General features: G+C 42.8%; 2 protein-coding genes, 6 long non-coding RNA genes and 1 other non-coding gene across 15 annotated transcripts in view; 2 read left to right on the plus strand and 7 right to left on the minus strand.

Moving 5' to 3' along the window:
- The first annotated feature begins 8738 nt into the window (after positions 1 to 8738).
- Positions 8739 to 8810, plus strand: Trnaq-cug (transfer RNA glutamine (anticodon CUG)). Its single transcript has one exon. It is a non-coding gene; the product is annotated as a tRNA-Gln (tRNA).
- An 18915-nt stretch (positions 8811 to 27725) lies between these two features.
- On the minus strand, positions 27726 to 29828 carry LOC126998270 (uncharacterized). Its single transcript, XR_007752777.1, has 2 exons — positions 28706 to 29828; positions 27726 to 28570 (listed from the first exon to the last, which is right to left on the minus strand). It is a non-coding gene; the product is annotated as an uncharacterized LOC126998270 (long non-coding RNA).
- A 3530-nt stretch (positions 29829 to 33358) lies between these two features.
- On the minus strand, positions 33359 to 35058 carry LOC126997964 (uncharacterized). Its single transcript, XR_007752525.1, has 2 exons — positions 34453 to 35058; positions 33359 to 34313 (listed from the first exon to the last, which is right to left on the minus strand). It is a non-coding gene; the product is annotated as an uncharacterized LOC126997964 (long non-coding RNA).
- A 2370-nt stretch (positions 35059 to 37428) lies between these two features.
- LOC126997965 (uncharacterized) lies at positions 37429 to 39814 on the minus strand. Its single transcript, XR_007752526.1, has 3 exons — positions 39566 to 39814; positions 37914 to 39439; positions 37429 to 37443 (listed from the first exon to the last, which is right to left on the minus strand). It is a non-coding gene; the product is annotated as an uncharacterized LOC126997965 (long non-coding RNA).
- An 8826-nt stretch (positions 39815 to 48640) lies between these two features.
- Positions 48641 to 51015, minus strand: LOC126997966 (uncharacterized). 3 transcript variants are annotated; one of them, XR_007752528.1, is made up of 3 exons: positions 51001 to 51015; positions 50008 to 50357; positions 48641 to 49714 (listed from the first exon to the last, which is right to left on the minus strand). It is a non-coding gene; the product is annotated as an uncharacterized LOC126997966 (long non-coding RNA). The 3 variants fall into 3 exon arrangements; XR_007752529.1 differs by lacking the exon at positions 51001 to 51015 and adding an exon at positions 50559 to 50573 and having other exon boundaries at positions 50008 to 50446; XR_007752527.1 differs by lacking the exon at positions 51001 to 51015 and adding an exon at positions 50531 to 50545 and having other exon boundaries at positions 50008 to 50446.
- A 1876-nt stretch (positions 51016 to 52891) lies between these two features.
- On the minus strand, positions 52892 to 55574 carry LOC126998271 (uncharacterized). Its single transcript, XR_007752778.1, has 3 exons — positions 54789 to 55574; positions 54434 to 54555; positions 52892 to 54347 (listed from the first exon to the last, which is right to left on the minus strand). It is a non-coding gene; the product is annotated as an uncharacterized LOC126998271 (long non-coding RNA).
- A 3747-nt stretch (positions 55575 to 59321) lies between these two features.
- Positions 59322 to 60402, minus strand: LOC126998272 (serrate RNA effector molecule homolog). The gene is made up of 2 exons (XM_050859742.1): positions 60024 to 60402; positions 59322 to 59920 (listed from the first exon to the last, which is right to left on the minus strand). Exons 1-2 carry the CDS (start codon positions 60283 to 60285, stop codon positions 59439 to 59441), a joined length of 744 nt encoding a protein of 247 aa, XP_050715699.1. The 5' UTR covers positions 60286 to 60402; the 3' UTR covers positions 59322 to 59438.
- Positions 60403 to 61957: 1555 nt separating this feature from the next.
- Positions 61958 to 65589, minus strand: LOC126997968 (uncharacterized). Its single transcript, XM_050859232.1, has 3 exons — positions 65081 to 65589; positions 62695 to 64767; positions 61958 to 62456 (listed from the first exon to the last, which is right to left on the minus strand). Exons 1-2 carry the CDS (start codon positions 65194 to 65196, stop codon positions 63834 to 63836), a joined length of 1050 nt encoding a protein of 349 aa, XP_050715189.1. The 5' UTR covers positions 65197 to 65589; the 3' UTR covers positions 61958 to 62456; positions 62695 to 63833.
- LOC126997969 (uncharacterized) overlaps positions 64805 to 71185 on the plus strand; it is an 11362-nt gene continuing 4981 nt past the window's right edge. Inside the window, exons 1-4 of one of the 5 annotated variants that reach the window (XR_007752532.1) lie at positions 64805 to 64822; positions 66214 to 66354; positions 68560 to 68651; positions 71110 to 71185. The exon at positions 71110 to 71185 is cut by the window's right edge and continues 137 nt beyond it. This is a non-coding gene — a long non-coding RNA (uncharacterized LOC126997969). Of the gene's footprint in view, positions 64823 to 65733; positions 65749 to 66125; positions 66355 to 68559; positions 68652 to 71109 lie in introns of those variants that run through there. The other 4 variants (XR_007752534.1, XR_007752535.1, XR_007752533.1 and 1 more) reach the window with 4 other exon arrangements.

Below are 71185 nucleotides of genomic sequence, written 5' to 3' on the forward strand. Positions count from 1 at the left end.
TAAACAGAAATGAAAACTAATATATGTAAAGTGAAAAAAAACGAAGATAAGAAGCGAAAGCGAGAGAAAGAAACGAAATGAGAATGATATGTAGACAGGAATGAAAGCAAATATATGTAAAGGGGAAAAAAATAGAAGATAAGAAGCGAAAGCGAGAGAAAGAAACGAAATGAAAATGATATGTTGACAGGAATGAAAGCAAATATATGTAAAGGGGAAAAAAATAGAAGATAAGAAGCGAAAGCGAGAGAAAGAAACGAAATGAAAATGATAAGTAGACAGGAATGAAAGCAAATAAATGTAGAGAGAAATAAGAACGAAGAAAAAAACGAGTGAAATTAGTGAAATGAAAATGATTTAGAAACAGGAAGGAAACGCTAATGACTGTAACAAGGAATTATGAAGGAAAATAAGAAAGAAAAGCATGGGAAAGAGACGGGTTGAAAGTAATATGAATACAAAAGAGCAAAACTAAAATAAGACCTCAAAGAAAGTGAAAGAAATAGAAGGCAAGTAATACGAATGAGAAACAGGACGATGAACATAAAATAAAGCATCAAAGTAAAATAAGCAAAAGAAATGAAAAAGAAAAACGATAGGAAAATAAGGAAAACCCACAAAGTAAAATACAAGAGAAACAGAAAATGACAACGAATGAAAACGAAGAAAATACGTAAATGATTAGAGCAGGAGGGAAAAAAATGCACGTTATCACCGAGTCAAGATTAATGAGAAGCTTGCGCGCACCTGTGGTTAATTAAAAGATTATTAAGGTGCTTGCCAACACCTGCGAGTAATTTGAGATGAGTGGAAGATATTCAACGGCTAATTGGAGAGAGAGAGACAGAGAGAGAGAGAGAGAGAGAGAGAGAGAGAGAGAGAGAGAGAGAGAGAGAGAGAGAGAGAGAGAGAGAGAGAGAGAGAGAGAGAGAGAGAAAACGTAGAAACGGAATATTCGAGAGATGAAAGCATGGGAATTGCCACCAGAGAGAGAGAGAGAGAGAGAGAGAGAGAGAGAGAGAGAGAGAGAGAGAGAGAGAGAGAGAGAGAGAGAGAGAGAGAGAGAGAGTAGTGGAAGAAAATAAGAAACGGAAGGCATTGAAGTGTGCAAATAGAGAAATTACCACCAGAGAGAGAGAGAGAGAGAGAGAGAGAGAGAGAGAGAGAGAGAGAGAGAGAGAGAGAGAGAGAGTTTATGGTGGTGTTTGTTCCTGGCTGTGGAGGAGGTTAACGTCTGTCTGTCTCTTCCCAGCTGGCCTTTGTTTCTTCGGCCGGGCTTTCACGTGTATTGGATTACCTGTGTGTGTGTGTGTGTGTGTGTGAGAGAGAGAGAGAGAGAGAGAGAGAGAGAGAGAGAGAGAGAGAGAGAGAGAGAGAGAGAGAGAGAGAGAGAGAGAGAGAGAGAGAGAGAGAGTTTTGGTATTAGAAATCAATGATAATAATAATAATAATAATAATAATAATAATAATAATAATAATAATAATAATAATAATAATAATAATAATAATAATAATAATAATAATGGATGTTCATAATGATGGTACTAATAATTATGTGACGAAAATACGAGTTCGGTAATACTAAGAAATCGAAACAAATAACCAAAAAGAAAACAGGCTGCTAAAACACTAATAAAAGAAAACGGGGGGGGGGTAAGGGAAGGGAAAGGTTGGAAGGGAAGTTAAGGTAAAGGTGGAAAAGGTAAGGGACCGCAGAGTAGGGAAGGAAAGGTAATAAAAAGGAAGTTCGAATAAGGGAAGTCTTAGGAAAGGGAAGGGAAGAGTTGTTAAGGGAAGGGCAAGGAAGGAAGGATTTTTTGGGTAAGGAAAGGAAAGGAAGAGTAAATAAAGAAAGGGTAAGGAAAGAAAGGAAGGGAAGGAAAGGAAAGGAAGTGAATGGGAAAGGAAGAGTAAATAAAGGAGGGGTAAGGAAAAAAAGGAAGGGAAGGAAAGGAAAGGAAGTGAATGGGAAAGGAAGAGTAACAAAGAAAGGGTAAGGAAAAGGAAGGAAGGAAAGGAAAGGAAGTGAATGGGAAAGGAAGAGTAAATAAAGGAGGGGTAAGGAAAGAAAGGAAGGGAAGGAAAGGAAAGGAAGTGAATGGGAAAGGAAGAGTAAATAAAGAAAGGGTAAGGAAAGAAAGGAAGGGAAGGAAAGGAAAGGAAGTGAAAGGGGAAGGAAGAGTAAATAAAGAAAGGGTAAGGAGAGAAAGGAAGGGAAGGAAAGGAAAGGTAGAGTAAATAAAGAAAGGGTAAGGAAAGAAAGAAAGGGAAGGAAAGTAAAGTAAAGGGAGGGGTAAGTAAGGTAATGAAGGGAAGGGAAGGATAGAACAGTTAAGGCTAGTGAAGGAAAGGGAAGGAAGGGAAGAGAAGGATATTTAGGGAAAGGGAGAAGTAAGGGAAGGGGAAGAGAGGAAGGAAAGTAAAGTAAAGGGAGGGGTAAGTAAGATAATAAAGGGATTAAGGCTAGTGAAGGAAAGGGAAGGAAGGGAAGAGAAGGATATTGAGGGAAAGGGAGAAGTAAGGGAAGGGGAAGAGAGGAAGGAAAGTAAAGGGAGGGGTAAGTAAGATAATAAAGGGATTAAGGCTAGTGAAGGAAAGGGAAGGAAGGGAAGAGAAGGATATTGAGGGAAAGGGAGAAGTAAGGGAAGGGGAAGAGAGGAAGGAAAGTAAAGGGAGGGGTAAGTAAGGTAATAAAGGGAAGGGAAGGGAAGGGGAAGGGGTGGCTCATGAAGAAGAGGTGATGGATTGCTATATTACCCGGAACGACTACACGACCACCCCTACCACTACCACTACGACTACCCCCACCCCCACCACTACGACCACCCCCACCCCCACCACTACGACTACCCCCACCCCCACTACTACGACTACCGCTTTTTGCTCGGCGGCGGCTACGACCACGAGTATACGCAAGACAGGAGGGTCGCCACGTGTTTTGTTAGGTGTCTGACGAGCGTTCGGGTGCCGGCTCAGACTTCGACGGAGTGGGAGATTGACTAACGAGAGGATGGTGTTGTTTGGATGTGTTGTGTTTCGATTTTGTTCAGGTGGTACGCTGGTTTTTCTTTTCTTGTTGTTCTTGTTCTTTTTGTTCTTTTCTTTCTTTTTTTCTTCTTTTTGATATTTTTTCTTGTTTCTTCGTCTTTTTATCATCAATTTTATCATCATTTTTCATCAACATCATTAATTTCTTCATCTTCATCTCCTTCTTCTTCTTCTTCTTCTTCTTCTTCTTCTTCTTCTTCACCATTACCATCATCATTTTTTCTCTTCTCTATCCACCTATCTCTCAATTTATTTACTTACTTACATCTTTCTGTTTATATATCTATCAATCTATCTCTAACTATCTGTCTATATCTTTATCCTCGTATCTTTCTCTCTAGTCACGGTTACGTCCACTGTTAGCCACGGAAACGGATACAGAAGGGAGGGGGAGACAGGTTTCCAGAATTACTACAAATGGTCCCACCCTTCCTTCCTTCCTTTCCCTCCTCCTCCTCCTCCTCCTCCTTCCCGTCCGTGCCTCCTATTATCCACCATTCGTCTCCTCTCCTGTTTCTCTTCTCCCCCTCTTTCTCCTGCTCTTACCTCTCTTTCCGTCCTTCTCTTTCTCTTCTCCTCACCTTTCCTCATTTCCTCTCTCCTGTTGCCTCAATTGTTCTTTCTCTTTAGGTCAGCTTTCATCACTTCCAATTAAGGTTTATGTGTTTGTGGTTCTTTTTTTCTTTTTCTTTTATTCAAGCTATATACCTTTTTTTCGTGTCTTTCCACTGCAACTCTCTCTCTCTCTCTCTCTCTCTCTCTCTCTCTCTCTCTCTTCTTTGACTTCCCCTTCCCATGTTTCTGATTTATCTTTGTTTCCGTTCTACTTCCCAAATTATTTTACCGTCCATCTCCTCTTCCTCCTCCTCCCCCTCTTCCTCCTCCTCTTCCTTGAGAAACTAATCTGTAGGAAGACATAACGCTTGAGCGAGGAGGAGGAGGAGGAGGAGAGAGGGGGAAGGGGGTCGCATTAACAGTACTTAGCGAAAGAAAACGGAATGAGGGGAGGTTGCTGAAGAACTAAATTTTAATGCATATTGCAAGAAACAGAGAGAGAGAGAGAGAGAGAGAGAGAGAGAGAGAGAGAGAGAGAGAGAGAGAGAGAGAGAGAGAGAGAAGGTAGTATACGTCCTGTTTTAGTACGGTTTAGTTCCCCCTTCGAAATAATTGCTTCCTCTCTTCTCTCCTCCCTCCTCCTCCTCTTCTTCCTCTTCTCTTCTTACCTCCCGCAGCCCATCTATCTCCATCTCCTATACCTCATCATTATCATCATCATCATTCCATTTTCTTTTTATTCATTCTTTCTCTACCGCACAACCCACATAAAAAAATATAGAAAAAAGAAAAACATGAAACTTTTAAGGAAGGAAGAAAAATCTGAGACAAAAACAGAAGAGAAAAAAAGAAATAAGGAGAGAGAGAACGAAGAGGAGAGGAGAGGGAGGAAGAAGAATGAACAGACGAAGGAGGAGAAAAAAAAAAGTGGAAGAGATTATTATAAGCACACCTCAAGGCTTTGTTTCCTCCACGTTTTGCATGCTAATATTACAACAAAAAGATGGTATATAAAAAAAAAACGCTCAGTCAAATTTATGATAGAAAACCGGAAATTAGGGAGACTGCGGAAAAGCGAGACTCTGGGAAGGGAAACACGGCCGAGGCGGAGGAGGAGCCGAAGACGTTTGCTGCCGCGGGCTGTTCCGGAGCTGTCAGGGAGGGTAGAGGAGGTAGAGCTGGTGTTTTTTTTTTTTTTTTTTTTTTTCTTTTTTTTTTCGACTCTTCCTTTTTGTTTTTCTTTTCTTGTTGTCCTCTTCCCTCTCTTACGTGTTGTTGTTTTTTCGTCGTCTCTTCCTTTTTGTTTTTCTTTTCTTGTTGTTCTCTTCCCTCTCTTACGTGTTTTTTTTTCGTCGTCTCTTCCTTTTTTTTTCTTTTCTTGTTTCCTTGTCTTACTTTTCTTGTCTCGTGTTTTTGTTGTTGTTTGTGACGGTGTTTTGTTCCTGTTCTTTCCTTTGCATTTTTCCTACTTTTTTCTTACTTCTGCCTCTCTTTGTTAATATCTACTTTCTCCTCTTCCCCCTCTTACTTATCTTCCTCCTCCTCCTCCTCGTCCTCCTTTCTTTTCTTTTTTAACTAGTCCTGTTGCTATCTTTCCTTGCTTCTTTCCTATCCATGTTCTGTCAGTTTGTTATTTCATTCTCAGGTCTTTCTTTCTTCAGTTGTTTTGCCTTTGCTCTTTTATCTCCTGCCTCTGTTACTTTTTGTTGCTTTCGCTTTTGTCTTTGTCTTTCTGTTGCGTAAGATTTTTTTTCTTTTTGCTGATACATGAATGCACTGTTTGTCATTTGTGTTTATTAGCTATTCTCTTGCATTGTTCTTTCTTCTTCTTCTTCTTCTTCTATTTCTTCTTCTAATTCTTCTTCTTCTTCTTCTTCTTCTTCTTCTTCTTCTATTTCTTCTTCTTTTTCTTCTTCTTCTTCTTCTACTACTACTTCTTCTTCTTCTTCTTCTTCTTCTTCTTCTTCTTCTTCTTCTTCTTCTTCTTCTTCTCATTATAATTTATCGTTTCATTATCACAAACATCACATTTTTTCTCTTATAAGCCTCTCAAGATCACAGTCTGTCATTCTTTCTTCCTCTTTTCTTTGTTTCATTTTTTGTCCAACTTTTTTTTCTGCTGATAACGAATCTCGGCGTCGCTACCTTTTTTTTCATCTCCCGGGAAGTCTTGTGTTTCAGCCCCTCTTTTTTTTCTCTTCCGTTTCTCTCTCTCTGTTTTTCTGCGTTCTCTCCCCTTCGTCTTAATTTCCTTTTCTCTTCTTTTTGCTTCTCTCCTCCTCCTCCTCCTCTTCCTCCTCCTCCTCCTCTTCCTCCTCCTTCTCTTCCTCCTCCTTCTCATACTCCTACCTCCTCCTCCCCACGTTCTTGTTCTCGTTTACCTCTTCCTTTCCCTCTTTTTCCTTTTTCTCCTCCTCTTCTACTTTTTCCTCCTCCTCCTCCTCCTCCTCCTTCTCCTCCTCCTCTTCAGACAGGTGGCCCAAGAAGTTTACTGCCTGAGGGAAATAGGAAGATAATAGGGGGGGGGGGGGGGGGGTAGGGTTGCCTTCTCCTTCTATGCCCCCAGCAACGCCTCCTCCTCCTCCTCCTCCTCCGACATTTTTGTTTTGATTCTATGCTTCTTTAATTCGTGTATTCTTTCTTATACTGTTTCATAATCTATATTGTCTGTCAGTTTCATTCATCTTTTATCATTTTTATTTCTTCTTCTTCTTCTTCTTCTTCTTCTTCTTCTTCTCCTCCTCTCAATCATTATCTTTTCGTCTCAGCAGCAAAAAAAGTCTTATCCACTTCATTGCTTCCGCCCTCCCGCCCTTCTCACAGATTTCTAACACACACACACACACACACACACACACACACACACACACACACACATTGTCCTTGAAGTAATGTCCTCCCTGATTGGCTAAAATTGTCCCCCCCTCCTCCTCCTCCTCCTCCTCTACCTCCTCCTTTTCCTCCTTCAAGACGTTCTCTCCCTGAGGCAATTCCTCCCCGCCAGGATGTAGCCGTGGGAAGAGGAGAGGAGGAGGAAGAGGAGGAGAAGAAGGAGGAGTTAATATTACCATGTATATGAAAAAGAGGAAGAAGAAAGAAGAGAGAGAGAGAGAGAGAGAGAGAGAGATAGAGAGAGAGAGAGAGAGAGAGAGAGAGAGAGAGAGAGAGAGAGAGAGAGAGAGAGAGAGAGAGAGAGAGAGAGAGAGAGTAATTTGACCGTGATTTTAAAGTTGTTTTCCTTGATTGCATTTTGTAACTTTCATTTTCTAATTCTTTTCATATTACATTTTTTTCCTCATTATTTAAAGTTCGTGGAGGAACTAAGTGTGAACGTGACTCTCTCTCTCTCTCTCTCTCTCTCTCTCTCACACACACACACGCACTGGTTCCCTCTCCCCTTATCGCCATAATAACACACAATCTCGCCAATCTATCTTCTTATCACACGCTCAGACATTCATTTATCTCACGGCCATTCTTTCACTCTCATTTGTTCACTCGCCTTCTTTACCCTTAATCCTCTGTTTGTATTGTTCCTTATTCCTCTTTTCTCTTCTTTACCTCCTTTATTTCGTGTTCTTGGTATGTCATCTGTAGTCTTTCTTCTATTTGCTTGTTTATCATGTATTTAGTTTGTTGTATCGCTTCGTAGTAACGTTACAATGATTATTCGTCAAAGTTATTGGTGCGTTCTGGCTTCTGCGCTTTCTGTTTGTTTACTCGTTCGCTCTCCACGTTTTTGTTGTTTTTGTTGTGAGATGATTTGCTTGCGTGTGGCTGTTTTTGTTGTCACTGTTGTTGTGTGATGACGTCTGTTGTGGCTGGGTGATGACGTCTGTTGTGGGTGTTGGTTTTTGTTTGGTCATTTGTTTGTTTGTTTGTTGTTGTTGTTGTTGTTGTTGTTGTGATTATGTACTTTCGTTGATGTTTTTTATTATTATTTTGGTTGTTCGTTTTCTTCCTGTTCTTCGTCTTGTCTTAGTTGTATTTTTTGGTTTATTTTTGCTGTTGTTTGAAATTTTGTTATGTTTGTCATTCTTCTTATGCTGTCTCTTCGTCTTCTTCTTTTTCTTCTTCTAATGCTTCTTCTTTTTCTTTTTTTTTCATCTTTATCTTCCTTTATTATTATTATTATTATTATTATTATTATTATTATTATTATTATTATTATTATTATAGAGTGACATTTCTGTTTTGTAAAAGTTGATGGGTGATAAACAGGTGGTGGATAAATGAACTCGAATATTATGTAATTGTTAACTAATTATGTCATTATCATTCATCATATTCAATTGGTTTCCTTGTTGTTATTGCAGGGAGAGTCCTGTTTGGTTGTAGCTGACGAGGCTTGAAGAGGTGCTCCCTAGTTGTTATGGCTGTTGAGTGAGTACCTTGTTGTTATTATTATTATTATCATCATTATCATTATTATCATCATTATCATCGTTGTTGTTTTTGTTTTTGTCGTTCTTCTTTCTTTTTTCTTCTTCTTCTTCTTCTTTTTCTTCATATTATTCGTATATTCTTATTGGTATCATTTATTATTATTATTCCCATTATTTTTATTATTAGCACTCATCACCACAATTTTCGAAAATCGCTCTCTCTCTCTCTCTCTCTCTCTCTCTCTCTCTCTCTCTCTCCGGGCAATTATTGGCCCTAATAGCGGGTTACCTGGATAATGGCTCCCACTCGCCTAATTACAGGTGTGAGCCCCTCCTCGACCTGCTGGATGCATCACTTACCTCCCCCGCGAAGAGAGAGAGAGAGAGAGAGAGAGAGAGAGAGAGAGAGAGAGAGAGAGAGAGATGTGGGGTTAGGTAATCGAGAAATAGGGTTTTGAAATAAGGAAGAACATGATATAGGAAGGAGGAGGAGGAGGAGGAGGAGGAGGAGGAGAAGAACAACAACAACAAGAACAAGAACAAAACAACACCCAAAAACAAGCATTGAAAGAAGAAAAGAGAATAGTAGAAAAAAGAAAAGGAAGATGAAGACAATGGAGTAGGAGACGGAGACAATAAACAAGAAAGACAAAGAAGAAAACAGTCTGACAAAAACACCAAAACGAGCAACAAACGAAGGTGGAAAGGTAGGAACCAACAAGAACACTTCAAAATACCCGTTCTTCCACCGGTCCCATGGTGTAATGGTTAGCACTTTGGACTCTGAATCCAACAATCCGAGTTCGAGTCTCGGTGGGACCTGACTATTTTTACTTCCGCCACAATAGGTCCGTTGAGCCCCGCGTCCTATGGCTTGCTGTCCTTGGCGATGGAGGAGAGGAAAGTGAGGGAGTAAAGGGAGAGATGGAGGGAAAACGGGCCGAGAAGGAAGGAAGGAAGGGAGGAGTGTTTAGAGGAGAGGGAGGGATGGAGGGAAGGAGGAAGGGGTATAAGTGAAAGCTACCTTGTGTGTGTTTGTGTGTGTGTGTTCGTGTGTGTGTTACTGACCTATCTATCCTTCTCTCTCTCAGTCGTCATTCGCTCTCTCTCTCTCTCTCTCTCTTCAACCCATCTGTCTGTCTTTCATGCTCTTTGCCAGCTACCCTTGTGACTTCCCGAGAGAGAGAGAGAGAGCCTCATCTCTCTCTCTCTCTCTCTCTTGTTGTACAGTTTTCTGAATATTCTAAAATTGTCAAATTATCCATATCATCTTCATCTTTTTTTTTCTTTTTTTCCTTCTTGTCGTTTTCATTGTCCATTTATATACATCGTTGTCAAGATAGAGAAGAAAAAGGTTAAGGCATTATGAAGATACAAGCTGAAAAGAGGGATAAATGATAGTAACAGGAAGGAAGGTGAAACAGAAGCAGAATAGGATAGGAAGGATTCTGATATGACCTTGATTCTATACGTGGAAGCTAGACCCAGGCATGACATGAGCTGAAAGAGTAATGAGAAGGAACGAATGGGAACCAGATGGGGAGGCAGTGCAGGGGAAAGTGAAGGAAGAGCAGGAAGAAGGAAATGCAGGGAAAAGATACATACTTAGAAATATCTAGGAGGACATAAGCCAATAATGGGTACGTGCATATTGAGGTGATGAATACAGAACAATGGTGTCAATTATATATGGAAGAGAGAGAGGACATAAATAACGGCAGAGAGAGAGAGAGAGAGAGAGAGAGAGAGAGAGAGAGAGAGAGAGAGAGAGAGAGAGAGAGAGAGAGAGAACATGCTTAGTAACTCTTTGAAGGTCATAAGCCAACACTGGGTACGTGATATTGAGTCGATGTATATGGAACAATGGTGGCAGTTGCATATGGAAGGAGAGGACATAAGTAACGGCAGTGAGAGAGAGGGAACATGCTTATTAACGGTCAAGCTAATGGGTATGTGTTTTAGGTAAGGAATACAGAACATGTGGGCAGTCATACAGGGAAGAGGGAGAGGACCTACGTAACGGCAGAGAGAGGGGACATGCATAAGAACGTTTGTGAATTGCATATCGTCACCCTCATAAAATAATCGCCTTAGTCATTTTTCAGCGATTTCCAGGTTTTTGTTTACATCGATTTTTCAACATGTGACGCCCATTTTTTGTATGCTTGCCTTCGTCATTCAGGGTTTGAGCGTTCTAGAATTGGCCTTTTCATTTCTGCCTAAATCTTAAGACAAATGAGATAATGACATTTCTGATTTCCTGTAAAGTAGAAAATAATGACTTAGGCGCTTTGTTGACGAAGGTGACGATATGGTGAAGTTGGGTATGTGTTTTGTAGGTATAGAATTCAGAAAGTGTGTCAGACGTATGGTGATATGTAGAGGACAAAAATGTAATCCATATTCGCAAGCATTTCGGGCCTTATTTACAGCCCCACATTTGCTAAGGCTTTCCATGGATTTTGTGAGCCTAGTGGTAGTTTGATGGGGCCTTCTGCACCATTAATTTATTTGGGAAAACACTCACGAGAACCCGACTAATCTTTGTGGCCGTTGAAAATATTTATTGTGCGAGCGCGTAAGTTTATAAACATTTTTGAAGGACAACCAGCAACGAGTGCGTCTTTCAGTAGTGTGAAATACATGAGTTTTGTCACATACGTTCTGGGAATATGGAGGGAGGGAAGGAAGGAAGCGGGAACGGTGAGGAAATGTAAAGCAGGGAAGGGGACAGAGGAAATAGTAGGTAGTTAATAAATGTTAGATAAGTCGATATAGAAAACAACAGATGGAATGGACGAGGGTGGTGAAGGGAAGCTGATTGATTGATTGATAGTTTATTGTTGCAAGTAAACAACAAAGGAGAAGGGAGGAGCATGCCATCCCAACCCCCAGGCATGTGTCAGTGAGCTTTGGCTGTGGAGGGAAGAGTAAGCAGAGAAAGGAGGTGGAGAGGATGACTGAATGTGGTGAAGATGTGAGATTGATTGATTGATAGTTTATTGTTACAAGTAAACAACAAAGGAGAAGGGAGGAGCATGCCATCCCAACCCCCAGGCAGTACAGAGTGTGATTATACAACGAAGGATACATGTGGAAGTAGCACCAGGAAACTAAAAAGATACAATGGTAGGGGACAAGTGCTGAACGTGAGATGGATATGGTGGATGTAACTAGAAGGAATGAATAGTGGAGTGGAGTGGATGTTGCGTGGATGACAGAATAAACCAAGATAACTACTATTTTCCCTCTCGATGGCCTGTTTAATTTTTGTTTGTATAGTTGGAGTGCAAGTGTTGGTTTCGTTATTTCAGTCGATGTCAAGGTCTTAGGCGACGGTTTCTAAATGTGTAGTATCGACCTTATTTTTAATCTGCGATCTTCTCCTTTCTCTCGGTTTACTTCTTCAAGCTTCTTTTGGCCCTATATGTCGTTTACGAGTCGCTATCTGAGGCGTGTCGGTACCTAAAAATATAGACAAGGCTCCCCTGTAAAAAGTTCAATGTGCCTTTTATAGAAAATAATCTTACAAGGTAGACTTAAGTTTCGTGGAACATAGCATTTGTTTGCCTATTTAGGTGTACTATAGACCCATTTACCTTTCTTTCCCTTCGATTTGGTTTCTGCTTCCTCATTCCTATTTGCGGTACGCCCAGCTGATAGTCAAGCCTTACCAATACCCAGCAGGTCAAACCCCTCTCCCCTGACCGATACGGGTGAGTCGGTGTTCTCAGTCGCTTCCGCCTCTCACATAAACTATTTCCAAAGGCCAAAAAGGAGATCAATCGGGTTCTCATGAGTGTTTTTTTCAGGTTCATGGTACGGAAGAAGGGTCGAACTACCACCAGGGCCATTAAGCTATCTCAGGAAATGCCCCAAACTCGTACCAAAACCGTGTCAAATATGTGCACTTGGGCCGCGAAATGATTGAGAACACGGTTTCGTCGACACACCAGCACAAGATTGCGTCAGGATCTTGTCTCTTTAATCGATTTGTGTCTTGGCGAATGTTAAGCAGTTCGAGTTCGCACTTGACCGATACAAGGTTCGTTGACTTCTTAGAAAGATCATGTTTTGCCCCAGATGGTTTGTGTGCAGTCATCCGCGTGGAAAGGAAAATTTGGTTTATTTCACGTACTCAGATAAATGCACAAACTGAATCACGGCTTAAAAACAGGTATAATAAAAATTTACGCAACCGAGACTAGAACATCAATATATATATATATATATATATATATATATATATATATATATATATATATATATATATATATATATATATATATATATATATATATATATATATATATATATATATATATATATATATATATATATATATATATATATATATATATATATATATATATATATATATATATATATATATATATATATATATATATATATATATATATATATATATATATATATATATATATATATATATATATATATATATATATATATAAGCGAAAATTAATGTATTAGGGAAGTAAACAAATTTAATCACTCCTGTGAAACATATAATTAAATACAGAATTTTTTAAGACACCGGAAATACGCTAATGAGTAAATAATAATAAAAAAAGGCCAGATCAGAAAAAAATATACAGCAGTGCACAAGAAGGTAGATGTAGTATGTCATTACCATTATTATTATTATTATTATTATTATTATTATTATTATTATTATTATTAAACAGTGTAATAGGTAAAGAAAGAAAAGTACAAATATGATGAGTTACAAAGCCTATATTGGTAGGATAACTTCTAGGAGCCCCAAAGGTACATAAAGGTAAATAACTATATAATCGTGTATCCTTGTACAACCCCAACCACAGAACAATGAAACGTAATGTTCTTAACAAATCCATGTTCCATGTTCTTAACAAACTCAACCACTTTACATTTTGATGGGAAGACTTCAAAGTCAATAAGGAAACACTGAAACAAATAGTAATTAAGTCATACAGCGTTATTGACTTAACAGTTGCGCCATTAATCCCACCCCCCCCCCCCTCCCCGTCACGCGTTATCGGCTTAACAGCTGTGCCACTAATTCCCCCCCCCCCCCCTCATGCGTTATCGGCTGAACAGTTGCGCCACTAATTCTCACACACCCTCGTCATGCGTTATTGGCTTAACAGTTGCGCCACTAATTCTCCCCCCCCCTCATCATGCGTTATCGGCTGAACAGCTGCGCCACTAAGTCCCCCCCCTCATGCGTTATCGGCTGAACAGCTGCGCCACTAACCCCCCCCCCCGATGAGCTACATACTAGAAATACAAATATACGTACATGCATTAACGACCATTTTTCAAGTAACCTAAACCCTGATTTTATATCTTTTGTGGATAATAAATATTCATAGCACAACTAATAATACCTGATTTATTAGTTAATTGTAAAGTACATAATTATAAGTACACTATTATAAAATCATTCATCCTAAATTTAACAAGAGAAATTGGAAGTAGGTTTGGTTTCTATTTATTGGCCACTGAAATGAATAAGTTTGGTGTACAACTGACGGCTCCTTACCTTAACATTACTTGCTAATTTATTAGTTATCTGTGTAGCATCATACTTAAACCGTACCTGCAAATATGTCTCAGCAACTGCCTTAACTAACGGATGCAGTTGGTTTTCCTGAGGGTCTGTGTCATACATGTGAGTAGTTATGGTGGGGAATATGTTTTTTTGGTTGCAATAAGCCAGCACTGAAATAACTAACTTACTAATAGCCCCCTGCCCTAAATTGTTGCTTGACACTTTCTCTGAACAGTTTTTCTGAAGTGATACAAATATCAATAACACCATCAGAAGGATATACCAAGGTGAAGGATCAACTTTCACTTGTCACATATAACTAAGATTTTATAATAAGTGTTAAGGAATACCTATATTGACGATAGAAGTTTATTTTTTTATCTATATTCACCATTGCTAAAACAACTACTTTTAAGAAGATTTCATTCCATAAGACCTAATAAGAAGCAATAACACCACACTCAGTAGGCTGAAGTCTGTCGTTTAATAATGAAATCTTACTCCATTTATCAGTTACTGCGTAGTTTATCTTCACCTCAGTTTAGTTTTAGATTTCTCCTAATATTACTTAGTTGTGAAATGTAAGTGTAGGGTATTTTTCCTTGTCAAACCTCGCGCTGCAGCCGTAAGCAGCACAGGACGCTGGCATTGTGAGCAGCCCGCGAGACACGTCCATACACAGTCCATTGACTTTGACGAATGACTGAATGCAGTGATTCATGTCTATAGTGAGGTCTAGGTAGGGCGCAGTCAGGTTAAAGCTAAGCCTAGGTGAGGCTGGGAGCGGCCGACACTTGCTTCTTGCCAGTCCCAAGATGGCGGACTCTACTTCACTTTTTCTCACCGCGCGCCGCCTCCTCCTAATGCTACCTCTATGGGCTGAACAGTTGCGCCACTAAATTCCCCCCCCCCCCCCCCCCACTCATGCGTTATCGGCTGAACAGTTGCGCCACTAATTTCCCCACTCATGCGTCATCGATGTAACAGTTACGCAGTCGAAGTAGACACTCACAAACAAACTCAGTAACAAGCATTAAGTAGTGTATAAGTGATAGTTCATAGAAATAATATATCATTCTTATATTCAATTCAACATGTGCATAACAAATGAAGTTATACAGCCCCAAAAATCATGAATAACGTAAGCAATATTAACTTGATTAAAGAGACAAATGCAGAGTCAAGCAGTACGATAGCTAGGAAGACTGCACCACAGGGAACTGAGCACACCTTATATAGATCTTGTGAGCACACCAAACCACTCGCCAAAAACACGCAGAACTTAGATGACGAGGAAAACTGAAATGGACAAATCGGAAATATACAAACATAAAGAAGACCACAGAACGAGAAGATGGAACTTTACAATACACAGGAAGATTTGAACCCTTGACCTGAACCACAAACAAATTTTTCAGTCTGCTGGCGAGGATACTTTCAAGGAGACAGGAAGGAAATAGATAAATAAATTGTAATGGTGATGACCTACTTATTATAGCATGATAAGATAAACCTATACACTAGAGGGACACACACACACACACACACACACACACACACACACAGGAAAACAAACGTGTTCATTATCATTATTATATATAATTGTTGTTGGTGTTTTTCAGCACCACCATTTCCGAACATAAGAGCACACGCACGTTAGGAAGGCATGAGGCATTTATTATTATTATTATTATTATTATTATTACTATTATTATTCACAGTCCAGTCGATAAGTAAGACATTCACAAACACACACACACACACACACGTAAGTATTACCATCATTACCAAGGCTTTCAATCACCATCCCACTCCCTCAAAACACCCCTCTCTCACGCATGCACAAACAACACGGTGTCCTCTGCAATCACCACATCGTCGGCGTCACTCCGCTGATAAGGCAGGGAGAGGGTCGCGGCCCTGCTCACACTTTCCCTGTCCCATGACTTTCAATATGGCCGCGTTCACCGTTGTTTACTCAATACAAGGTCACGCCAGCTTATCTCACCTTCAGTGCCTAGCTGGCCCGCGCACAAGGAGGGCGGCCGTGTGCCTGAGCCTCCCCCTCCTCCTCAGTTCCAGAGTGTGTCATGAGGATGTGTTTGCTTGTGTGTGTGTCTCGTGGTCTGTGTGTGTGTGTGTGTTTGTTTGGCTGTGGTTACGGAACTGGATCGGGGGCATTATCATAATTTCATTATTATCACTAATATAGGTGGTAGTAGTAGCAATATAACTACTCCGTGGTCTAGTGTGCCTGGCTACTACTCCGTGGGCTTCGAAACCCTCCCCGGGCAGTCGGCGTGCAGCTCACCCAGCTGTTCATCCTCCCTTTCGGGCTGGTCGATGAATGGGTACCTGGGAAATCTAGGTAAGGTAAACTGTGGCAATCCCTGAATTCACATTGGCCGTGTCCCGGGGTAACTGGTTCTCACCTATGTGAATAAAACTCACACTGGCAGACAATAGAGGTGTATTTTTACCAAACAGTTTCGGTGGACACTGCCACCATCTTCAGTGGTGTGAAGCTGTCCTTACCATATGTAGCTGGCCTGCAAAACATTAAACCAGTGTGTCACAAACTTGACGTCAAGGGTACAACAAAAACTAGCATAATAAAAAATTCATTTATTTTGTTTACAAAATATAGAATACCGAATATTAAATATCATTGGACCCGTAGTATTGAGACAAACACACACACACACACGATCACGGATAAAATCACTAAAAACTGGCCATCGGCATTTGCAAATTACATCACAACACGGTTTCTCGGGACAGACAAAGAAATAACAAAAATCGACGAGAAATGGGTTAAGTAAGCGACGACCTTCAACCGAGGACGTCACAAGGCGCCAGAGAGAGAGAGAGAGGGGGAAGGGGCGGGCAGACGGACGGCACCACTGCGTTACATCTTTGAGCTTTGGCATTGGTTTGTATGACGTCTGCTTGGCCCTTGGAGTGGGAGGAGGAGGAGGAAGAGAAGAGGGAGGAGGAGGAGGCGATCTGTGGATGTATATGCGTAGTAGTCTTGTGGGGGAAGAGGAGATAAAGGACGTTAGGGAGATAATCTATGAACGTCAGTTAGGAGAGGTGGAGAGATAGCGAAAGGCGACGGAGACAATAGAAAAAACAACTTGTGGCCATGACCGATGAATAAGGAAGATGAACGTCAGGGAATAGATGACAGAAAGGAAAGATCAGGCAGGGGAGAAGGACAATGCGGGTGAAAGGGAAAGCGATCAGCAGGAAGAGGAGGAAGGGAAAGTGAAGGCTGAAGAAAATTAATAAAAGAGGGTAGGAAACAGATGCCAGATTATGAATGATGGAGAAACGAGTAGGAAGAGGAGGAGGAAGAAGAAGAGAGGTGTAAGGGCAAGATGAAGGATGAGGGAAAGACAGTGGTGGGAGGGAGGTGGAAGGGAGGAATGACGAAGTGGAGGCAAAAGGAAGGTAATAAAATGAATGATGAGAGAGAGAGAGAGAGAGAGAGAGAGAGAGAGAGAGAGAGAGAGAGAGAGAGAGAGAGTAAAAAGAAAAGTGCTACAGTAATAAAAAAAAAATAATATATACAAGTTATGAATGATGGACGAACGATAATTGAGGATGACGAGGACGGGGTGGAGGGCGAGGCGCGACGAGGACTAGAGCGATGTGGAGGGCGTGGTGACGAGGACGATGACTGACGAGGCGGGTGTTACAAAAAATCCCTGAAGTCGTGGATGAGGAAGTGCCGTTCGCTTTCCGTCAGGGACTCGTTGGGGCTCACCTTCCTGGGCCGGCCGCGCGCCTCCTCCAGCAGCCGCGTCACCTCCTCCAGGTCCTGGCGGCGGTGCTCCAGGCGCTCATACCTGCGGGAGGAAGGGGCCGCGTTACACCTGTCCGCGAGGAAGCTGACAGCGATAACAAGAGCATTCATCCCGTTGTGAATCGTTAGGCCTTTCCTGTTTTAACTTGGAGTTTTTGATGAACTAATAGATGGTTTCTTCTGTCACTACTTCAATAACTATATACAGTATTAGTGGCGCCCCTTCCTTTCCCTCCGCCTATCATTATTCTGTTATTGATCACGTATACCGAAGCGTGCTGGCAACGTGTATATCATTCACTTGTGGTAGAAGTAGCAGCATAGTAGTAATGTTTGTTAGAAGCAGCAGCACTATGGAAAGGAAGAATGACAACCCTCTGATAGTAGGCAAATAATGATAATAAGAAACACGTAACAGCTCGGCGAACAGCAGAGGCACATTAATATAGAAAAAAAATTACTGGGCAAACATTAGAATAGGCGGTCTTAAAGAAGAGGGCTCCTTTAGCTCGAGACATACCATGCCCTACTAATAGGATTAAACCTATGTGCTTTTGTTTAAATAAAAAAAGTCAAGGTCGTCAGCAGTCTCGAGGGAGACTAAAAGACGCCCTACGCACAGTTACGTGACCTCAAGACGCCACCAGACACCACGCGATTCATCTAATGCTCTCTAGGTGCTGCAAGTACTGCTGTTACTACGGTTATTAATCCTGCTGTTGCTACATATGCTATTGTCATTAATGCTGTTATATACTACTGTCATGTTACTACAACTACTACGAACACTATTACAACTACTGCAGCAACTATAACAAACAATTACCTCCACAATATTCACACACACACACACACACACGTTTCCTCATCACCCACCGCGCCACTCACCCCCTCCTGGGCAGCCACACGAGGAACACGTAGCTGAGGATCGCCGACGCCAGGCACAGCAGACTTCCGCCCAGCGCCACCCACAGCACCACGTTCCTCTCCCAGCCGTCAGGACCCACAGCGGTGCCTCGATTCCCGTCACTGGTGGAGTTCGGGGCCTGCGTCGTCGTAGTATCGAGAATGGTGAATGGCAGAGGCATCGTTGAGTCGTCTGCGGGGTGGCGGTGTCTGTGTAGGGGTGCTCCTCTGCGTCTCCCTGCCTCTTGTCCGTTACGGCAGTGTAGTCTTAATCGTATTCTTCTTCCTCGGTGCAATGGGGTTCGTTTGTATTCAGCGGGCCAGTCAGTTCACCTGCGTCACTTCTCGTGTTAGGAGTCGGCTGTTTGTGTAGGCGCTGCGTGTCCCCCCGCGTTGTTTGGTTTGTTCGTTTACCAGGTCACCCAGCCACGAACATTACTCCTTTCTTATTCTCCTTCCCTCTTACCAGGTGGGTTTGTTTTTCCGCCAAGACGCGGACGGTCTCCTTGTGCTGGTTTACGTCAGTTGATTGGTGTTTCTTCGCCAGGCCAGTCACCAGCGTCACCGCCTCTTCTCGTTCCTGCTTGTTGGGTGTGCCCGCGGCGTTGACCTCCACAACCCTGACCTGACCTCACCGCCACACAGGATGAGACACTCCAACTCAAATTTTCATATTAAAGTATCAGTTGTCCACTAGTTTAAGACACGTTCCACTGCTGTCACTGAACTACACACGTCACTTCCTCCGAGTAAATCTACGGAAGTCTTAATTAAGTGTCAGCGAATGTTTGCCTGTGACCGTCTCTCCTCGCCGCGCTAGACGTGTCCGTCCCGACCGAGCTCACGACCGCTACTGAAGCAGCCAGCCAGAGGCAGAGCCACCGCCAGGCCGAGCCGAGCTAGCCAATGTCAGTGACTCAGTGAAGCTCGTCACTCGTCTGGGGCCGCCCCACCACCACCACCATAGCCGTGCGTCTCCACCGGTACGAGCTCGTGTGCATTGGTTTTAAATCACACGAACGCAAGGCGGCAGGGGGCACCGACTTTCCGTCTCGAGGAGGAAAACTATTTTGTAAACACTAACGTGTACATGCACTAGTGGTATAGAAGTAGTAGCAATAGTTAGAAGCAGCATCGCAATGGAGATAAGTGATGAAATAGTTTTCTTGGTTCTGGTAAGAAAAATAGTTGCCCCTAGGCCTTCACCGCTCCCCGCCCAGCGACCTCACTCCGCCCACGTCTCACCTTATTTTTACGTGCGTGAATCACTGGTCTGGATATCTTTTGTCTCCTCCGCCCAGTCTGGCCCCAAGTGGTCGGCCGTCTCCAGTGACCTGACCCACCCTGACCACTGACCACTCAGCCTCCGTCCTCACGCCACACCATCTTTTTAAAAAGCTGGATGATGCAATGTTAGTTGAACTGGTAGAAGGTCTTGAATAGCCCAAAAGCAGAGTCGGTGACGTAGTAACAGGTGGAAGTTACGCCAAATCTATAAGGCCGGCCACACACGTGCAGTTTTACGCCAGATTAAAATATTAACGGTTATGTGGCTTGCTTGTGTCTAAATCCATTTTAGTGACGGACCTCGAAGTTAATTTTTTATTTTCACCACGTTAAGTCGTATACTACAAACTCAGCTGGAAAGCGACAAAAGAGCAACCTCCCCCCTCCCCGCCCCCGTCACCTCCCCGCCCCCCTAACTCTCCCCTCCGTCCCGCCGCCTCCCCGTTATCCCCTGACGCTGCCCCTCTCGCCCCCGGTGCACCCACACCTACGCCGGTTAGCCCCGCCGATTCCCACTTCTAACGTGATACAATATTACATTAATCTTCCCTATCTCACTAAATTTGTGTGTTGACCGAGAATACTCAGGCCGCGGGAGCACTCAAGGACTGGTGTGGAGGGAGGGGGAGGCGGCTGACCGGGAGGTGGCGGGCGGGCCATAGTATCGCGCCAAGACTTGATAAACACGAGGTCACACTTGTTCCAGGGTTGGTATCAGCCGCAGACAATAAATTAAGTTTTCACACCGTGCGACATCTGTCCCGATCTAAGTCAAGGTGGCGACGTGACGGGACTGTTAAGGGAAGTAGTCAATGATTTAAAATTTTATTTGAGCAATATTTGTACACAAGACTGACTTTTGACCTAACAATTGTCAACTTTATTTTATTCAACCAAAATGAATATTCACTACTACTTATGATTGATTAGACTTTAAATCAAGCTCTTAAACGTTCATCAAAATGGTACTTATGATTGATTAGACTTTAAATCGAGCTCTTAAACGTTCATCAAAATGGTACTTATGATTGATTAGACTTTAAATTGAGCTCTTAAACGTTCATCAAAATGGAAGGAGAATTTTTTCAAGAATAATTTACATTGTCAAAATTAAACTTCAGTTAGCAATGGAAATTATCACTTTCGAACCCATGTTTAGATACTAGTTCAACAAATAGTTGCAATAAAAAGTATTATGGATATATACTCGGTAAATCCTTTTAAGTAAGATCAAACGCCCTATTTCTAAACTTAAAATATTCACATTTATATTTCGCCAGATTCTTAAAACCGTATATTCAAACTTGTAGTTATAGGAGGCATATTCACAAGTTTTCGCCAGATTGTTAGATTTAGTAAAACTGAAAATATGAATATACAAGTTTAGTAAAAAGATTAGGGTTAATCTAAAAATATAAAGATTAATATTTTTAAACAGTAATAAAACTCTGCATATGCATACTCACTCGTCACTGATAACCTTAAAACGTATAAACTTAAAAGCATGCCTTATCCTTGAAATATAATATATAAAAATAGTGAAGCACACGCAAGTTTCGCAAACTGAAGTTTAGACAATCTAAAATAAGACTCAATTTTCTAGTAATTAAAGTCTTTAAAAGTAGTAGTCTTTAATTCTACTTCATAACACTACCATTCGTGAAGTAGAATTGTTTAGAAACCGACGGGTAAAAACTTTTTAAGCACAACACGAGTAACAGCCGCCTCACGCCCCGCTGCAGAGGCTCCCTTCGCGGCGCGGCGAGGCGGGCGTGCAAACAGGCGACGCCTCCACTAGCGCATCCCTTCCATCTCGAACCGCTCGTCGTCGTGGTGCCGTGAATTTCCAATGGTTGTCACGTCCCGGCGAGCATCCGAACGACGGTCAGACCGTCTAGTCATGAGCCTGATGTAGCATTGCGGGACGGGAGGCACCAAGTACGGGAATCTGTTTTTGAGGCGCCACCACCTTCTGAACACCACCGGGTACACCCATTCTGCCGGGGGAAAGTGACGTACCCATCAGCACGAGGGAATAAGCTGTATAATCAACGACCATTCTTCAATATTAAATACTTCCTAACGATCTAAAGGCTAGCAAGCAAAATACCAATTTAGTAACTTCTCGGGGATACAAGTCTGGTCTGAACTTCGTAACAATGCGCGGGTGCTATGAAAGTTCAATGGTAAAAGTTCTCGGGACTGGACCACTGTCTGCCCCAAATTAATATTGCCAACCAAATGAATATTTACTAGCAGATCAATGGAAAAACGCCCTTTGCGTAGTTCCCGAAAAAATACTTAGTAGAATACCATTCTTCCAAAGAGGCAGAAAAAGTTTGCGCTTTAAATAGTTAAGGAGTTTAATGGTCCAGTGATAAGTCTGCCGATAATCATCGTAAGTTTTATACCATGGCTTTAGGGGATATAGTTCGAAAGATGGAGAGAAATCACTTCTTATGATTAAGAAGAATATGAAACTCTGTTGCTAATCTAATTTACGGCAATTAGTCAAATACCTAAAAGTGTTTGTGGTAACTTGCTGTTCAGTTCAGGCAATTTTATCCCTTTGAGAAAATTAAATTTAACAGCATCGTACTACGACTGCTTCAGCTCCTTTCTCTCCCCTCCTTAAAACTTATATGATCTTGGCTCATTGGTGTTACTGTATTAATGGGGCTAGATTGATAAACTGGCCAGGTTAATTTAAAAAAAGGTGGGGGGGGGGTGAAGATACTAAATACTACGGTACACATGTTGACATACGAAGCACTCCTGCTTTATATAATCACCCATGATTTCATCAAGCATAAACTTAATGAACAGTCCTATTACTGAACACAAGGACAGATTTTTGGAGTTGTCAAATGGAGTCTACACCATTTCATGCCATGCCAGATTAAAGAAACATCAGTACTCACCCCACGCAGGCGTCACGATTGGGGATATCACTGTCCAGACGGGATGCAATATACGGCATATCAAGGTCTTGTAAATAGACAATACCACTACCCCCAGGACACAACAAATAGAAATAAGAGTCCAAAAGGCGGGGTTCTCCCTCAGATCGACCACCGGCACCCTGGAAAGGTCTGTATCCTCCAATGGGGCATCTTCCCGATATCCTCCCAAGTTGAAGGACACTCTGACAGACGTGGTCATGCTCGATGGCGCGTCTCCGTTTACCAGTGGTCGGCTTAGCTACTCCGGAGGCGTGGAACTGGACCCGACTGAGGTAGAGTTTGAGGGTAGCGCCTATGTGAGGGCGACGAAAAGGATTGAACCACTGGCAGGCCCTCGACGCCCTCGTCACCACCCGCTGCATCGCCGTATGGTGGCAATGCTCGAGGCCCGCCACAGACCGCAACTCACGCTTCGAACACTGATCTGAGGTGGTGCTGCGAACTCGTTAAGGCAGGAAAAACTGCCGTAACCTTCTTTTTTTCTTTCTTTTTTACTTCCATAGGAATTACAAACATCCCCCCTTTATCCGTTTAGATAATTCCATTAGGTCCCCGTGCTACTTAGTGGTCCTACTAATGTAACGTGTCAATCTAATGCTTTCCAATCTCAGAAAATATAATTGATTATCCGCTCATGCATGCATTTCGTGTTTCTGATCAGTGCAGAACGGTAGAACCCTTAAATCCTTGTCTTTAATGTTCAGCCTATTGTGCCTTGCTGGATCGCCTCCAGAGACGGCTTCAACCTCTCCAGTGGCTCACTAACAACTCTTCGGGCATCTCCATTCCTGTGGCCAGGACCATATATATTACTTTCATTCGCTCTGTTGTTGATTACCTCTCCCCTTGGTACAACTTCCCCGAACTACTTTAGAGCCGTTTGAAAAATTTCATTCTTGGGTGTCCCATGTCTACCAGAATTGTAAATATGCAATGTGAGTTACGTCTTCCACCCTTGGTCGAGATAATTTATTCTAATGTCACTCGCCTCACTGTTAAGTGCCCCCATTTCCCACATCTCTCGCCCCACTACTTGCAGCTGATCAGTATGTCGCTTGGACCCGCTCGACCTGTTCCTCCTATATTGCCCGCTGGTCGCGCCCTTATTCGGTCTGTCTCTTCCTTGATGCGCAGTCTTGATTTGGATATTCCTGCTGTTGACGTGCCCCCAGGCCCGCCCCCGTGGTTGTTGCCAACGCCAGAGGTAAGCCTAACTCCTGCATCCAAGTCTGACCCGCCTCCCTTACAGCTGCAGTTGGCCCTGGAACACGTAGCAACAGTGACGTCCTCCATCACAGGTCTACACTGCCTCTACACTGACGGGTCACTGCAATCGGACGGTGCGGCTGGTTGCGCAGTCTTCTCGCCTGACTTGGAGCCTCCTCCTGGGGGTTGGGTTGGCCTTCGCCTCCGTGACCACTCCAGCTCCACATTGTGTGAGCTATATGCCATATTAGATGCCGTCAGCCTCGTTTGTCAAAGGGGAGTAAATGTTGCCATTATTTGTGATTCGAAGCCTGCCCTTCAGTCCCTGTCTGCTGTTCAGCCCACCCACCCTCAAGTCGTTCAACAGATCCTGTCCTTTTTATCTTTAATGAATGATCGTAAACTGTGTCAATTTTTTATGGGTGCCATCTCATGTGGGTCTATATCACAATGCCACGGCTGACCGCCTAGCGAAGGAAGCCTGCCGTCTGCCTCCATGTGGTGATGGACGCCCCCTCTCCCTGCCCTGCCATCTCTCCAGAGTCCGCTCCGCCGCCTTCCTTCCTGCACGGCGTCGTAGGGATGCAGAGAGGCCTCACAGCGTCACCATCAACCACTATGAGTCTGTCTGCCGCCACAAATACTCCTACCGAAGTCGGGGCCTCATGGCTCGGAGACATAATGTTGTTTCCGCACGTCTGCGGCTGGGCTACCGTCCACCGTGGCAGGTCGCCGGAGTGGAGGGGGAGCCTGTATTCACGGAATGTCGCCTGTGCCGCTCACCGATGTCGAACACCATTGAACATTAATGCTTGGCCTGCCACACTGTTCGTGGTTTGCTACCCCAGGGACAGCCGTTGGATGCTGTCTGCCGCCACCTCTTGAACCACGACTTCCTCGATGCAATCCTGGTGCGCCACCCTCGTTTTGGTGGATTTTCATGATGTTATGTGCCCTACGCGGCACTTGTACCGATATATCTTTATGAAGTGTGTATGTTGCATCAACTTGCTTCCTGTTTTGGTGTGTGTGTGTGTGTGTGTCCATTGTCTATAGTTAAACCAGATGCATTTGCTAAAAATTTTGTCGGACGCTATTGCGCAATAAATTTATCAAACAACAACAAACAACAGCCTATAGTGCCAGTAGGGTTTTTAAAGCGATCTGGTGGTCGCCCAGCCTTATAGTGGCACGAGTGAATTTTTATTTAATTGTTTTATTTAGTAGCTGCCGTCATATAGGATTATCTTGGCCCAACCTGCCCCTCGGTGCTCTGAATGTAAGTCAGGGATGACCGATGATCTGGAGAGCATGAGGGTAATGCTCCGTCGCTGAGAAATGGTCGAAACAGAACTTGGTAGGACTCGAATCCAAGTCTTTGGGATCACCTCATCCGCGAGCTGACCACTCTTGCCACAGCCTTTCCAAGTTAGATGGAATCTGTCCCAAAGTTCTCAGCCGATCTGTTATTTTAATACACTTCGTCGTACATCTTACATCCTACAATTATTATTCTTGGTGCTCGCCACCCGCCCGAGTAAATTTATTATTTTTAACTTGTGGATGATCTTTAGTCTGTTCCATATAAAAATATACTCAATGATTCTCGAAAAAAAAACATATCCTCATACGATATGTAATTACATAAATAAACGATGGCATTATATGCGGACATTAATCACAGCAGCAGTAGTACAACTAGTTAATAATGAATTATTAAAGCAGTTTTACGAGACGGGCATGATTGTGGCCAAGATCTATAGTAACAGGTCTCCTCACTTTACCTCCACTGCGCAGCTTGTGACGTCAGCTGGCTGTGAGACAGTGAGGAAGACGGGAAACTATTCTATACTCCCCGTTCTCTCATTGCGCTGCCGTTTTCTCTCTCTCTCTCTCAGGAATACCCCATATTTGCCCCCAGATGTTGATGCTGTCATTATTATTATTATTAGTAGTATTGTGTGTGTGGTGTGTGTTTACTCACAAACTCAAATGTACGCATAACAGCTATAATATTTTGTATATCTCCCTACTTCATATTTTTTCTATATGTAATTCTTATAATGTGCCTTGTCAATGGTTATGAGTAGATACCCTCTACTCCATTCTTATTACTAGCTTACATGTGTGTGTGTGTGTGTGTGTGAGAAACTGAGAGCGACTGCCAGCTAGCTGTTACTGCACGGAGGTTGGAAGAGCGACTGACCCCATCGGCCCCGCTGAACCTATCCTCGAACAGCCTGGTAACGTCAGTGCGCCAGCATCTGCGAAAATACGTCTGAAGTGAGGAGACCTGTTACTATAGATCTTGATTGTGGCAATACAGGCGTTTGCGTACCAACACGCTGATAACGACCCCTCGTATATATCATGCAATATCGTTCATTAATTGTCTCATATTGGTCCGAGCTTCAAGGTGTTCGATTCTTTTTTGACGACTGTGCAGTGAAAGTGGTATAACGAGACAGGCAGTGATAATCATTAATTAGGGAACTGCCTATATATATGAACAGCATTCATAAAATAATAATAATAAATTTATTCGGGCAGGTGATGTGGCAAGAATTGCCCAGTTCGCGGCCTGGCGTTTTGGTGCCTATTACCATTAGAACTTTATCTCTTAAGGAGTGGCTTTCTCTTGTCGCTGATCGCGGGTTCGATCCCCGGCGCCGGTAACACCCTTTTCTGGTCTGGATTCTTTTCTCGTGTGATTCGTGACACGCAAATGTGTGGATGTGTATTGTGATCGGTGTTTTCTATAGTAAATACACCCAAGCATCTTACATAGTACGGTCATTTACATAAATCAGCCAAATCAGCAGGGTTGAGCCGAATATAATATGCTCGACAAATTTATCAAGATGTACAGTCTATTAATACTTTAGTGTGAGCAGTGTCAAATACACAGTTCAGCCAAGCTGACATCGAGGTTACCTAACTGACAACTCTCTTCCCTGAGTGTTTCTCAGGTCGAAAAGCGGTGTTATGCACCTAAGTGGCTCCTCTTCGAGTAACTCAGTATTGCACAATGTTTTTAGGCGTCACCCACGGTTCATGCCGGGTAATGACCGCATTATTAAGCCGTGTCCACACTATCGAGCATGCTCGACGGGCAAACAGTGATACCAGATCCCGTTCCAATACATAAGCAAGGAGGGTGAGTGGCAGGCACGAAGGTGACGTCAGAAGCGAGGAGACTGCGGGCAAACGAGCGGGCAACTGTCTGTGAGTGAGTTTGAAGGAAACACCAGAAACTGTTTCGACTGGTATGATGCGAAACACTAAACGTTTCCTCGGAATTAAGTAGGAATATATCTCACATTCAAAGTGTTATGTGCATATTAGCATGTCTGGCGGTCCTTCTACAAGTGTACACACGCAAAGAATTATCCCATACAAGGCTATTTTCTTCCTCTCGACGGTGTTCGGCATGGTGAGACAGGTCCCACACCCCACTCTTCAGCAGGGTCAGAGTGAAACTATGAACCTGTATTTGACACCACTCATCAGTTTATAACTTTGCCCGCCAGTCTTTGCCCGGTGAAGGAGTAGATATTGTGGGCTAAACCACATCTGGTAGCACTGTTTGTTGCCAGATCCCTGCCTGTGGTTTTCCCGCTTCTGACGTCATCAACCCTCATTCTCACAACCTATTGTGATATGGTATCACTGTTAGCCCGTCGAGCATGCTCGATAGTGTGGACACGGCTTAACTGATTTACACCACCTATGCATTTTTTCCCTCGCTCTAGTGCTGAATACGTTCATGACTTAAGCCTCGTCGATGAGGCGTGGAGTTGTGCATCTTATGCACGAAGAGACCAAATTCTCCAGCAATTGTTTAATACCCAGCCATTGGTAACAACCCAACCGACACACAATGTCTTCAAATATCGTCTTATCAGATTCTATTCCATTGACACGGGTGATAATTGTTTATTACTTTGACTAGTTTCACGGCAAGCTTAAAAAAAAAAATCTCACCTGGAGGGGTAAAAAATGACAGTATGAACAGTTAAATCAGGTATCTGGATTAGTTTATTGTACTTAAGGTGAGTGATGATTGAGCATCTTCATCAGCCGTACACCTTCCTGCATTCACAAAAGGTGATGGGCAAGGGGTGCGTGGCTCAACAGACGCCGCTCCCTGCCGATCCCTACGCTCGCACACTTACATTTCTTCAATTTCACCATAACTAAAAAATCCACGTAAACTATAACCTAAATTCATCTTTATTTTAAAAACCTCAACACGTTCTTTAAAAAGTCGCAACACATTTACTGTTGAAGATACGGACGAATTACGTAGAATACTCTTCAAAATAAACCACAACACTAAAATGATAGAGCTCCAGCCCCGAGACAAGACTAAGTCCGAATACACATGCTGTATCGGGCGAAGTATTAATATAATTAAACTAAAACAAAATAAATTGATCAGCTGGTTACATTCCCCTTCAACGGAGTAAAGTCAGCTCAATAAAAAAAAAAAAAATAGCATGGCTCCAACCCGCGGCAACGGGCAATTGCTCCGCGCTCTTGTCACGTCTGGTTTTGGGCTTAGCTAAAATGTAGACAACCCCGCGTCATCCCTGGACCGGCCGAGGGCAGAAACGGTGCAGTCATTGCAGGAATCTGTTTTTGTGGAGTCTGTTTGGTCAGTCAACTGCAGTAAGTTTAGGAAGTTGGCTCAGGACAAACCAACTGACAGGGCGGAAACGGGCATTCGGTAGACTATGGATGGTCTGCGTCGTCATGTCGCGCCCCATTGAACCCAACCCTTGCCAGGTTACTCTTCATCACTTTACTGATGCTTCCTTAGATTGTTTTTTCTTGCGCTGAGCAGGTCGATGATCTGAAGTGGAAATAAAATTTTACAAGTTACTCAAAGAACTCAAGGATAAATATTAGTCTTAGAGTTTAAGGGTAAATGCAACTACTTTGTGAAGAATATCAAGATGTACGAACTGAAGGTTTGCCCAGGACTCACATCTGTAGACTCTCCGACATGGCCAACATACGAGGATCCAAAATATATAGAGGAAGACAACGAAGAACAGAAGAGCCAGGGGAATTAGGAAAATGCTTTCAATAACATTTCGGGTCCAAATCCTTTTTATTATCTGTGCCTTCTTTTCGAACACCTTTTGAAGCACCTCAAAATCAATATAGAGAAAGAGATACCGAACAAAATCCACGGGATTATCAAAATCCTCAGGCTTCTTCACGCTTCCCATCTCGTGGTCACCACCTCACGCACGGAACCGTGCGTAGATACCAGCGTCTATCTGCAATGACGATAAGAAACCGACAAAAATACCGTAACACTCGTATACAGATGGTTTTCACACGTGACACCTACATAACACTGCACGGCTCGAGATTACATTTCTTAATTCAGTGAAACCCTCCCGATCAAACACTACTCACCTCCCCGCAGGTCCAGGGCAATGTGGCGAGGACTGGCGGTGACCGGTCCGTCTTCGACACACACACACACACACACACACACACGGAAGTAAAAAGCCTTCAAATGGCCATTGACGTAAACAAGGCAGTTCCTTAGTTTTCTTATTCATCACCCGATATTTTTGTCGAGCACTACAATCAGCTAGCCCAGTAATTGAAAATCATTTACATTAATAAATTTTGGCCTCGCCACCTTGGAGGAAGAATACATGGAGAGGGCATGACGTCACAGAAGTGAAGCCATCTCGGCTCCGCCCCCTTCCCGCCGCGACCCGAGTTTCGAGTGACGTCACGCCAATTCATGCCCTCACGACCGCAGTTCATTATGGGTTGGCGGGCTCAGCCCGATTGTTGTTGGGAGACCGTGCGGGGAGATTTCATGGGCACTGGAGTGACCGGAACGCGAGTTTCTAGCCTCATTTTGTGGTGTTAACGGCACGTACTGGTGACCCGTCTGAGAATAGAAATGCCACATCTTTGCTGTTATTGGCTGTGGAAATAATGCAGATAAACACCCAAGTTTATCATTTTACTGCCTGCCCAAACTACCAACGCGGCAAGGTGAACGGAGGGAGTTGATCGCTGAAGGAAGTCTCTGGTTATCGAAGATCTCCAGAGCCCAGACTTCAAACCGTGGAGAGTCTGTGGAAAGCACTTCATGACAGGTAGGAATGATGTTTCAGTCATACACAATAACGAGTAGAGACAGTGTTTCCTCAGTCGTAGCTGGAGCATCCAGTGTCAGTCTATAACACCCCTGCAGAGTCAAGAGTTTTTTCCAGTGTTGTCAAGCAAAGATTAGTGACATTGCACGACAGTGAATTGATTTTTCACTTGTTTATCAAGTCAACCTTTATTAAGAGTTCATTCCTCACCACTAGATTTAGTATTGGCCAGCCCCCAAAAGTTATCAACGTTATATGGTAGGTATGAGTGATGATGAATGTTGGCACTGATACATTAGTTATTATTAGATATGTTACCAGCATCATTGTTCAAGTATTATAGTTGCTGTTCGATATAGACACTCACTTTATGAATGACCAAGCCCCTAAAAGTGGGTTAGTTTGTGTGGTAGGTATAGTACCCCTCTTGCTTCACCTCACAGTGAATAGCGACCCGCTGAGGGCCACTCCATGTATTATTCCTCCAAGCTCGTCACGTGTTGCTTTGCAAGGCTCAATCATCTAGAACCAGTTTTTACAGTTTCACATTTGCACTTAAGCCTATCTGACAAGCACTCACCCACTGTTACAGGTTTGATTCCCTCTTCAACCTCTAGAAGTATCACAGCTTATCACAGCTTTGTTGAACGTGTGATTCAGATGTTCCAAACGACAAACGCTTCACTGCATTCGAAAACTAGCTGACAATTTGGCTTCGGGTCTGTCCAGTATTCCAGGCACGCGGGCTGTCGAGCTGTCAGTCAGCAGAACGAATGAGCAATGGAGCTGAGGCTTTTCACTTGATAAAACCGTACTTTCTTCGTAGTGTTAACTTTTACTTGTGATTATAATCATGTTCGAATTTTGGTATGTTACTTGGGAGTTTAATTTGACAATTATCAGCTGTTGAAAATGATTCACCATTCTGTTACAAATTTATCATTGCGGACAACCGTGTTTGCCAGGATGAAAAACTTGATTTGCCTAGTCTCCGTCCAGACCACATTATTATGAATTATTAATTATGGCGCCTAATAATTGAAAGCTTTTCGTTGGTGACGTGTTAATGCGTCCAAATGCAATGCATTCTCTGCTCTCAGATTACCGCTGCGTTGAGAACGTGCTATTAATATTTTCTTAGGCATGATGCGTACGAAGCCGGACTGGTTTAAAATATACTCTGAAATTTACTAATTCTGCCGCCTACCGTTTAATGGAACCCTAATATTGTTGGTTGGGTTCCATCGATTCCAGGGTTGGAGACAGGAACCTCCCATGCTGCGCCGAGTCAGGTTTTTACTACATCTGCTATTTAACACAAGGTCAAATGCTGCATCTGTATATGGCAGGTTAGGAAGGCCACTCAAGCCTTACACTTTGAGGATTGACTGCCACTTACTTTATCTACTTTTTAAACTAAAGTTCATTTGGAAATTGATGTTACTTGTTTTACCATTTTAAGGTACTGCCACTTACGTTTATCTTCTTTATAAACTGAAGTTCCTCCTTTGTAAATTAATTCTATTGATTCGAAGATTTAAGTTCAGTACAATTGCGGGAGTTTAGCGATCAATTCTTGCTTGATTAACCGTGAAAATAATCAAGATTTGAAGGTCCTCAAATACGTTGGATTTTAGGAAGACCAAACATGCGCTGGTTGCTGTATACTATTTGAAACATACTTTCTACACTTACTCTTCGGTGTTGACAATTTTATAACAGCGTTGATGAGTGCGTGGCCTGACATATACACGCTGATCACTAAACTTTCCGTGACGAGTACTGAGTGTGTGCCTCAACACACGCCGGTCTCTGCCGATCTGCGAAGAGCGTCATTATTTATTTATAATTTTATTTATTTGTACGTTTCTTCCTATGGCGCCGGATAGGGTTTCTTGGGTGAACCTGATGGTTGGCCCCCGGCCGTTATGGTGCATGAAAGTGTTTAGTGTGGCGCCATATTACTTGGCTCATGCTGCCCCCCACAGCTCATCAGTGAGCCTCTCTTTTAGAGAGAGAATTCAAATTCCGGATTGACAGGTGGTCTTCAGGACAGCATGTAGGTAATCTTAGGTCACTAGGGGGTGACAAAAATTCCAGCTGTGGCGGCGGGCAGACACGATGCCGGGCGCATAAGGGTTTTTAAATCCCCTATTACGCATTTAAATGGCCGCCCGTTCAGCTGACTTTACGACCAAGCTTACACCCTCTACTGTTTTCTCTCATATCTTATTTTTAGAGCTTTTTTCATTCTCTTTTTTGCTATATACTGTAAGATATGTTCTCCGTGTGGTGCTTGAGCGCTTCGAATCAACGACGATAGTGATGTGGAGCTGATGGTAGGGTGAGGGTGTGTTGCTACTGCTCCTTCATTTACTTTGTTTTTTTTTTTCTTGGCTCACCTTTGTTTACTGTCTAGAATGCCTCCTAAGAAAAGTAAGGCATTGATGAAGGCTCTAGGGAAAAAGCTCTATAAGAAAAGACTTGAGTTATGATGACTTGGTTATGATGAAGGCTTGGTTCACAATATACTTCAGTTTTTTTTTTTTTTTTTTTTTTTTTTTCCCAGTCCACATAAATGTTCGTGAACACTCCACATCTAATACAGATAACGATACTTTAAGGCAAATAATTGGCTCAGTAAAGTATTTTCAAGTATGAGGACAGAATGGCAGTTTGAGAAAAAAACTTTATAGAGGACATTTTCTCGAAACTTAAAGCGATAGAACTCAGATTTTATGATAGAGGTCTTCTTTAAAGCCTGTTTGTTTGTAATAGATTTTTAAAGAAACAACGATCATTGTAAAATGATATTTAAAAATAAGCAATTTTGTGATTAAATAAAATCCACGAAACTCACAACGGGCAAAGAAAAAAAAATCCACGAAATTCACAACGGGCAAAAAAAAAAAAAAAGCCTTTTAAACAAAATGTACAATGAACAATTTTTAAAACAGATAATGGAAGGTAACTTCCCCAAGAATCAAAATAATCCGACTGTCACCAAGATCTATTATTCCTTCTAAGAAAAGGTCCAAATTCTTTAAAAATTATTGAAAAAAAATGGACATGTTCTCAAACTTTATTATTGGACATGTTATTGTAATAAAGTAATAAACCATGAATGGTCCATTAAATTCAGACTGTAAATTCCAAATAAGGGGCAGCCTGCCCTTAAACGAGTGTACGTTAACGGATACATAATATACTGAAAGGTAAAGCATTATACACGTTACAGTATATGTGGTCAAATAATTGGCAAGACAGTTTATTTAACAATCTTTGGGGAAATTTACAAAAACCGGCTAATCAGTTCCCAGTTCCCACCAGATCGTGGGTAACGAACGAGAAGCTCAGGTTTTCTCGTATCAGTAGATAACATCTCTATTCTATTCCAGTGACACGGGTGACTAAATTTTTACTACTTATAACATGTTTCACGGCAAGCTTAAATTTTTGTTTTTATCACCTAGGGGGGGAGGGGGGGGGGGGCAGAATGAATTAGAAAACATATCTTTTAGTTTATTGTACTTAAAGCGAGTGATGACTGAGGATCTGCATCAGCCGTCTTGTACTTAGAACCCGCACAGGTGATGAGCAAGGAGTGCGTGGCTCAACACACGCCGCTCCCTACCGATCCCTACTATCTCAACTTACGTTTCTTCAATTTCAATACAACTAGTAAATCCGCTTAAACTATAAGTTAAATTCTAATTCTAAAAACTTTAACACACCGTTCTTAAAAAAAAAAAAATCCGCTTAAACTATAAGTTAATCCTAATTCTAAAAACTTTAACACACCGTTCTTAAAAAAAATATATATATATTCAGTTCTTTAAAAAGCCTCATTTTCAGTTCTTTAAAAAGACTTTTAAATGGAAAGTTATTACGTACCATACTCTTCAAAATAAACTTCAGCAACCAGTAAATGGTAGAGCCCCAACTCAGACAAAACTGAGCCCGAATAAACATGCTGTATCGGGCGTAAGTATTAATATAATTAAAAACTTAAAATGCGCAAAAAATTGATCAGGTTAAGTTTCCCCTCAACATGGGAGTAAAGTTAAATTAAAAACATTAAAGTAAGAGAAAAACTAGCACGACTCCAACCCGGGGCAACGCACAATTGCTCCGCGCTGTTGTCACGTCTGGCTTTGGGCTTGGCTAAAATGTAGACAACCCCGTGTCATCCCTGGACCGGCCGAGGGCAGAAACGGTGCAGTCATTGCAGGAATCTGTTTTTGTGGAGTCTGTTTGGTCAGTCAACTGCAGTAAGTTTAGGAAGTTGGCTCAGGACAAACCAACTGACAGGGCCGAAACGGGCATTCGGTAGACTATGATGGATGGTCTGCATCGCCATGTCGCGCCCCATTGAACCCAGCCTTTGCCAGGGTCCAAGGGATCGCTTCACTGACGCTTCCCGGTTTTCTTGGATTTTGTTCTTGCACCGAGCAGGTCGATAATCTGAAGCGAGAAGTAAAATCTTTAGAAATTAGTATAAGAACTAATGTCTTGAGAAAAAATTTAGAACTTTTAAGGATAACTATATCTACTTTGTGAAGAATATCAAGATGTACGAAGTGAATGTTTGCCCAGGACTCACATCTGTAGACTCGACGACATGGCCAACACACAAGCCACAAAATTTTGTTGAGGAAGACTATGAGGAACACAAGAATGGAAATTAGGAAAATGCTTTCAAAAGCAATTTAGGTCCAAGTCATCGTTGGGCCATAAATTGAATTTTCATCCTCCTCAAAGATAAAATCGACGTAGTCCTCGTAATTATCAAAATCCTTCAGCTCCTTCATGGCCCTTTTCTAGTGGTCACTGCCTGGCGTACTCAACTGTGTGTAACACCAAGGTTTCTCTGCAATGATGAATTATAAGAAAACTGACAAAAATACCGTAACACCCGTACACATGTGATTTTCACACGTGACGCACAATACGGCACGAATCGAGATTATCTTTCTCAAGTCTGTGAAATCTTCCTGATTAAACACGACTCACCTCCCCGCAGGCTCAGGGTAATGTGGCGAGGACTGGCGGCGGCCGGTCCGTCTTCGACACACACACACACACACACACACATGGAAGTAGAGAGTCTTCAAATGGCCATTGAGCCTATACAAGGCAGTTCCTTAGTTTTCATATTCATCACCCGATATTTTTGTTGAGCAATACCATCATCTAACCCATGTTTGACATCGCCACGTGTTGCTTTGCAAGGCTCAATCATCTAGAACCAGTTTTTACAGTTTCACATTTGCACCTAAGCCTATCTGACACGCACTCACCCACTGTTACAGGTTTGATTCCCTCTTCAACCTCTAGAAGTATCACAGCTTATCACAGCTTTGTTGAACGTGTGATTCAGATGTTCCAAACGACAAACGCTTCACTGCATTCGAAAACTACTATACATTTCAGCGGCAGACAAACGCTGTTTTTCGCAAATATCTCCTAAACGAATCTTTGGATCAGTATGATATTTCAGCACACTACCTATAATACCCGGACCTAATTTATGGCTAACCTACCACATTACTATATGTCTTATGTGACGAGTTTACTTGTGAAAAATAACACAAACCCGACGAGTCATGTTGACGCATTCGAAGGAAAGTGTGCCCCCCCCCCCCTGCACCCTCCCAAACTATTCCTAGCCACAACTACTCCCCCTTCTCGCTCTCGTTATCCCTCCTCTTCTCCCCCTAACTTCTCGCCTCCCTCATCACTCTTGTGTCCCTCCCTATTTCTCCCATCACTGTATTATATATTAGAATGTTATGTACGTGTATATGTATAGATAGTATGATTATTAACTAAGAGCATGGTACAGTTCCATGGAGGCAAGACGTATTTCACGTTGATAATTACTGTACAACAGCATGTTTACATACATATAGTATGTAGAAGGTCCATGTTTGCAGTCCTTATGGTCACCCAAGTGAACACGATGTACTGGCATTACCTGTGGTCTGGACCTTCTAGGAAAAGTTATTACTGTTATTACATACTGTGTAGTACATATTCATCATAAAATGTCAACTTGGTCCAGCTAATATAATGTTATTTTGTTGACTTGTCTCTTTCATATTTATATTTTGCCAAAATTATAAACCGCATATATTTCTCTCCAGCTATACATATGGTTATCATGCGTAATACGTAGTCATTACTATATACATAATTATGTACATCGTGTATTATTGTAAATACGATTACATACATTCCACTACTTATTAAGTGGAAGCAATATGAAAAAAGTATGTAATTATATATATATATATATATATATATATATATATATATATATATATATATATATATATATATATATATATATAATGATAGTGGAGTCTGCTTAAGTCATAGCCTCGGGCTGGGGAAGGGGATGGTGTGGTAGGGGGTGAAGAGGGCAACCAGGAGGGGGATACTGCGATATTGGAGTAGGGAAGGAGTGGTCTTTGGGTTGTTCGGGGCGTTGGTGGAGGGGCTAGAGGAGTACCCCACACTCGTCCGATTCTGTTTAACACCTTAGATATGATGACTGGATTAGGCTTAATATCACTCAGTAAGCTCCTAACATAACACATATTGCAACATGGTATATTAGCCATAAATTAGGTCCGGGTGCTAAAGGCAGTGTGTTGAAATCTCATACTGATCCAATGATTCGTTTAGGAGATATTTGCGAAAAACAGCGTTTGTCCGCCGCTGAAATGTATAGTAGCTGACAATTTGGCTTCGGGTCTGTCCAGTATTCCAGGCACGCGGGCTGTCGAACCGTCAGTCAGCAGAACGAATGAGCAATGGAGCTGAGGCTTTTCACTTGATAAAACGGTACTTCCTTCCTAGTGTTAACTTTTACTTGTGATTATAATCATGTTCGAATTTTATAATGTTACTTGGGATTTTAATTTGACAATTATCAGCTGTTGAAAATGATTTACCATTCTGTTACAAATTTATCATTGCGGACAACCGTGTTTGCCAGGATGAAAAACTTGATTTGCCTAGTCTCCGTCCAGACCACATTATTATGAATTATTAATTATGGCGCCTAATAATTGGAAACTTTTCGTTCGTGAGGAGATAATGCGTCGAAATGTAATGCATTAAAATCTGTCAGATTACTGCTGCACTGGTGCACTGAAGGAGCCTGCTATGAACATATTTTTGGACAATCTGGATGAGTCCAAGGCCGGTATTAATGAACAACTCTGGGCGTGAAGCTTTCCTCTCAGTGATAACTGCTCACAACTTGGCTCCTAATTCCTATGGTACTCGCAAAATCAGTGCTTTGCTCACGAGTTAGCTTAAAAATCGCGCGCGAAGGAAAAGTACTTATCAGGGTCTTTCAGCGGGATAGGAGCAATGTTTTGACAACACAAACAAGCACCACGGCGGAAACGACAGCAGACGGAAGATACCCACGTGAGATTTTATGGGCTCGGCGTTATGTGCTAAAACGAATATAGTGACTCAGCTAGTGGGGAGGTGTAGACTAGATAGAGAGGGCATACGCAGACTTGGTATACTTCGAAATAGGTTAATGTAGTGTTACGTCAATACTTTGAGTTATTTGCTTGTGCATAACGATTGCCATGTGAATAATATCGGGAGTACTTATACCTTGTGCATAACGATTGCCATGTGAATAATATCGGGAGTACTTATACCTTGTGCATAACGATTGCCATGTGAATAATATCGGGAGTACTTATACCTTGTGCATAACAATTGCCATGTGAATAATATCGGGAGTACTTATACCTTGTGCATAACAATTGCCATGTGAATAATATCGGGAGTACTTATACCTTGTGCATAACGATTGCCATGTGAATAATATCGGGAGTACTTATACCTTGTGCATAACAATTGCCATGTGAATAATATCGGGAGTACTTATACCTTGTGCATAACGATTGCCATGTGAATAATATCGGGAGTACTTATACCTTGTGCATAACGATTGCCATGTGAATAATATCGGGAGTACTTATACCTTGTGCATAACGATTGCCATGTGAATAATATCGGGAGTACTTATACCTTGTGCATAACGATTGCCATGTGAATAATATCGGGAGTACTTATACCTTGTGCATAACAATTGCCATGTGAATAATATCGGGAGTACTTATACGAGCAGCGACCTCCTATGGGTGATCTTGAGAGTCCATTGATATGGCCCCACCTGTCTACAATGTATCCTAGAATTTATTTAAAACTTTTGCCGCATACGGTTAAATGACTTAGTATTGTTAAGTGGATTCCATGCAATGTTGAATGAGATGATGTTCGGGAGCGAAGGCATGATCCTTCCATGCTGCGTTCAGGGACTTTTTTTTTTTTAGCTACAGCTCCCATTTATTCAGTAAAACCTTTAACTAGACGCTTAAATGCTGCAGCCGTACGTATAGTAAGTAGTTTTGGTCGCTTTTAATTTTTATTTAACACCGCGGAGATCAGATCGACTGCCACTAATTGGTCAATACACCAACTCCAAGCAAGTATAGTTGATGCTGCCGATCTAAGTTTAGTATTACTTAACAGGATGATTAGTAGTCAAATTAGATTTAAACTAAGAGTATACGCAGACTTTAGTATATGAAAATCAACGGATAAAGCGTACTTCAAAAAGTTAACTAGTGTTAACATCAAACTTAGGGAACTTAACACTCAGGCAGACAAGGGGCTCGTTGGGCAGTCAAGGAAACCAGACATAAATGGGTTTGGTTGTATTTTAGTAACAGTATTGTTGGAATCTTCGTTCCTTTAGATAGTGATAAAGATTGTATGTAGTCTCTTTAGCTCCTCTCCTGCACATTAGCCCTGAAGTTTTTTTTCGTGGGTAAGATAACTCGTTACCCCAGGACACTAGGTTACAATGGAAACGATGTAAAATAGTTTAGTGCAATGATTATACTAGAAACTTTTTACAAGCTAAATTCTAGTCGATTTAAAACCTTCTGCCGTCACACAAGTCTAAACGGTAGAGGCTAACACATCTTAAGGTAAAACTAAGCCCGGATATATATGAAGTATCAGATCATCACAGTCAATTGAGCAAATTTCATTAAGAAAAAACTATAAAAGTAGACGGCAAGTTACTTTCCACCTCAACATGGGAGCAAAGTCACATTAATACCCCATCAATAAAATACCATAATGTCGCCAACTCGGGGCAATGCACACGTGCCCCGAGCAGCCGAGCTGGTGTCAAAACGAGGTTCGGGTCTGGCCTGAGATCTTCACGACAACCCCGCTTCATCCCTGGGCCGGCCGAGGGCAGGAACGGTGCAGTCGTGGCACGGATGTGGTGTTTTTTGCGGCGCTTGTCTGGCCAAGGGAGTTTAGTAGTGGAGGAAGTTGGCTTATCTTAACGATAGACTGTAAAGGCGGGAAGGAGCGGCACCCTGTAGACTTCCTTGGACAGGGGCGGATCTGGAAGGTCTGCTTGGAGTGTGTGCCTCGTGGGTCCCATCGTTTGCCAGACTACTTCCATCACGTCCTTTTGGCATTTCTTATGTTCGCAGCCATTCCCGGAGTTCTCTCTCCACGGGTTCGTTGAATATCTGCAGTATTAAAAACTATTACAAGAACTGAAGTTGTAATTATAATAAAATTACCCTAAAATATTACCTATTCAAACTTATAATTACTTATAATTGCTATTATATTTAGTCTTCCCCTTGACTCACCACGGTAGAGCCTGCGACACTGCCAGTACCGGCACCGCCACCTCTCATAGTGGCACGCACACAAAGGAGCCCAGGTAGCAACGGCCATCTGGGCCTTAATCGATTGTAGTCCCATTGGCGACTTTCCTTCCCATTCCAAGACGTCCAGAAATCCACCGTAGTGTCCCATGGCTCAGACCCATTAATCAGAGCATCGAGCACAGAAGAGTCTGTAGATACCGCGTTGCCCTTCAGTTAAAAAACAAGTAAACGTTAACTCGTAAAAATACACTACCTTCTTAAAACAGTTATTAAATCTACAAAAACTCTTCCTCGTTAAACACGACTCACCTCTCCGCAGGCCCAGAGTAATGTGGCGAGGGCTAGCAGCTGCCGGTCCGTCTTCGACACACACACACACACACACACACACACACACACACACACACACACACACACACACACGGAAATAAAAAGTCTTCAAAAGGCCATTGACCTAAATAAGGCAGTTCCTTAGTTTTCATATTCCCAATCAGACAGGGACGCTAGCGTTCTCCAGGATGAGCTTGACAGACTATATGATTGGGCGAGGAAGTGGCAGATGGAATTCAATGTCGGGAAGTGTAGCATTTTGAGTGTAGGTAGGAATAACCCCTTACACAATTACTCCTTAAATGACACTCCTCTAAGCAGGTCTGGGCGTGAGAGAGACTTAGGAGTCCTAGTGAGCGCTGACCTCCGTCCTAGGGCTCAATGCATTCAGGCTAAAAATCGGGCAAACAGAGTACTAGGTTTCATCTCAAGGAGCATGAGCAATAGGAGCGCTGAAGTCATCTTCAAACTTTACTTAGCACTAGTTAGACCTCATCTCGATTATGCAGTTCAGTTCTGGTCCCCCTACTATAGAATGGATATTAAGATGTTAGAATCTGTACAGAGGAGGATGACAAAGATGATTCAGGGGGTGAGAAACTTGCCTTATGAAGACAGGTTGAAGCAGTTAAATCTACACTCTCTAGAAAAGCGAAGGTTGCGAGGAGACTTGATCGAAGTCTATAAATGGATGAAGGGATTTAATAAAGGGGATACCAATAAAATTTTGAGAGTGAAAGAGCCAGGTAGGACGCGTGGCAATGGTTTTAAGTTAGACAAATTCAGATTCAACAAAGACATACGCAAGAATTGGTTCACCAATAGAGTGGTGGACGAATGGAACAGGCTTGGGAGCCATGTTGTGGGTGCCAATACCATAGATACATTCAAGAAGAGGTTTGATAAAGCCATGGATGGTGAGGTAAGGTGGGGTTGAGTGTACAGGAGCTGCCTTGTATAGGCCAACCGGCCTCTTGCAGACTCCTTATGTTCTTATCACCCGATATTTTTGTCGAGCAATACCATCATCTAGCCCATGAACTGAAACTCATTTACATTTGACCTCGCCACGTGTTGATTTGCAAGGCTCAATCATCTAGAACCAGTTCTTACAGTTTCACATTTCTACCTAAGCATATCTGACACGCAGTCACCCGACAGGTTTGATTTTCTTTTCTACCTCTATAGAGTCCAGACTGTAGTCTAGAGGTATCGCAGCTTTGTTGAACGTGTGTTTCAGATGTTTCAAACGACAAACGCTTCACTGCATTCGAAAACTAGCTGACAATTTGGCTTCGGGTCTGTCCAGTATTCCAGGCACGCGGGCTGTCGAACCGTCAGTCACCAGAACGAATGAACAATGGAGCTGAGGCTTTTCACGTGATAAAACGGTACTTCCTTCGTAGTGTTAACTTTTACTTGTGATTATAATCATGTTCGAATTTTGGAAAGTTGCTTGGAAGGGGAAGACAGGAGAAGAGGTGTAGGGGGTGGGTATAGACGTCACAAGAACGTCATGTTTCATTGTATGTCTAGATGGCCATGTCAGGCATCGCCATCAGAGTCAAGAGTAAACGCCTTAATTAACCACATTGGGCAATACACTATATTGCCAAAAAGTAGGGCAGGGTGTCAAAAAAGCTGTGCCAAAATACCATACTGATCCAACACTTTGTTTAGAAGATATTTGCGAAAAACGATGCCTCACGGCATTAGTAGTTATTTATTGGAGAGAGAGAGATTTGATTTGATTTGATTTGATAAATTTATTACGCCTAAAATAGCGACAGACCAAAATACAAGTTCGATAGCTATAGGTGTCTCGCAGGACATTGACGGTATTATCTCCTCCCTGCCTCCTCTGATTTCTGCCTCTTTAAATGTTGACGATTTCGTCCTTTACGCTGCAGATTCAGATATTCCACGCCTTCAAACCCGCATTCAGTCCGCCATCGATGCTGCATCCCATTGGGCCACTGCCAATGGCTTCCGTTTCTCCCAGACCAAGTCCTGTGCTGTGTGCTTTACTCGTTCTCGCATCATTCCACACCCGCCACTCTCTCTATGGTATCCCTCTCACCTACCGCGACTCCACAATTTTTCTCGGTCTTGTTTTTGACTGCCGTCTAAACTGGAATGCACATATCGCCTCCCTTAAAACCTCCACTATCTCTCGGCTTCGGTTATTGCAGACCTTGTCACACCTCTCCTGGGGCGCAGACCGAGCTACTCTCCTCCGCCTCCACTCGGTGCTCATCCTTTCCAAACTAGACTATGGTTGCCAGGTATACTCTTCCGCTTCTGCCAGGATTCTTTCGAAACTTAACCCTGTCCATAATTCTGGCCTACGTCTGGCCTTGGGTGCCTTTTGCTCCACTCCTGTTGCCAGCCTTTACGCGGAGGCCAGTGTCCCCCCCCTTATCCACCGCCGCTCCTTGGTTACTGTCAAATCTTATACACGCCTTCTTCAGTCCCCAACACATCCACTCCTCCACCTTCCTGGCCACCTTCGCCACTCATTTCAGTCCCGTCCTAGCCTCCTCCTTCTTTTTACCCTCCGTGTCCACAACCTCCTTCAATCTATTCGTTTCTCTTTCCCCCCTATCCTTCCACTCCGTACTATTTCTTTCCCCCCGTGGCTTCTTCCCGCTCCAGTCGTTTGCCCTACTCTCCTCCCATGTTTTCGTTCGTTCCTGCCTGCAACTCTTCTCCGCTCCCTTCACATTGACCACATGTCCCAACATGCCACCGCTGTGCATGTCTACACAAATGGGTCAAAGGTCTCTATTGGCGTCGACTTTGCTGTTGTATCCACCTCTTCCTCTCTCCAGGGCACTTTACCCCCCATGGCCAGCATTCTCACTGCTGAACTTTACGCCATCCTCCTTGCCCTTGAATCTTCTTTCCATCACCTCTCTTCCTCCTTTGTTGTCTTCTCAGACTCCCTCAGTGTCATCACTTCCCTGCAATCACTCACTCCCTCACATCCAGTTGGTACACAGATCCAGGAATGGCTGTTCCGTTTTTCAACACGTAAAAAAACTGTTCAGTTCTGTTTGGTTCCTGGCCATGTCGACGTTCCAGGTAATGAACGTGCGGACTCCCTCGCTCGCTCTGCTGCCTTGACTCCTGGTAATTCCCCGCAATTCCCATTCCCGCCGTAGACCCTTGCTTCTTTGTTCCGTGATTTATGGCAGTCTTCTTGGGACTTGCAAATCGATAATAAACTCCATGCCATTAAGCCCACCGTCCTCCCATGGCCTCTCTCCACCCACCGGAACCGGCGGTGGGAAACCGCCCTTGCTCGCCTCCGTCTGGGCCACACCGGTATCACCCATGGTCACCTTATGTGCCGTGACCCTCCACCCGTCTGCCCTCGCTGTCGCTGTTCTCTGACTGTCCAATATATTTTCCTTGACTACCCTGATACATACCCCCACCGTCGTGCTGCATTCCCTGTGCTGGCCACCCTGCGACGCCCTCCAGTGCTTACCGATTTCCTGGGAGACTCTCCCACCTTTTCTGCCACTGATATAATGACCTTCCTTACCACCCTTCGTCTCTTACCTCTGATCTAAGTACTCATGACTGTTCCTAGTGCCATATAGCCTTTTAGGCTTGGTGCTGGTACCTTTCATAATTCAATTCAATTCGCAGGACATTAAAATACACACACACACACACACACACACACACACACACACACACACACACACACACACACACACACACACACACACACACACACACACACACAAATATATATATATATATATATATATATATATATATATATATATATATATATTTATATATATATATATATATATATATAAGAAACTGAAAGATTTACATTTAATAACCACCAAAATAAGGAAATCTCATTAGAATCAAGTCCAAATTATCATCCTGAAGTAGATATTTACAAACATGGGTTAAATCCTGTCCCTGCGGTAATAGGTCTTTCATTGTGGGGCAGGCAAGACAATGTTGAAAGAAAGAGGAAGTGGTACAAATATGGGCTACCATTTTTTTTCTCCAAATATCTTTTAGTTTTAACGTCGGTTAAAGAAACTAACATCCGCAATACAAAATATGTTATGTTTACTATACGCTAAGCATGCAACGTCCTTTAATTCTGTAAAATACTTTTTTTTTTTTCAGTAACTCAAAATCAGTGTGTTAAATGGTGGTGCAAATATGGGCTACCTATATTAAATATATTTAATGGAGTATATAAACGGGTTAAAAGTGGAAAAACTGAATGCCACAGGTACCTATAATTAATTACTTTGTCATACACAGCCGTAAGTAATCACAGATGAAAGATAACTTACTCTTTTTCAGTACTGTAATAAAATATTCCCGTATTTGTTATATGAAAACATGTTTAGAAAAAAAAAAGCTTTTAACTTGTAATGATATACAACAGGGACACACACATCCATCCATCTCAGCTCCTGCACATTCACTGTGTGCCCGCAGTGAACACATCATACACTGAACCCACAGTTCACCTCTTTTATTATCAGAAAACTTCCTGTCACAGAAAAGGCAGGCAGCATCTTCATCTCCTGGCTTTTGTGTCCCAACAGGCATTTCTATCTCACTGTCTCACTGTCAACGTTCTGTAAAATACCTTCATGTCCACTGTCTGAATCTTCAGTATATACTTTCCTACCAATTTGGTGTTTCTCTTTATTAGAGTCTTTAGAGTCTTTTCTTTGGTCTGCTATTCCTTGAACCAAAAATCTGACATTTGACTTCTTTAGAGATTCAATTAGTGATTTCTTGTAAAGTTTTCCTGTTATGGGACACGCCCCAGCTCTCTTCCGACCCCAGTTACTCGTCTTCTTTCTGATGGCTGGAGCCCATATTAGCACCTGGTGGGTAGCCCATATTTGCACCTGGTAGGGTAGCCCATATTACCAGCATCAAACCATATTTTAAATATGAGTAGTATCAACAGATGTTTGATATATGCGAATAAAATATATGCTGACTTTAAAGTTCAATTCTTAAACTTATCATTTGACCTTAGAAAGTAAATTAATAAGGTAGCTAATGCATGGAAAAAAATAAGAAAATACCCTTTAAATTTTTTTTTAACACGGTGATAAAAATGATCATGAGCGTCACGCATCTGTCCAGTGGGCTGATCGCCGCCCAACTGAATACAAAAGTTCGTTGCCTTGAAAGTAATGATTCATACGTCTGTATGATTCATAGCTAGAATCTCGTTTGCCCATATTTACACCCTAGCCCATATTTGCACCACTTCCTCTATTGGTGTTCGCTAGGTTGCATAATTTACATGTGGAATAGTGTGGCATATCAACCTGGGAGATCTGCTACACTGGTCAGTAACCTAACCTAATCTGTACACTTGTGACATTGTGTCTACGGACCATGAGTCCATGGCGACGATATTTGTGTGTGGTGTCAATGAAGGCGTCGTAGTGTCGGATGGATACACTGTCAGCACGCTCAGAGATCCTGCGATTCACTATACGGGCATTAACATCTGACACCAGCGTGCACTTGTAGCACCGTAAGGAGAGCGGGACACGTACTGCAGGCAGGTAAGGCCACATGCAGCCGTAGCGAGACCTTCCACGGTATCATTAGCCGTGAGTCCCACATGAGAGAGAGAGAGAGAGAGAGAGAGAGAGAGAGAGAGAGAGAGAGAGAGAGAGAGAGAGAGAGAGAGAGAGAGAAACACTGTAATTTAGATTTTCTAACCGTACACATCAAAACATTTTATGTTGCGGGTTGTCCATAAAGCACCGCATTTTTTATTTATTTATTGGATGATATATTTAACTATTGAATTGTGAAATGTTTTGCTTGAGCATATTAAAGTGTCATTTGTCTGTACGTTATAGAAGAAATGAAGGCGACGTTCCAGAAAGTTTTCGCCAAGCGTCCCTCGGAAGAAATCATCTATGCTCTAAATGGCTGATGTTGAAGGTAAGGAATCCTAAATGCTGGGACGGAGTATTTGTGGTAGCTTCTTTACGTACGTGTGATGTCAGTCCCATCCATGCAGGGCATAGCGGAGCCGTAGAATAGCGCCATGTTAACAAACGAGCCGCGCTAAATTGATATCTGTGCTGATACACAAAAAAATGTGTGCTCTAGACACTTCGAGATCCTTACCACATCTAGAGCACACAACAAAAATTCCATCAACATCAGAATATCGCGCGACTATGATAAAGACGGTCAAACTATTCCATGGCTCTGGGGCGAACCACAACAAGCCTGACCGCACCGTTGAGTCTCATCCCACTGAGAAGCGGCGTTAATAACCCTTGGCCAAACCTACATCGATCCCTCTGATGTCCTAAATGCGACAACCCACCCTTGTTCTCGTTGTTGCAGTTTTCGAATCATACCGCCTTAACAGTTTTTGGATTTACCACGAGTTAAGTAAGCACTAAAGCAGTGGTTCTTAACCTGGGGGCGCGCCCCCCTAGGGGGGCGTAAGTGATTTCCAGGGGGGGCGCGAGCCTCAGGTGAAAAGTATACATTTTTTCAGTTATGTGCTATTTTCTTGACAAGAGCGTGGGGCAGTACTGTAAAAATAAGTTTATGAAATAATGCAGAAGTGTTGTCGTTACTAATTCTTGTTTTCAAAAGTCTCCCAAGCATACCATTTTCCGTTTACATTGACCCCCCTCTGATTGAGTGAAAAGAGCAAGAAGAGCCATAACATTGGAGTGTGTCTCATAAAACCAAGTATACTCTGTGCAGCAGAACTCGTGCTATGGAAAGATAGTACAAACAAGCTTTCCCAAATTTCTCTGTCAGACGATACAGTCAAGAAAAGGATCGATGAATTGTCTCAAGATATCACAGATCAAACTCTCGACCAAGTAAGAGCCTCCCCTGTTTTTGCCATCCAGTGTGATGAAACGACTGATATCGCTCAGTGTTCTCAGTTACTGATGTGTGCTCGTTTCATGTCAGGCAACAATATAAAAGAGGAAATTCTATTATGTCACCCCATGGAAGGTTGCACAACAGCAGAAGCTATTTTTCATAATTCATCTAACTTTTTTCAGGAAAATAAACTTTCTTGGGACTCGCTGGTAGGCGTATGTACTGATGGAGCTCCAGCCATGCTTGGTCTGCAGTCTGGGTTCGTCACAAAGGTGAAAGAAAAAAATCCCTCAGTAATGAGTACACACTGCATACTTCATCGTGAAGCCTTAGCATCCAGAACTTTGCCTGCTGAAATGAGGGATGTCCTGAACGTGGCTATCAAGGTAGTCAACTTCATCAAAGCTGGAGCCTTAAACAGTCGTCTCTTCAAACTGCTGTGTAAGGATATGGAATCCGAACATGAAGCCTTGCTTTTTCACACAAACGTACGATGGCTATCAAAAGGGAACATGCTTGGACGGCTTTATGAGCTACGACAAGTAGCAATATTTCTAGATTCAGAGCAGAAGGCAAACCTTCATGACAAACTCCAGTCTAAAGGCTTTCAAATAACTAGCTTACCTGGTGGACGTTTTTGAAGCATTGAATGCTGTGAACCTTAAACTACAAGGGAAAAACATCAACATCATCATGCATCATGACACCATTCGAGCCTTCATGGCCAAACTCGACCTCTGGAAATGTCGAATTCAGCAGGGAAATACAGCCAGTTTTAGGAACTTGGATTCTGCTGTCGCTCACAGTAACCTTGACTCTGAGTTAAAGAAACAAATAATCACTCATCTAAGTGACTTGAAAGCAAAATTCATCAGATACTTCCCAAATATAGACGAGAAGCGTGAAGCCTGGAAATTCATCAAGAACCCATTTCAATGTGAGGTAGCTGATGTTGTCCAGGAGTTCCTCGAGTTGAAGTTAAACTCCTCAGGTAAAGACTTCAAAGATATGGATTTGGAGACGTTCTGGGTCAAGTATCTTCCTGTTTACCCTTTGATCTCACATCAGGCTCTTCGGATTCTAACAATGTTTGGATCCATGTATCTGTGAACCTGCATTTTCCACGTTCGCTGCTATCAAAACCAAGTATATAAACCGCCTGAACGTTGAAGGGGATTTACGTTGTGCACTCTCAAGCATTCGACCACGTATTCAAGATCTGGTAGCTAAGAAGCAGTGTCAAATATCTCAATAACCATGTATTCAAGATCTGGTAGCTAGCTAAGAAGCCGTTCCAAATACCTCATTAACCATGTATTCAAAATCTGTTAGCATTAAAACATTGGTGTCATATCTCACTAATGTGTAATTTTTTTTATAAATCTGAGTAAAATTTGTCTTCTGTTAGCATTAAAACATTGGTGTCATATCTCACTAATGTGTAATTCATGCATAGTAAATGGACCCAAATTTTTTTTTTTTAAATCTGAGTAAAATTTGTCTATAGATACAAGGGGGGCGTGGAGGGAAAGAGCAGCTCCTAGATGGGGCGTGGTAGTAGAAAGGTCGAGAACCACTGCACTAAAGCATCACCTGTGAGTAATTCGATAAACTGCATCTTCTCTACCCTTGTGTTCCCTTCCTGGCTCCTGAGGATTATTATTATATAGGGTTGAAGAACTTAGAAATTTCATGGTTCCATTATTGCACTTTTTTTTTGAGTGTTAAAGATTGCACGGTAGGGGAGGAGGTGAACACTTGCTGCAGACAGCAGATCCACCCCAAGTGTCCCCAACCACATATTTAGCCGACTTGGGAAGGTTTAAGGAAATTAGCAGATTTCTGTTGGTCACTTTACTAAGATGCTATTAGGAACACTGATACGCGCCGAGGACGTGAACGAGGGCCCCGAGTGCGTGGCTGGCTCACACGCCGCTCGCGGGACTCACGTTCAGCCCGATTACAAAATTTGTGAAGCATGATTGCCTAAAATAGTAACCACAGAACTTTCGTATAGACAAAAATAATCACATTACCCTACATTAAAATTAGTTAAAAAATATGCACAGAAGTCTACTTAAAAAATATGCACAGAAGTCTACTTAAAAAATATACACAGAAGTCTACCATTTATAATACATTGCTAGAAAGCATGCGAGAAAAAGCCAACAGCCTTTAATAAGGATTTTGACATGCACAGAAGTCTACTTAAAAAATATACACAGAAGTCTACCATTTATAATACATTGCTAGGAAGCATGCGAGAAAAAGCCAACAGCCTTTAATAAGGATTTTGACAAACTAGGACTTAACTACAAAGTGCTGCTTACTCCAAGGAAGGCGCAAAGCAGGCGCAAAGCAGTTTTTGGTGATTTAGTTTTTGGTGATTTAGCATTTTTTATTGCATTGTCTGTCACCCGCGAGTCCCACGTCATTCCTGGACCGGCCGAGGAGCGAGGCGGGACGCGGCAGGACACTGTCGAGCACGTCTCCGGTCGTGCACCTTTCGGAGACGTGCTCGACCGAGATCATTCTGACGACCAGTGGTTTGCTACGGCGAGTAAAGTGGCCAAGAGGACAGTTTATCCCGAGCTAAGGCGAGTGAGAAGATTCATTCATTCCAATTTGCGGAGCTTGTCTTAGTTCGGCGATTCGTCCAGGTGGAGAACGAAGACTTTGAAGGAAATTCACCTCTTCCTGCCTCGGGCTAGTCCTTCACCGTTTTCGCCCTTCGCCTTATTAATGGATTTTCCACAGTCCTGTACCGGATTGTTGTGCCAATGGAGGCGGCAGGAAGGGAACGAGGCGGTGGCAGTGGTGGTGCAGTAGGAATTTTTCGGGCAGTTTGCAAATAACCACAGTTGCGAGTCACGCACCGCTTACAGCCCAATACAAGGTGGGCACACAAGTAACCTGTGGAAGAGTCAAGGAGTATCAATTATTAGTTCACGCACAATGACGTTGACAACGGTGGACCCGTTAGTGTAAAACTTCACACTGTACCGTGCTTGGTAGTGACGTACTTCCGTACAGTAGCGAGTAAGTTAATCTGCCTCCGTACAGTAGCGAGTAAGTTAATCTGCCTTCGCAAGGACAGTGTGCTCAGATTATTAGGGCTGTTACTTCACAAATGTCACTTAGTTCCTACACAATGTAAAATGGTAAATAGTATAGTCTAAACGAAGACTTCGACATTGGAAACTTACCAGAAATCCTTAATCCTATTGCAACGAATCCAAGGAAGAGTAGCAGGAGGAGGGCGAATGTAAAGCCAGATTTAATGGCGAAGCTTGCCGCCTTTACTCTTGCAAGGTAGATCTCTTCGGTAATGTCGGCTTCGTCGGTATATTCAACTTGTTCATCAGAGAAGTACACACACTCGACATCCAGTTCTTCGTTGGAGGTGTCAAAACTTTGGATTCTAAAATTCCCACGTTCCAGACCACCGCCCTTGTAAAAGTCACTTCCATTGAAGTAGAAATTCATGGTATCCAGTGTAAAGTGTAACCCTGCAAGTGTTGAGTTCAGGTCCATTGCGACGGGCACCTATTCACGTCTGAAGAAAAGGGAAAAAAATGGTAGGTATGTAAAGTTACTGTTGACAAAACTAACCCCGACAAGCACGACTTAAATTATGGCAAAAACCTCACCGAAATAGAATTATGGCAAGAACCTCACCGAAATAGAATTATGGCAAGAACCTCACCGAAATAGAATTATGGCAAGAACCTCACCGAAATAGAATTATGGCAAGAACCTCACCGAAATAGCAACTACAACTCATTACGACTACAATCCATTAAGTCAACTACAATAATAAGGTGCATCCAAGTTATATAAGGGCAATGGTTATCAAGTTTAAACATGTGGCCAGCGATGCACCCCAAGAATAAAAATTCTAAAGACATAGTTCAAAATGTAAAAAAAATGCCGATTTAAAAACTAGTTTGCTAGACTTCATTACAAGAATTATTAGTCCCACAAAAACTCATTACGCGAGGCTATAATACGGAAAAGGTTGTCCCAACTCAGAATTAAACGATTTTTTTTTAATTATGTCAATGGAATAAGAAAAATGTCAATCTGAAGTGCAGGAGCAAACTAAAAATTTTCAAGACTAACAGACTGACCAAACTCTCACACCTTCCCTCGCAAACAAACCGTCAGTAAAAAACCTCCACATGGACCAAGGTACTTACCCCTCCGGTGGCCTGCCGCTGTATGAACCTGATATGAAGGCTGCCAACCTCTACAACACACACACACACACACACACACACACACACACACACACACACACACGGTTCAGTTCCTACGAAGATTCGAATGAACCCAAATGCGATTCATCTGTCAGCGAAGAGATGAGAAGTTCCTTGTTTAACGTGAGAGAGAGAGAGAGAGAGAGAGAGAGAGAGAGAGAGAGAGAGAGAGAGAGAGAGAGATTCCACAGGTGATTCGCATCTCGAAATTGAGCAGAAAAATCGTTCCAGTCGAGCATGGACGAAGAAACGTATTCCCAGAACCAGTACTCTTGACACAAGCTTTCGAGGATAAAGGTCAGAGGTCGGAGCTCCAAAAAAGAGGTGAAGACAATCAAGAGCGACATATAGCCGCTCCAGGCACTCGACAACGCCTCCTACGCTTCCTTATATTACTAAAGTTTATTCATGTTTGTTGTCAGCTGAGGTGGAATAGACTCTAGAAGTGGTTATTGCCTCACTTGTGGAAGGTGGAGCGAATTGCATCGTTTTTACCCTGTGGCAGCGTGGTTGTTTATGATTACAGCCTCAAACATAGGCTATTAATCAAGTTATTTACTATTTTTTTTCTAATTATAAAAAGTCAAAGTAATAAACAATAATATAATCACTTGGAAAGGAGAGAAAAGAAAAATATCGGATAAAAGATTCTACTCTGATTCAAGACACAGCCAAGTTTGATCCAAGGTATCGTTTTTTTTTATGAATAACCGAAGCTGTTCATGATGGTGCGAGGAAAGGTTAGGCCACACGAAGGAACAGATATATGAGTGAAAAAAAAAAAGTATTAATGGAGTGGGCTTTTTTTTTTTTTTTTTTTTTGAGAGGAATTTAAATTAAAAAATAATCAATGTGTACCAGGCTGGGAAGACATCGTTAGAGTGCGGAGGGAGTAAAGTTGGGGCATACGCTACAGCTGCGCGTGGCCTCCGTGCTCATCTCCGTCGCATTAGCAGGGAGGGAGTATTAATAGCACCAGCAGTAGTAGAAGTATCAGCAGCAGCAATAGCGGTAGTAGTAGTAGTAGTAGTAAACTACTACAAGTTACTGTCAGATAGTCGTAATAGCGAGAAAAAAAAGTAGCATTTTAAAGTGGAAAAGTAAAACGGGTAAAATCAACCAAAAAAAAAAAAAAAAAGATATATGAGAAGCAACGACAACGACGACATCAACTCCTCATTGCCGACCTAATGAACGATCTGCCAGTGAGCCGTGTGGCGGGGTACGCCACAACGCTGCCGGGCTCTGGCCAGCCATAGACCATGTGGGCATAGGCTGGACCTTGGGCTGGATACGCCCTTAAAGCGATGCCGATGCTCGTGTCGCATTTTTCTTCTATGCTTGAGAACATAATCAGTCTGAAAAATATGATATGCTTCAGTCTTATTTTTACCCGAATAGACCATTCATTTAAAACTTTGTGGTTCAAAAGTTGGAATGATTTTTCCTTTACAACTACTGAATATGTCTAGACATGTATATTAAATATGTATGTTTTTTCAAGCACCTATTACACAGAAGTACTTGCAAATTGTTTTTTCTTAGAGTTTCCTCCGCCAGGCAGAGGTAACCATTCTACCAAAGCAAATTCAACATGTCCCCGAATTAGAGTGACAGCATCACCGGTAGAGACACGAAACGGTGTACGACTCGTGGTGTGGAGGCCAGCATCGCCGGACTCGAGTTTCTCTGGCAGGCACGAGTTGGGCGTCATTAGTTTAATAAAACACTTTTCGTCAGCTCTTAAATTATGCAGCTAGTGCTTGTTTTTTATATACAAGTGTCAATTCTTAAATAATGGTCAATTAAAAGAGGTAAATCAATATCACGATGTTTATAATGTACTTTATTGGCAAAAATTACAGACGAACACTTTAGACATAGTTCAAATTATCCTAGGACTCACTTTACCTCATTTATATTAGGAACCAATTACCTCAGTCATGTTAGTAAGCAATTACGTACAAAACATTTTAGCCTGAACTCGAGGCGGCAGTTACAAAGGTGTAGCATTACAAACTACTTTGAGGTTAATATCCTAAACCAAGTTTCATTGAAGGGAAAGCTTAGCGATTAGTTAATTGGTAAAATATCACAAAAATAGCAAAGGGAGTAATTTGAACTAGTCTTTACAATTTGGACAACCCTGAAGATCCTAAATTTTTTTTTTCTTTTTTGGTGAAAAAGTTTGATAGAATACTGATCACCAGTTAAACGAAAATTTAAATAAGCTAAGATATATTCAAAGTAACTTCACCTACGGATTAGTAGTTTAATAAAATGCATATCTTAAAATGCATATTTTTAAGCATTTTAAGTAAATCTTATTTATGATGCACATCTTGAGCCATTTTAAGTGCATCTTTTATAATGGGAAACTTGTGAAACCTTTGCAGATAGTCTAATAAAACCATGGACTCACGAAAACGGCTTTATTAATATTTACTACGTAAAAAAATCTGTTAATTTCTGTTAAGGATTAAAACTACTTAAATTTGAATATAGATTAAGATTATCATAAGAACGTCAGGTCCGTAAAGTGCGTGTTTTATGTTAATTTTGTTCAGGAAAATCTTGCTTTGATTATCTTTGTATATCGTATGTGTAGCTTTTTTCCAAACCACTTGAAGTGTCAAGCCTTAATGTGATTTTAAGATTCGCATTAGATCCGTGGTTTTAAGATTTAAAATCGATGTTTAAGTTACTCCAAAAGCAATAAAAATTAAGTAAAATGAATGACACTAAAGTTGAAGAAGCATCTGGCCGTCAGAGACAAACAAGAAACAGAGGCAGAAAGATGCGAGAACAGGCGCCCGTCACCTCCCCGCCCTCCATCACGTCACCAGCCCCAGGACGAAGGTCACGTAGTTTCAAGATTAAAAATCGATGTGCAAGTTACTCTAAAAGCAGTTAAAATTGAAATAAAAGGACTAGCTTCTTACTAAAGAACAGCGTTAATGGGACATGTGCCCACCAACCTCCATCACGGTCACCAACAATCAGAGGGCGCCAGACGGGGGAGGGCCACGTCAAAGCTGTTGACGTTATTCCTGTCCGTTGCTGGACTCCCGCCCAGCCCTTCGCAGATACGAGATGTCCGGCATGTCAGGGAGATGGCGACTATGGTTTCTAAAGAGGTCTGGCACTGGCAGGGCGTAGCATAGAGAGGTAGGACAAGCGTTGGGGTGAAGCATTCGAAGCGTCTGCATGCGTACCCTCCAGTGCTAATGTCGATCGGAGAACAGAGAACAGCTCTTCTACTTCAACAGCGTTCTGAATCCCGTTGCCTGTAAAGTTTCACATGATTATGAGGAGCGGGAGGAGGTTCGGTATACATGTCGTCAAACATCAGTGACCCACCGTTCATACATACCTGCGTTCATTATTTCCTGCACCACGGGATCAACATCGTCCACGGCTGCCACATCCGTTCAATGATCCCACGATGCGCCTTTCGGGCTAATCGGTCCTGCTTCAAGTTCATGTACTTCCACCCTGAAACACTAGGTAGATTAGAGGCGCACCTATACAACACCTCGACGCCTGCTAACTTTTTATATACAAGTGTTACACCCGAGGATCGAGGGAAAGCTAAGAACGGAAGCAACACCTGCCCAACATTTTAAAATGAGCCTGGTACTTGTATACAATGTTAGTCCAGATTTACTGAATTTGTCAGTGTAACATTCGTACCTTTGTCCACTTAACTGTACATTAGTCATACTTACAGAACTGCAGCATATGTAAGTGTGGTGCGAGTAAGCGTAACTATTCTTGGTCCACGCGGTGATGCAACTGGGGGGGTTTAGGTCTGTACAGAGACAGAGGAGACCTGGTGGATACGGTTGCGCTGGATGGAGATACGAGGATATGTAGTGGAAGGTGTTGGGGAAGTGGCCGTGGAGAGGAAGGTTGTTACTCGAATGTTTTTACAAAGTTCGGTGTGGGAAGTTTGAGAGGCCAAGAGAATGCAAGGCGAAAGGTCGGCGTAGAATGCCAAAGTATTCCTGCTGGTGTTTGGCGCACAAAGTCCAGGGAGGGCGTTTGTGAGTGACATTGCTTCAGTCACATCTCCGCTGGTAGGGTCGGTAACAGTAGTCACGAAAGTCTGCCATGTTTCACAGGTGGCGTTCAAATAGCTTGATGAACGCTCGCAAACCACTAGCGTACCAGCAGCGTCTCCTGAAGCTGATAATTGTACTCCCAACGTCAGAAGTGGAATCAAGGTAATCGCCAAGAACATAAACACCATTTTCCTGACCGGGTTAACAGCGGTGTTGGCAAATAGATTAATTGGCTCGCTAATGAACTGGCGTCCCATCATGAGTTTTTTTCCGAAAAATCAGTCTTAGTCTAACGCTCCCGTCACTGTTAATTTAAATGTCTTCTCACATCCACTGTTACGTATTACTTCCATCCAACTCTTCTGTCCCGCCCTACTGTCACTGGTGTTTAGGTCGCTGCTGACCAGCGATACCCCGCACCCAAGAAGGCCCAGGCAGGAATCGCAGGTATCAAGTGCAGACCTTCCGGCCTCTCCTATGCCAGAAAACGTTTCGAGCTTAGTTGAAAATCCGGCCAGTAGATGGGAGTGGGCGCCGAGCTCAGAGAAGTTTCGTGTGACGTCACGCCAATCCATGACATCACGGCCGCGGTGCATTATGGGTTGGCGGGATCAGCTAATTCTTGTTTGAGGTTTATTGGCCACTGGCTTGACGGGCCTCAAGTTTCCAGCCTCATTTTGTTGTGTTCTCGGCACGTACTGGTGGCCCGTCTGAGGACAGAAATGCCACATCTTTGCTGCGTTGTTGGGTGTGGTAATAAGTCTGATAAACACCAAAGTTTATCGCTTTACCGCGTGCCTAAAATACCAACGCGGCAGGGTGAGCGGGAGTGAGTTAATCGCTCAAAGAAGAAGTCTATGGTTAGCGAGCATCTCCAGAGCCCAGACTTCAAGCCCTGAACACTGGAGAGTCTGTGGAAAGCACTTCATGACATGTAGGAATGGTGTTTCAGTCATACACAATAACGAGTAGAGACAGTGTTTCCTCAGTCCTTGTGAGTGCTTCCAGTGTCAACATATAACACACCTGCAGATTCAGATAGTTTATTCCAGTGGTGTCAAGCAAAGATCAGTGACTTTGCACGACAGTGAAGTGAATTTTCACTTGTTTGTCAAGTTATTTAGCCTTTATTAAGAGTTCATTCCTCATGACTATGGTACCTACTTGTATGGTAGGTATGAGTGATGAAGTTGGAAAGTTTCGTTTAGTCGGCGCAACATCTGTGGTCATATGCCGGAGAGAGACAGAAGGGGAAGGAATTATAGAAGGGAACAGATCCCAAGAGACGGGACACAACCCCCGATTAATACCTGGTACCCACTCAGTGCTGGGTGGACAGGGGCGTAGGGTATCGGAAAAGCCGCCCAATTTTTTCCACTCCGCCCGGGAATCGAACCCGGGCTCTCTCGGTTGTGAGCCGAGTGTGCTAACCACTGCACCACGAAGCCCCCGTATGAGTGATGAAGAATGTTGACACTTTGATACATTAAATATTATTAGATATGTTGCCAGCATCATTGTTCAAGTATTAGTTACTGTTAGATATGTTGACAACGCTTTGTGAATATCCAACCCCCAACTAAAAGTGGGTTAGCTTGTGTGGTAGGTAGTTACAAGTGCAGATGAGTGTTGGCACTCTCTGAAGCATCACTTATTGTTAAATATGTAGATAAAGTCTTTGTTGAAGCACTATGTAGTCATTGTTAGGTATGTAGACAGTGCGTATCTTTGTGAAAGCCATTTCTTCCTCTAATGCTTGCCTTGGTTTCCACGTAAAGCTGCCGTATTTTAGGGCAACTAAGCCTGATTTAAGTGACCATCCTCTCATAATAAGTCCTGTCCAGCAGAGAGCGAAAAATAATATTAGGAGTATATACTCCATTTACTATGATTCCCCAACGAGGCACGGTCTCTTACTCACTCACTGGTCCCCCAGCAAGGATAGACTGTCACACGTGGCGGCCATGTTTACTTCGTGACGTCATGAAAACGTCACAAGATCACGTGAGTGAAAATACTCTATTAGGTGTACTCGGTGCATTTTATAAAGAATGTGTTTGTTTCATGCGTATTGGACAGTTTCGTTGCAAATTTACAACATTCACACGTGACGACAGCCTCCAGTAACGACCGATCCTTCCCCCTCACCCCCGCACCACAAGGAGATGCATACAACCAAAATAAACAACATAAGTGAGCTGCTGTGTGAAAATGTTAATGCACGGAAAGTCGATAATTTTTTAAAGTAAACAAAACTTGATGAAAGAGAATGAGCGGGGAAACACTGTGCTAAGGGGAAGGAGGGGGGTGAAAACTGAACTGGGGAGTTTTGACAACGCAGGAAAATAAATGAAGCAAGAGCATTGGAACAACTAGTCTTAAATAATGATGAATAGTATAGTACATTTCTGGTGCACATTGCATGGATAGTTTTGCGGCAATCCAATAGTTATGAAAAAATTACTTCAGCCGCCCCATCTTCCGTGTGGTGCTGCGGCCGGTGCGTCCAGCCGTTCATCCGCAGGCCGCGATTCGAAGCCGGACAAAGCCAACTGCCAAGCTCCTTCACGGTCGTTATGTACATAGTCGGTTGATGTCCAGTGAAATAAGTAAAAGCTAACTACGCGGCGGACAATAATAAATAGAGGAAGATAAACCTCTTATTCCAAAGAGTATCATCGCCTGCAATATTAGCCACTTTATCGTATTTCATTTGACCACCTCCCAGACCCCTCCGGATACCTACTTCAACATACGTGGTCTGAACTGAACCACCTCCAAAAAACACTCGCTGCCCGCTGGAAGCTCTAACGGTCTGCCCTCAAAGCTTGGGCTGGTTTCTCCTCATGGTCGTCTTATGATGACTCGACGACCAGATGTTTATGAATTTTATGAAAAATATCAGTGACAAAGCGTCTACATTTCCTATGTGGGCCTTTACAATGTATCATGGATCATTTGAAAGATATGTTTTTGCTAAAAAAAAATAAAAAAAACGAAATTTTACTTTAGACAAATCGCTTTTATTTTTTTTAATATACATGATCCAATTTCTGTCGGCATTTAGTTAGCCTCCTTCATTAAACATGAGCAGCATGTAGAGTACAAATTTCGTGGGGAACATTGAAATCCCCTTAAGAAACTCATTAAAATGTGCCACGAACTTTGCTAAAAAGCTTTTGACACGATTGCCTACTGACTTGTATTTTCATTCATCTGCAAGTCTTATTTACACATGTAGGTTTGTTTCCCAAAAGTGACCCTTTGTGTGTGTGTGTGTGTGTGTGTGTGTGTGTGTGTGTGTGTGTGTGTGCGCGCGCGCGCATATCTTCTAATACCAGGAAAACTGTCAGAAGCGGTCACGCTGCTCCTACTGCTCCTGATCCAAAGGTAACGCCACAATGCCACACATTCTAACAAGCGTTTGACACTGCCTCCCTTTCACTGCTAATACACCCGTCAAGTTACCTGTTAACATTGGATCTGTGTCCTCAGATTACATTGGCGGCATGGCTACATTGATCACTCCCTCACTTTGTTGCCCTCGTACGGATTTTTATCCTTTAGATATGGAGCGGATCTTCCACATGTGTTCCTCAGGGAATTATTTAAATTACTTGGGGATATTTTTTTCAGTTAGATGCAGTACATTTTCATGCTCACAAGGTAACATTAGTAGTAAGTTTAGCTATATGTTTGTGTTCAGTCGTAGATAGGAGAAAAGCGGTTCCAGAAATTGCCACAGAAAAGTTGTTCCAGAAATTGCCACAGGTATGAACTACAGTAATAAGGTGTGCAGCGTGGCAGCGGTACAGACAGACATGAAATAAAAAATATTGATTACCAAACACGTGTATTCAGGGTGGATTTTGATAGATGATTTAACGCGGTTAGTCGCACTACGGAACTGGTAGTCATTACTTTTCATTACCGCCGTGGATATATTACTTTACCTAATTGTTTGAATCAAGTGCTCGTGTTTGTCCTTCCCATCTAATAAGTATAAAGACGAAGAGTACCCGAGATACGATACAGCCAGTGTTCAAACGAATTATCCTGTTGTGGAAGACCCGAGCACACCCCACTGGTCGAATGCCAGCCATGGAGACGAGGAAACGAGAGTATACCATTCCTCAAACCGCAACAACCATTACAAAGTTTACCTATAAAATTATGTACCGAAAAGGTCAACAAAACTTTTAGCAACATTAGAAACATTTAATAAACTTTAATTTGAATTTAGAACACTATACAATTTTATGGATCTGCAACTCCGCGTGCCTCCTCCACGCGCCGCCGAGGACCATAGCTATATTACTTGGGTTGTTCATCTTCACCTTTATCTTCAGTTACCGGCGCCCCTTCTCCTTCGTCCGTCCCGTCGGCGGCCACCTTCTTACGGTGACGCACAGAACCTTCCTCGTCTTCACCTTCACTCGAACTTGAACTTGAACTTGAACTTTTACCATCTCCTTCTTTCTCTCCCTTAGTTTTTCTATCATCTTTCGCCTCAGCGTTCTCCCCCTCTCTTCCTGAGGCCGAGGCTTCATCTCTCTCATTAGATTTCACCGCGTCGCTGGTTTTGCTCTCCTCGTCATCTGCTGACCCGCTGCTTCCTTCGCCATCCTTGACAGATTCTTCGCCCTGATGGTCGTAGACGCTCATAAGGATAGGATCTGGAACGCTGCCGCTGACAGGATCTGGAACGCTGTCGCTGACAGGATCTGAAACCCTGCCGCGGAACCCCCAGGGGCAGCACCGCCTAAGGTAATCCTCCATTTGAGATCTGGAACTGCCTGAAAAATATGGATTGACGTTTTAGGATATCTCATGATAGATCCAGTATGACCACTTTCACTTTTATCAGATACCTTACAAAGATGAACTATGCACACTTACTTTTTAAAAACATTACGATGCCCATGGACAAACCAGCGATGAAAAAAAGCAGAGACACGAAGCCCATATAGACATAGATAATTGTGAATTGTTCCGCGATATTCTCCTCATAGACCTCCCTGGTGGAACCGTCCAAGACTGACATAAGGTCTCCCAGCGCCTCGGAAGAGACCTGTGCCCGCGTCACCGTGGCGACGTAGCCAGCGTCCTCCAGATCGTGATCCCCGTCAGTATCGACATCAATAATGAACCTCTTCACCATGATTGCAGGGCAGAAACAGTGGCGATGGAGGGAGCGATAGAAAGACCGTCGCAGGTGAAGGCCTGTAAGGCAGCAGCGAGAGTGTTGACCCTTGTGTTGGAGGAGCTCCTTCACCTCAACCTAATGACTTCAGCTTGTCCGGTCCTTCGTGCACGTTGTTTCCCTCGCCCGCCGCCAGGGACACCGAAGCAAGACCTCAGCCTCAGTTGCTGTTTCTGAGGCTCTGAAGCAGTTATAATGAGTGATTGATTTAGTTATTTATTCATCATATGTTTTGCTTCCTTACAAGTCCTGTTGTTTTGACGGTCTGGATCATATAGTCTTTCGACTAACTTGAGCCCTGTGGCTTGGCCCGGGAAACTTCCCATTGTTTACACATCTAGCGATGACCTGCGCATGGCGATCTGTCTCACTGTTAGTCTGTACGTTATCTATTTATGGAAAAAAAAAAAAAAATATATATATATATATATATATATATATATATATATATATATATATATATATATATATATATATATATATATTCATAATACGACTGCATGGTGTTATGAATGGCTTGGAAATCGAGGAAAAGACAACTACTCTGTAAACCTTCCATTTCACTTGGCAACGTGGCTCATGCGATGGTGCCGCACCAATCACCCTTCCGCCACCATTGAAGACTCACGCAGGTCTCACTCTCGCGTCCTGCACAGCCAAGCAAAAGATATTATATATAACGTAAAATCGTAAATGAGAGAGAGAGAGAGAGAGAGAGAGAGAGAGAGAGAGAGAGAGATTGATAGACGCTCACGCCGATCAGGGTCTGGTTCAGTCATCCCTCAGGCCTATGATGACATTTTCTTATCATTTTATTGGCATATTACGAAAGTTTTCCCAAGAGATCACCAAAACCATTATATACTTGACTCATGAATTCTTTGTTGTACGTATTTAGTAATTTTCTTGTTACGAAGGTTTCCATATACTTTTATTTCATGAAACCACAGTTTGTAACGTCATTATTTTATCAAGGGCTGTGTGATAATTTTTTACTGTTAATATTTCAAGCGTGGTTTCTTAATACGTAACCTGTGCATCCCAGAAAACCGCAAGCATGTGCATGTCGTATTATTCTATCTGTGCTCCACATAATCAAAAGCGTGATACCTGCTATTTTCATGTCTAAACTGTGCATCTCGGAATAACGTAACTCCATGAGAATCTCGTAATGCTCTGAAGGGTTAAACACTTCTCATCACCTTGATTATAAGTACCTATCTATACCTTAAATGTACATGTCGTAGACCTAACTTGTGCATCTTCAAATGACTCGGCTGTGTGTATCTCCTTTTGATTATTTGTTAACCTTGTTGTGCGTCTTAAAAAAGTTCCATCTGTGAGAATATCGTGTTGCCTAGGCCTGTGTAGTTATTATCTCCAAGAGCAACGAAGTGGGGTAATAGCTCGTTATCGCAGTGCCTCAGCCATGTTTTTCAATGCCTCTACTTTGCCTCTTGTAATTACCTCCACCAATGGCAGATTCAGAGAGCGGAAAATAAAGTCGAAAAAAGTGCACGATGAACGCTTTCTTCGGCTGGTCAGGTCCTCGGCGATGCTGCAGGTTGAGGGCAGCCTTTCAACGAAGACGTAATACACGTGATTTTTTTGTACATGCGATAAAACTATATTTGTTTATTGTGGTTTTATTTTGAGGGACACACTGCCAGTACACTGCAATTTTCAGTTTATATGTGGTGCAGTACTTTTCTATAATGCGTCTGGTTTACATCACCTGAACATAGGCAAAAAAACGGAGAAACAGTAAGCAAACGATGGAGAAAAGAGTGACGGAGAGAAAAAAGTTAACATTGTAGTAGAGTGGGGCGAAAGCGATGAAGAAAAATCGAGAAAAGGGAGTTCAGCAAGCGATTGAGAATAGTTAAAAGTTTACAAATAATGTTAAAAGCATTCTAAAACATGCAAGCACTTTCGTCTAAAACTCATACGATCAGAACCAGACTGAATAAAACAAAACGCCGAAATAAAACATTTGGTGATAAAATGAACTCCTTGAGGCATCCCATCAGTGCGCCGCGCAGCCACTTGTGTCGGGCGAGGGTGACGCGCCGAGCAGCCTGGAGGTGCTTCCGGAGTGTCTGGTGTCCCTTCGTCTCTGCCATCACTGACTGTAGGGAATACAAAGGATGGTTAGTGACACTGGGAAAACACACACACACACACACACACAAAGAAATATAGCTTCCTGCAAATAAACATAGAGGTTTGGAACAGACTAAGTGTGAATGTAGTATCGGCAAAGAGTGGGCATAACTTTAAAACTGGACAAATACAGATATGGAGACGGGACCACACGAGCGTAAGCCCAGGCCCTGTAAAACTACAACTAGGTAAATAAACACGCACCTCTGAATTGTCTCCGAGACTGATGCAAAGTTCACTCTGAAGACTTGGGTAATCCAGACGACCATTATGGCCCAGGCGATGATCAGAAGGATGAGGATCGGCAGCAGCAGCCACCAGTGCCTCCGCGGGTGTGGTTCCTCAAAGTCTTTCTCATTCATGTCGACACACTGCTAAAAGCCCTTACGTCACCCTTGCTGAACCTAAGGTAGAGCTGGGACAGGCTGGTCTTCGAGTGATCACGTGTATGTTGCAAGTAAAGGTGCATGGTCCGTTTATTCCTCAAAGCGCCTCTTCGTCCCTAAAAGAGAATTCTGGATTTTTGGTTCGTGTGTCATCTTCTGGTTTCGAAGGATTGTCTGTATGCTTAAGCAGGAATTACGAGAAAACCTGTGTACCACTGGAACGGAACTTATTAATACTCTACTCTTATGATTTCTCAGGAAATACTTTTTTATTCATTTAAATTTTTCTTATCTCCGCGTCCATTAAGGTTATTTGTTGTTACACGAAGAGCGAACTCAGTACTATTTTGCATGTGGTAAAAGTTATGATTGCGAATTTGTTACACTTCGTATTTTTAGCTTCTATAAATGACTCGCTTCTGCTGTGTGGCTTCAAACATGTTAACGAGTAAAACTATTTATTCTTATCCTTGCTAGCATGGTTGTATTTATTGATCTTCCTCTGCTTTGCTCCTTTTATCAGGAATACTTTACAAAATCATAATTTGAAATTTGTTCATATTGAAATTTGACCGATTACCACTTACTTCCATTTTTTAGTATCACATGAGGAGCCGTACAATTGGAATGGAGAACGTCAGTCTACAGCTTCGGTCATAAAAATAAAATCGATGTATTAAATTAGTAACCATATAAGAAAATTCAGGTGGAAACCATCGTCACAAATCTTTCACGAGCACAAAACAATAAAAGATTACACAAACATCAGCTTCTTATCGTTGTTACAGAACTTGTCAGCCTCGTCTTGAAAGAACCTAAACTTCTTTAAAAAAAAATACTTTTTTCAGTCCAAAAATAAAAACCTGAATTTTAAAAAGCTTTAACACACACACACACACACACACACACACACACACACACACACACACACACACACACACACACACGCACACGCACTCAAGTTACTACCCAGTCAGCATTCTCCAGCTGGTTAACATTGTGATTAGCGTCAAAACTAAGATCTATCTCCTTTACGGACGAGGCTTCTTCATTCCCGCCCGTGCAAGTGTAGAAACTATCATGGTCAGACTCGAGGTCGGCCGAGTCACTCTCCGCACTCTCATGGTTGAAGGGGTTGTAGCTGCGGAGCCCGCTTGATTTCAAGCCTCCGAAGTCAAGATTATCAAGGGGAATGATGGGCGTCGGAGGAGGAGAAATGCAAGTGCTCGATTCTGTGAGGAGAGTAGTGGTGATGCTCTGCGCCAATGCGGGATCCTCTGGACACTCTTGAATCACTTGAAGTGGGAAAACATTAGAACAAGGGTTACTCGGGCTGTTAAGTGGACCGAGTTCGATCATCTCTCGTGGCGCACACTCGAAGGTGCCAGGGCGCGTAGGATTAAGTTCGACTTGCTTGCCTGCCTCTGACGATTCTTCGAAGTAGGTTGTGTCACTGTACCGCGTGGCGGAAAATGCTCTCTCGGGCGAGGTGTCTGTGTCTACGAGGGTTCCAGCAGAGTCGTCTAGCTGATCGGTTGTGTTAGAGCTGCGGGTGCCCCACATACTTTTGTCAAACAGGCTGACCTCCATCGAGGTTGCCGAACTGAGGCTACTGGTGCTGCTGCCGTTACTGTAGCTGCTGTTACTGCAGGACGCGAGGATGGAGGTTGTCTGAGTGGCAATGCTGACCTTGGAGGCGCCGAGATTGCTGCAAGAGGACATCGTTGGCGTGGAAGGGGTGGCATCCCCTACACCCGTGACTAGCGGGGCGGTGGAGGCGGCGGCCGAAGCGTCGCTAGGGAAATCGCGGAAAGTGTGAACCACGCCCCTCGAGAGATCCACCTGTACCCTCACAGTGTCCAGCGGGGACCGATCCGCGCGTCTCCTGCATCTGCGAGGAAGCAAAATTAGTGTTAAAAACTAGTCGCCTGTCTGAGTTTCTTGCAGTAAGTATCATCAGTGATAACCCTGCTGCCATGAACACTATGCTTCTTACATTTTACATTCAAGAAAATAACACCGCCAACGCTATCCATCATGAAGAACGCGATCGTGCCCCGTCCCACGATACCCATCTTGCTTTACTGAATACACCATTCAGCATCCGCGGGGTTTCTTCGGTGTGAGATTAAAGTTATGCACAACACGGATGGCACCGCGACCTGACAGCCCCTGCGATCCACTGAACACTCTGCAACACTCACCGTTTACAATATATGAAGCAAAAGTCCACACAGGCATTTGTGAGTTTGTACCCCAGCACCCCCATCACCACGCTCACGGCCACGGAGACCACAGGGAATAGTATCGAATCGTACATGATGCACTGCTAGACACCACTACGCGTAACCAAGTCACTTCATGGGGTATACAGTAAAGAGCGATTGTCTGGTTAAAAGACGCGGAGCCGGCGATGGAATGAGCGAGGCCCCTGCAGCTGTCAGCACGAAGAGTCGGTGCGCCGTTCAGGCCTTGTGGCGCGTGTCGGCGAGTATCACTTGTCACCGCCACGAAGCTGTAGGCAACACAATGCTGCGGACGAACAGTTAGGTCAGGAACAGTGTTGCTTTTGGCTGCATCCACGTGTGGGCGGCAGCGATCGATATTCCAGTTTAAAACTTCCCCTTTAATGCAAGAATGATTTACTCATAATAGTCATAAGAGGCAAACGGTGATCGCTGTAACCACTGAGTCAGTGATAGGGCTTTCGGGCCTAAGCTGACTTCAGGGGAAGAGGAAAGAGTAACAAACACTATAGCAAGGCTGCGTGATTTCTATCATGAACCGTTTTGAAAGCCTCTTCCACTTTTCTAGCTGGAAACATGAGTTTTGTGCTTCACGCATTGTGCTTCATTCGAAATAGATTATTAAGGTAGGAATGTGGTTGTGCATTATTGCATAATACCATATGAAACTTTTTCACCTGGAGAGAGAGAGAGAGAGAGAGAGAGAGAGAGAGAGAATCGAAGCTTCAGGTGACGACACAGCAGATTGCTGGAGCTCCATCATTCTTCTTCTTCATTCGAGGTCTTGAACTGTCGACTCGCTTGTAGTTTTATCATAGCCGTCAACATGCAGTAATCAACATAACTCAGTTTCATTAAAGGCACAAATTAGTTGCTAATGCTCGCAGAGATTTTCACCTCGTAGCAGTTGTCCGGCAGCTTTTTGTTGTCATTTGGTTGTTTATAAATAATAGTCCATCTATATGTTGTACACAAACTAGGCATTACTGTTTTACTTGGTTTGAACTGTGTGATTTGCAGCATTTTTCCTCTGTGTGGTGCGAGAAGGACCCATCAGGCTGCTGCCCCATCAAAGGTCTGTCAACCCTCAGGCTGCGGCTCGGCGCCCAGCAGGACAGTGGCAGCAGCAAAGATCACTCATTCACTCATCTTTGACAGGGCGGTCAGGCGGAGCAGGAACGGCCAGGGGCAGCGTGGCGGCGGCGGCGGTACGTCTCCATGGCATTGCTCAGGTAAGCGTATGTTGCTGTTTTAAGTGTGTAGACAGAAGTTCTATTTGAGTTTGGTCTGGGGTGAAGACCAAACACCCTAAGCATGAGGAATAGTCTCAGAGCTTCGTGATCCGTAAGCTGAATGTTACAGCTCAGCCCTTCCAGGCGGGGCCGATCAGGCGTGTTGGCCGCTTTATAATGACACGTTCAAAAGATATATTTAACAAATTATGTAATACCACATTGGGAGAATAATTGATTGATTGATTGATTGATAGTTTATTGTTGCAAGTAAACAACGAAGGAGAAGGGAGGAGCATGCCATCCCAACCCCCAGGCAGTACAGAGTGTGATTATACAACTAAAGATACATGTGTAAGTAGCACCAGGAAACTTAAAAGATACAATGGTAGGGGACAAGTGCTAAAAAAAAATAAAGGCCTTGATTTAGTCAAGGGAGCAGACATAAGGGACTGGACATATGAACTATACAATCTAGGAGCAAATGCAGAATACACACTAAGCACAGCTGAAAGAACATTATTGTTAATGAACCAGCCCACCAGCTCAGGCAGGTCCCAGTGGCATTCATTATTCATAAAAATAATACATAATTAGTATGCATCTAGTAGGGGAGAGCGGCGATGACTCGGACGGTGGGATGGTCCGGACATTGCATTTATTGAAAAACGTATGGGACAGAGTGCTGCGAGATCTTTTGTTTCCATCTCCTGTGTAATATTTTAAGGGTGCACCGCAAGCTCTCAATGAATATGGAAAGTAGCGGATTGTGCATTATTATGATGAAGCAGTGATGTGCGGCGAAGGTAATGCGCAGTATGGTTCTGAAATAACCCCGTTCAGGTAAATTTGTGCAGACCAGCCTGTGCCCTTGTGTTGCCGTTTTATTAATGGATGACCTGCCATTATACTATTACCATTCAACACGAGAAGGGGTTGACAGTTGCTCTTGCACTCTTTTTCATTTGTACCCTTGTTTGTCTTTCCCAGTCCGTCTCATTGCCCAGCAGACATGGTGTAATCGTAATCGATTACAGTTTTTCAAGTAATCGTAATCGATTACCCACATTTTTTTCAAATAATCGTAATCGTATTCGAATACATTAAAAATGTAATCGTAATCGTGATTACTTTTGCGATTACATTAGCAAAGTTTTAGTTGTTTCTCGTACAGCAAGTATGTACTCTGAATATCTGTAGTAATTCAACCAATTAAATATTTAGTATGGTACATGTGTATGAAATTTGCAAGTTCACCTTTCAGTCCTTCCCGTAATCACGATTAATGCATCATGTAATCGTAATCGATTACACCTAATTTCATTGTAATCGTAATCGTGAAAATATTAAGTAATCGTAATCGATTACATAACAGAAGTAATCGCCCCGTCTGTTGCCCAGTAACCCTTTGGTTAATTTGGGTGTAATTTTGAATGACAAGACCAGAGAGGCGTGGAAGATAAATTTCAAACAAACAAATTGAATCACTATTTACACGAACGTCAAGTTCAGATTCCCCAACTATCCGCGAATCCTCGGACCAAAGTTGTCAAGGTTTCGAATCTTGGCCCATTGAGGCAGTTCAGTTCACCAGCTATTAACATTTGGTTTTCTTAATTAATAGTAGGCTAGGAAAACGTGGAAAGGTGTATACAGGAAAACTTGGCATTGATGGGATTGGATGAGCATCGGGCAGAAGACAGAGTAGAATGGAGGAGAGCCATAAAGCGTCCAACCGCTCAGGAAGAGTGAAAACGGACGTTAAACGAAATATTGATGATGATGATGAATGGTAGGCTGATGGGAATTAAGCAGTAGGGGAAGGGCAAGCTTTGGTAATTCGAGGCTTTATGCCCTCCCGAGGTTATGGATTCATTTTCATCACAAAGACGGAAAACATTAGATTAGTCTCTGTCCTTAAGCTGCTCAGAATCCGAACCCATTTGCTATATTAGGCGCTCACTGCCCTTCAGAATGTTAAGGTTTATGGATGAGGGAGAAAAACGTGCCTTGAGGAGTGTAGGCTTCCCGAGACAGGTTCAGGTGTTTCGGGCATCCGATTACCTACGATGCAGAGAGGCAGTCCGCTCCAACATGTAATGTAGGCTTAACCCCCACACAGTAATTTTGTTAACTAACTTCGAGATTAGGTACTCATCCACGTTTTATTTTAGTATGGCTAACTCAATTACATCCTATTTACAGGCGTGCCGGTGTGTGGTCCCAAGACAGTCAGCTACCTGGTGAGGCTGGCGAAACTAGAAACACAGGCTTGCTGGGTTTGCTGCCGTCGACAAGTAAGTGGACAGTTTTCCTTCAAACAGAGGTGAGGTAATGGTGCACTCACAGAGTTTTATAGCAGAGGGTTCAACTCCAATCTCTCGCCACGGTGAGAGGTGAAGCCACTGCTCCTGCCAGTAACTCTGGTCGGCCGTCATAGGGTGACGGACTGGCGACCTTTCCCTGATTCCACATGTTTACACTTAACCACTAGTAGCTAGCCACCATTATGATATTTTGGAAAACTGAGCTGATAAACGTGTTGATGAGACATTGCTGCATATCATGATTACAAATTTATTGCACGTAGGTATACCTACAATAAAATAATGAGAAAAAATGATGGTAGTGTATAAACATTTTTGTTCACCTTTTTTAATTCAACTCCTTGTCATTCATGTACTTTTTATTGCATTAAATTTTCGTTTACAGTTTCAAATTCAGTACATTTTTCCGATTCAGGTGGTATATGACATGTACCAATGTAACAATCAGGGGGTAAAAAATGGACAAGAAAATAACAAGTCTATCTGATAGAGGATCGCCGAGGCGCTGCTAACTTGATAATAGCAGCAGCAGACATAAATAACTACGCGATATTAAAATTCTCTGTCTCCCCATCCGTCACCCTAAGATGGCCGCCAGCTGCTTCAAAATCCAGACTCTGGGAACCCTCTATGTATATAACTCTGTGGTTGCACTCTGTACACTAGTAATCCTAGCATGTAGGTATTTAGACCACATAATAATGATGCAGGAGATCAATCAAACGTTAGGGACATAGTTGGAAGGAGATGGATTTTGAAATGGAGAGGCAAAAGTTTGACAAAAGTTTGACCAGGCAGGGTGTCAGCGTAGAAGCCCAGCTTGAATGCAATTGGAGGAACTCCATTGGATCCGTAAGCTTTCTGAGGATTAAGGCCAGAAAGGGCATTGAATACGTCTTTATCAGGAGACCTGAAGTCCCTTTGGACTGGAGGTCTCCTGGGCCAAGATCAAGGTACTACAAGTGTTTGAAGGCTTGCTGAATGAAACAGTACAGTCTTTTCATGTGTATTAGAGGCTGTCACTGCATGTTCATGAGCATGAGTGGAGGAGACAAAGGGGATGCCCATGTAACTCATTGCTAGGGAAGTTGATTGCTCCTTAAAGGGGCTTGGAATGGAAAGGGTAGCTGCATAGAGGCTTGGCTGGGGGAACCGTCATGGGTGGAGGCAGCGGATAAGTGAATTGTCCTCCTGGCATATACCAGTTGGTTAATCATGATGCAACTTATTTTCACAAATCCTTATCTATTGCTGCATTCCATCTTAAATCTGAAACTATCATCATATCCTGTACAACAGGTGGGCCTTACCCACCCGACTGGGAATTGGGTCACTGCTGGGGATTTACCTAAAGTTGATCCAATATAGTTAGTTGCTTAAATTCAACTATTTGGCTAGGTATTTATTTTGGGCTTATGCTAAGCTGCACAGAGCCTCTGTGCTCATCTGTTTCATTGGCCCTTGAGCCAGTGGTGGGTGAGAAGCCACTACCTAGGGTAGGTGTGACATCAAGGCTACCAGTTTACTTTTTCTAGTTAACTATTTATTGTCTTGCCCAAGAGATTAAAAAGGGGATTAAATAATCCCCAGAGCTACATAGCCAAGCCCATATAGCTTGGCTATGGTTACAAGGGAGTGCTACCTCTTTCACAGAAAAGTGCTTCCTCGCGGGAACTTCCCTCCACGGGGTGGTTGCGGCAGAAGTATCTCCATCTTTCCCTGTTCTGGCACTCCCTCTCACCACATTCAATCCTGCTACTTCCAACTGTCTCACTCCAATACTCACCTTATTGATCCACTTCACAGGTGGTCTTCCCCTGACACCCCCTCCCTCAAACACTTCACAAATTCATTCTACCCCATTCTCATCACGTGCCCAAACCATCTCAATGTGCCACATTTCACCCACTCCACCACTCCTTTCGCTGTTGCACCCATACCAAACTGCTCATACACACTTTCATTGCTTTCTCCATCCCATCCTGACATGCCACATGCACCCCTTATGTAACTCATTTCCACTGCACGTATTCTCGATTGCTGTGCTGCATTCCATGTCCACATCTCTGACACATATGACAGAGTTGGCAGGATAATACAATTCCTTATTCTGGGTACAGACTGCTCGGATTTGGGATTGAAACCATGCTGGCTTATTCTTAGCTAGGTGTGCTAACCACTGAGGTGCCAGACTAGGCCTACTTGTTTGTAAATATTAGGAAAGTTAAATAATTAGCTAATATTTAATAAGTTACATTTTCTCAAGGTTTGAAAACCCAATGTTTCGAAAAGTATAATTTTAATATGCAAATAATGATATGAAATCTGTTATAAAGGTTAAATATAATACGTTTATACTAGTACTGTCCCTATTACATAACAAGAAAAATATTTATCGTCATGATTGACACATTTTCCACAAACACAGGGTGGGAAACCAAAAGTTCTTTGTATACACAAAGAAATAATGAAAATGCAGTAAAGTCAAAGAAGGAAGGATCACC

The sequence above is a fragment of the Eriocheir sinensis genome, chromosome 13 (genome assembly GCF_024679095.1).
Source record: "Eriocheir sinensis breed Jianghai 21 chromosome 13, ASM2467909v1, whole genome shotgun sequence".
NCBI classification, from domain to species: Eukaryota; Metazoa; Arthropoda; class Malacostraca; order Decapoda; family Varunidae; genus Eriocheir; species Eriocheir sinensis.

Coding starts and splice junctions, on each gene's coding strand:
- LOC126997968 (XM_050859232.1), bottom strand. CDS start 65,196: ATGTACGATTCGATACTATTCCCTGTGGTCTCCGTGGCCGTGAGCGTG. Junction 64,768..65,080: donor TGCTTCATATATTGTAAACG/GTGAGTGTTGCA, acceptor GCTTCCTCGCAG/ATGCAGGAGACGCGCGGATC.
- LOC126998272 (XM_050859742.1), bottom strand. CDS start 60,285: ATGGTGAAGAGGTTCATTATTGATGTCGATACTGACGGGGATCACGAT. Junction 59,921..60,023: donor CATCGTAATGTTTTTAAAAA/GTAAGTGTGCAT, acceptor CATATTTTTCAG/GCAGTTCCAGATCTCAAATG.